The 71523-nt window shown below is 38.2% G+C and overlaps 5 protein-coding genes, 1 long non-coding RNA gene and 1 other non-coding gene across 12 annotated transcripts; 4 read left to right on the plus strand and 3 right to left on the minus strand.

The window, feature by feature from the left end:
* Nucleotides 1-10400: 10400 nt before the first annotated feature.
* LOC131019562 (probable ADP-ribosylation factor GTPase-activating protein AGD15) lies at nt 10401-17227 on the minus strand. Of its 6 annotated transcripts, none has more exons than XR_009100334.1 (9): nt 16932-17227; nt 16087-16145; nt 15905-15995; nt 15783-15837; nt 15619-15709; nt 15367-15541; nt 15102-15276; nt 14826-14928; nt 10401-10563 (listed from the first exon to the last, which is right to left on the minus strand). XR_009100334.1 is itself a non-coding variant. In XM_057948140.1 (8 exons), coding segments are annotated over exons 1-8 (699 nt in total). In that variant the 5' UTR covers nt 16983-17227; the 3' UTR covers nt 14595-14926. The 6 variants fall into 6 exon arrangements, 1 of the variants encoding a protein (XP_057804123.1); XR_009100336.1 differs by lacking the exon at nt 10401-10563 and adding an exon at nt 12509-12645; XR_009100337.1 differs by lacking the exon at nt 10401-10563 and adding an exon at nt 13228-13611.
* Nucleotides 17228-31505: 14278 nt separating this feature from the next.
* LOC131019551 (uncharacterized) lies at nt 31506-38460 on the plus strand. The gene is made up of 10 exons (XM_057948117.1): nt 31506-31692; nt 32042-33630; nt 33730-34093; nt 34705-34789; nt 35007-35063; nt 35140-35199; nt 35277-35495; nt 36328-36569; nt 36654-37836; nt 37940-38460. The coding sequence occupies exons 2-10, from the start codon at nt 32067-32069 to the stop codon at nt 38324-38326; spliced, it is 4161 nt and encodes a 1386-aa protein (XP_057804100.1). The 5' UTR covers nt 31506-31692; nt 32042-32066; the 3' UTR covers nt 38327-38460.
* Nucleotides 38461-38839: 379 nt separating this feature from the next.
* On the plus strand, nt 38840-40794 carry LOC131019557 (F-box protein At5g49610-like). The gene is made up of 2 exons (XM_057948133.1): nt 38840-39007; nt 39409-40794. The coding sequence occupies exons 1-2, from the start codon at nt 38996-38998 to the stop codon at nt 40621-40623; spliced, it is 1227 nt and encodes a 408-aa protein (XP_057804116.1). The 5' UTR covers nt 38840-38995; the 3' UTR covers nt 40624-40794.
* A 587-nt stretch (nt 40795-41381) lies between these two features.
* Nucleotides 41382-42987, minus strand: LOC131023228 (uncharacterized). Its single transcript, XM_057952769.1, has 3 exons — nt 42532-42987; nt 41995-42386; nt 41382-41433 (listed from the first exon to the last, which is right to left on the minus strand). Exons 1-3 carry the CDS (start codon nt 42985-42987, stop codon nt 41382-41384), a joined length of 900 nt encoding a protein of 299 aa, XP_057808752.1.
* A 4439-nt stretch (nt 42988-47426) lies between these two features.
* Nucleotides 47427-49570, plus strand: LOC131019556 (putative pentatricopeptide repeat-containing protein At3g15130). The gene has a single exon (XM_057948132.1). The coding sequence runs from the start codon at nt 47632-47634 to the stop codon at nt 49348-49350; it is 1719 nt and encodes a 572-aa protein (XP_057804115.1). The 5' UTR covers nt 47427-47631; the 3' UTR covers nt 49351-49570.
* A 10771-nt stretch (nt 49571-60341) lies between these two features.
* Nucleotides 60342-61787, plus strand: LOC131019569 (uncharacterized). The gene is made up of 2 exons (XR_009100338.1): nt 60342-60832; nt 61210-61787. It is a non-coding gene; the product is annotated as an uncharacterized LOC131019569 (long non-coding RNA).
* A 371-nt stretch (nt 61788-62158) lies between these two features.
* Nucleotides 62159-62265, minus strand: LOC131024047 (small nucleolar RNA R71). Its single transcript, XR_009101642.1, has one exon. It is a non-coding gene; the product is annotated as a small nucleolar RNA R71 (small nucleolar RNA).
* Nucleotides 62266-71523: the final 9258 nt, after the last annotated feature.

Genomic DNA, 71523 nt, shown 5'->3' on the forward strand with positions numbered 1-71523 from the left:
CAGAGATAAGATCCTGAGATCTCTGTATTTAATGCGGCTGTACTTTGTGAGTACGTGGCTTCCTCTGAACGTTGGAAGATCAGTCCAAGGAGGAATATTCAACCGATACTTGACTTTACTATCAGTCCATTGCGCGCATTAAGTAATCAGTCTTCAATTGATTCTTCAACTGATACTTCAGTTGGTATCTGCAGTCTTCAGTCTTCAGTCCTTCGTTCTTCAGTCTTCAGTCTTCGACACCGCAAGCTAAACTAGAAACGAACTCTAACACTTGAGTTCAAAACAATTCTAGTCTATTACAATTAAGTCCTATGAATTTTGGTATCATCAAAACAAGGGTTAGGATATTCCACAAGGTTCCCAACAATTTCCCCCTTTCTGATGATGCCAAAACCACACAGCAGTTCTAGACAGCAAAAAGACTGAACTCACAGTACAAGTTCTAAAACTGGGGTGAAAACAGTTCCCCCTTAACAATAAAACCTAAAAACTTGTACTTAGAGTTAAGAACGAAACAGTTCTAGAAACAGAACAAGGAGAAGACAGAAAAACATAATCAGAGCCTGGACAAAGAGTCATTGTCTTCAGGTTGAGATCAAAAAGAAGTTCTTTTCATTAATAAAAGACTGATAAGTCATCAGTCTAGGTTACAATTTGAAAACGGAAAAGATCAATGCAAAGGACAGCCAAGAGTCTCACGATTTCTGATTATAGAGCTTGAAGACTGCTTCCCAGATTTCTCTGGCATCACTGGAGTCTGGATGAACATTCCAAATCTTGCATAAGGCTCTAAATTCTTTCTTGATTCTGTCTCTGTCAACTCCATTCTTGATCCTTGGTGGAGTCACAAACTTCTTCTGAGGATCAGGAATGCTTTTTCCATATTTTCTCTGAGCATCTTGCATTTGAAGAACTAAGTCTCGTTCTTCCAACTGCAGCAGAAAATACTTCCAGGCGTCATTCCTGTAATCCCTGTCACCTTGGATGTTTGCAAAAATCATCCATTTGGTGTAGCATTCCTTGGTTTTCTCCCACCAGTCATTCAACTCCGACGGTATCCATCTGTCTAGTCGCTCAAACTTTTCCAAATATGATACCATTAATCCATTCTTGAAGTAGTGTTCGAGCTTCTGACCTTCCTTTAGAGTTGAAACGAAGTCGAATTTTGTCTTCTTCAGTTCTGGCTCATTTGAGGAGCTTTCTCTGCTTCTCTTTCTGTCGTGTTCGACTGAGGCAAAAGTAGGAGCAACCTTTGCTATGATCTCTTCAGCCCTGTTTTCAGCCATATTAAAGACATAGGGGATCATCTCATCTTCCCTTCGGATGCGCTTTATTATATCCTCTTCCCCCTTTTTGGCATCATCGGGAGGAAGTCGGCGTTTCAGCTCTTGAAGATCATTGAACATCTTCTGAAGGAGGGCAGAGTCAGGGGACTCTTGAGGTCGTTGAATTTGCCTTTCCACTTGTGCGAGTCTTTCCAAGATAGGCTTTACCGTCTCTGTAACGAGGAGGTTGACTTCAGTTCTTGGCATGAACGTCTTCAGGAAGTCAATATGCATTTCTCTGATCTTCTCAGACAGCTCGAGAAGTTGCGTCTTTGTTTGAATCTCTGATTCAAGAAAGAGTTTGTGCAATTCCTCGTGATCCTTCTCAATTTTTGGGATACCTTTATTTGGATCAAGCATCTCCGCCTTGTATTTGATCAGAGCAACTTCTTCTGCTCCTATCCTATGTTGGAGCTTATTGATCAATTCAGCATGATAGATCATGTCTTCGGTTGCCTGTTTCTCGACTTCTTTAAGTTTCTTCACAAACTTTTCACCATAAATATTCTGTCGTTCGAGCTCGTGTTGGAGTAAGTCGATTTCAAGTCGTTGATCGGCAAGCTGCTCAAGCAGTACATCCAACGGTTTTTCAACATCGTCAGAAATTCGTAATAGATTCCTGTATGGCCGATTGTGTTTCCAGATCGTGAAAAGCTCGTCAGTTTCTGCATCTGAATCAAATAGAACAGGTCCTTCTATGCGAGGAAGCTCTACGTGTTCTATTGGAATGTCTGAGTCGGCAGGAGAATTCTGCTCTTTCTGACGATCTTCATGGGCTGTGGATGTGGATGTCTCGGCTTGACTCGTTGAAGCAGGTCGTTCTGTTCTTTCATCAGTAGGAGGCTAAGAAGTTGACTGCTCTTGACTGATGTTAGTGCCTTCAAGAGGAGTAGGCTCATCAGTGTTCAAGTGGGGTGTCCATGAAGGCTGAGGAGACTTGGGGATGTCTTTGACTCGTCCTTCAGAAATTGGGCGATCAGCACTGTCAGCTAATCTCGGTTCTGCTTCTGGTAAAGGAGCATCAACTTCAGTGATGCTAGCCTGATCAACTTCAGCAGGGATTGTTGGAGGAGTTGATGGCAAATTCGGCTGACTGATTAAATCAGTCATTGGTTGTTCAGTGGCGGCAGGATCAGCAACAGATTCTGCCGGTTGAGCAGTGTCGCCAACTGGAGAGCTGAGAACATCAGTTACTTGCTCGATGATGAGAGGTTCTTCAAATGCCTTTGATGTTCCAGCATCGTTGTTGAGTGACAAGAGACGTCTGAATTGTTTGGAGGAATACAAATAATTCATGGCAAATCTGTCGAAGTCATGAATTACATCCCAAACCTTTTCAATTTGAAAGAGGCTGATCAAGGATGCCTCTTCCATCTCGAACGCGTCTTCGGCTTCAGAACTGTGAAGACTGTTGATTCGTGAGCAAGGTGCCGTCTTTAGGAAGGTATACGTGAGAAGTCTATGAAGGTTCCGGTAGACTTCTAGTGACGTAGCGTAATCACCAATCAGACGACGGAGGTGATCTGTAGCATTTTGTTGAGCTTCAATCTGTAGTTCAACAACTTCCTGAGTACCTTTAATAAGAACAGTGGGAGTTGATTCTGGGACTGTTTCCAAGACTGTTTTGCCTTTGGACGTTGAAGAGAATTTCCAAGGCATTTCAGTTGGTCTCTTAGAGGGTTTCTGAGGGAGGAGTGAACGGAATCGGCGGGGCACATTTGTGCGAGCAGGAGGATTTGATGGCGGTGAATCAGGGGCATCAGAGTCAGATGATGTTGGAGAAGAGATATCAATTACCTTCGCCTGAGGAGAAGGTTTGGGTTCTCTTCTTGCCAGTTTGAAGAGACGAAGACTGTCTGTGAATTCAATCATCTTCGGCCATCGCACAAATTTGTGCTTCTTTGTTCCTTCGATGATGATCTGGGAGACCCTATTCCCTTGTCGAACCATCGTCGCCGGCCTCGTGTTGTGAGCTTCATTGTAGAGAAGCTTCAGATAAGCTTCTTCCTAGTTGTAAGACTCGTTCTCCAGAAGAGCTGCCATAACATTCTTCTGAGGCTGAGAAGCTTTGTCAGGAGTTCCAGTGGCACCTATCCAGCACTTCTAGATAATCTTGCCCAGCATGGCAAACTCTGGGTGAAGATGGGAAAGAGTAATTTGACTTTCTGTTGATTTGGATTCGTCCTTCAGTGCAGACTTGAGTATTTTGTTGGCCTCCTTATCAGTTAGTTTGGAGAAAGAAGAACCATTGTTCGGTAGATTGAACAGTTTCCTAACAATCTCAGTGACGTTGAGAATCTCTTCACTACGATTTGCCCCGGTGATGATACTGATTTTTGAGATAAGTTCTTCAGAATCGTTGAACTTGAGATTCCTGTAGAATTCTCTGACTGCGTCGTCAAGTAGATACTTTGGTTCACTCGTGATGAATTTGTTCCATCCGTGCCGGTGGAGAATTGTCGAGACCTTTGCAAATTCAGGCTTCTTCTCAAATGATTCCTTGTGCACAGACTGCTCATATCTGACTTCTTTCTCTCTCGGTGCCTCCTTCTTGTTGTCATTTTTCTTCATGTTGGTCTTGGCCATTTCGAATAAGAAATCTGTGAAGAAAATTTTACAGGAAGTGTCTCACAGTAGAGTGCTGTGGATTTTGAAAGTTAGAGAGAATGCAAAAGTGATGGAAGATTGAGGAGTGGCCGTAATGGAGAAAGTGTGATTGTGGGAGATGAACAGTTTCCTAGGGCAATCGAAAAGACGTGGGCGGTTTGAAATCTGCGCGCCAAATCAGTTTTAATGAATTTTGACGTCCGTAATTAATGCCCGTCAGATGAGTCCCTTAAAATAAGAGATATAAAAATAGATATGGAATATGTGGCATGATCTCTTACTGAAGATAGGCGGCGTACAAAGCGTGCAATGATTTGAAAAGATATGCATAAAAAGAGATTTTCAGAATATGAAAGTCCAATGCAGAATGCAATGTCGTCAGTTAATCATTATCACTCATAAGCCCTATTTTCTTTAATAGTCAAATCGAAAAGTGAATACGAACAAGTTCCCAACAATAAGTCAGGAAAGCAGTCAAGTACTGAAAAAGCTAAAACAGAGTTCCCCCTAAATTAGATAATCCATAATCAACTCAAGTAAATTAGGCGAAGAGAACAAAGACTGGATAAACATAAATCAGCTTGAAATCAGTAAAAGACTATGTATCAACAATTTTGCAGAAGAACATAACAAGGAAGAATTAATCAATGACAATCTAAGAATATCATTTACAAAATAAAGAGTTTCTGATAAGATGACATTCCTTGATCTTCCTTAGTCCTCAGTTGATGCGAAGTTGTTTGCTTGGCTTCCTTGTAGGACTTCCTTTTGGTTCTTCAATCATCTTCCCTTTTCCCTTCTTGTCTTCTTCTCGTTTGTCTTTGTCATCAGACTCAGGAGCCTTGTTGTATTTGTTCTGAACTTCCAGTTGCTGTTGAAGAAGAGTGACTGTTGATTCAATAATAGCTATTTTGACTTTAAGCTCATATGTTGCTTCTTCTTGAATGAGCAGCCTCTCGTCCAGCATTTGAAATCTTTCATCTGTGGTAGTTCTTGCAGGTCCTTGCTCTTCAGCTGGTGTTTCTTCACCTCTTGCGTCGGCTGGAGCAGTCTGATGCGCTGGAGATTCATGGTGGACTTCAGTGTCCTCAGCATCATCTTCTTTAAGAAGACCTTTGGAAATCAGGTACAGTCTGAAGTTGGGTGCCCAGTCGTAAATAGCATCCCAAACATTGGTGACTCTGAATTTCTCAAAGATGCTGATCTCCAATGCTTCCATTTCTCCTTTAGTGAGAACTTCATCAATTTCCTTGTATTGAGATTTGGGCATGGTTTTGATGAAGATGAAGAAGAAGTAACTGACAAGATCCTGAAACTCTTCAGGATTCAGAGAAGCACAGTTGTGTCACGAAGTTTTTGAGAAGGGCAGTTTGATTGATAGTGGCTGAGGATGAGGATGCGGCATTGATGTCAGCAGGTTCATCAAACTTTGCCTTCTTGTTGAACCCTTCCAGACAAAAGTGAAAGAAACCTCTGAGAGGAAGTTCTTCAGAATCAGTTTCTCTGTCATTGGTTGCTTGCGTCTCCTCTGGCTGTTGATTTCCTTCATCTTGTGGAGGGACAGTGGGAAACTGTTGCTGAGTAGTTTCAGTGCTTGGAATTAGCACTTCTTTTGAAGCTTTTGGTGCAGCTTCTTCATGAACCTCATTGTGAGATCTCTGAGAACTGTCAAGTGAGATCTTGACTGGAGATGACAAACTGTCGAACTTTCTTTTGATTGAACCTCGAGTCTTGTAGCTTGGCTCTGAGGTAAGAAGAGAGATTTCAGTTGAGATACTGACATTCCCTTTGACTGAACTTCTCTGTCCTTCAAACAGATGGATGATGGAAGATACTTGAGTGGTGTTCTTCCAGAAACATTGTGTCTCCTTTGCACTATTAAGAATGAGTGCTGAAACTCTGGTTCCTTGACGCAGATGCTTGATGGAATGAGATTCATCCTTCTCTTCAGCAAGAATCTGAAGATAGGCCTTCTCCCAGTTGAATGGGCCTTTCTGAAGCAGGGCGATCAGCACCAGTTTGTGTGGTCTTGAGAGATGACCAGGGGATCCCAGAGTGACAAACCAGCATTTCTTGATCATTTTAGCGATGGGTTTGAGATGATGATGTAGTCTTGAAATGCTCAGAACATTGGTGATAATGCGGTCGGCAGATGCATTGCTCATCAGTGCTTTCCTCATGAGATCAGTTGCTTCATCATCGGCAAAGAATGGGGCTGGTCCATCAGTCGGGAGGTTGAACACTTCTCTTGCCGCTTTAGAGATGTTGATGGAAATCTTTGTAAATTCTGAGAAATTTCTGTTGGTGAACACCGTGATTTCAGTTCTGAGTTCGCCGGTTGACTCATCAGCCTTGATGTTGTCATAGAATTCTCCGATGATTGACTCGTCGAGAAGAAACTCAGGTGAGCATAGAATGAACTTCATCCATCCATGTCGTTCTAAGATCTCGTTGATCTTGTTGAAATCAGCAAGATTTTGTAGTGACTCCAGTGTTACAAAAGATTCGTAACACACCACTTGTTGAGATGCTGATTTTCCCATGAGGAGGTTTGAATGAAGAGGATTTCTGCAAAAATCTGTAAATTGGTTATCACAGAGATTGAACTGTGGATTCTTACTGTTAGTCTTGCAGAGAAAGACACGCTCAAAGAATTTTTGCACGAGTGATTTCTCTGAGATTGAGTAAATCTTTAGTCGAAGATGAAACATTTTTGAATAGTGTGAAAGATCGTGCATGAGGCGGTTTCAATAAACGTTTGAAATCCGTGCAAATGGGGACGTGTCACGTGGGTCACTCCGCTTGTTAGTAAAAAGGGCGGGATCGTGTAATCGTGTGTCATCCATTTTAAAAGAAGTTTGCACGTGTCAATTAAAAAGTAATGAGAGTGTAAATAAAATGACACGTCAGACTAAGTACATTTCAGCCTAAATAGAATAAAGAAAAGTAGTCATAGATACAAGTGAAATCGTTGAGAGAAGCTTACACAGTGATTATCACTAGATATATCGTTGTTTGAAGTGCAAGTTCCCCCTGAGTTTTATGACTGATTCTCCTTCGATTTCAAGTCCGTTGGCTGTTGCTTCACGTTCCTTTCACGTTTCATCTTTCTTTTGTATTGAAGTGATTCTTCACGGATCACTCATTCGAGGACTTCTGACGCCTTTTTGAATTCTGTCTCTGTTTCCTTGAGACGTTGTAGAAGTTCTTGCTTCTGAGACTGAAGAAGTTTCAGTCTGTTGATCAATCTGCGCTCCTGAACATCTCTTTGTCTGCTTCGTCTTCATCTGTAATGAAGTGGCGCATGATGATCCTTCGAGCATCTTGCACAAGATCAATCTCTCTGATGATCTGTTTGTGCTCCCTAAGGAGATTTTCAAATATCGTTCTTAGGTGTTGATACTCTAGTCGTGTTTGATCATTTCTGCTTGCTTCTTCTGACTGTGAGTGGGTTGGACTCTGATTTTCTTCTGGAAAGATGAATCTATCTTTTTCATCAGAATCCAGTGTCCCCATCTCAAGTCCGTTGATTCCTCGGAAGTATGTATGAACATAATCGCTGGAGGAGTCTTTCTTGTTCATATACATTGTAGGGAAAACAGGGAGAAACACACAGGAAACAGAAAAAGAACACGGAGCAAGCAATCTCAAGAGGAATCTTGAGAAAAGATTTTGATCAAAAACAACAACTCCCTCAATAGGATCTAGTTCAATTAGAACCTAGTCAGATACAGGTAGTTCTTGCGAACAACCTGCTCTGATACCAATTGTTAGGTCCTGAGGGTCTCGAATAGGTGTATGGGGGGGGGAAATACACCTATGGGCTATTTTTCAACAATCCTCAATCAGAGGGATCTCAGTCAGAGATCAAAACGAAACTTTGCATGCAAACAAAGACGCTTGTTTTACTGAAAATAGTTTTGACCAAACAGGGTTGACGACTGATACTGAAAGCTCTTCAGTAAAGAGTTATCAGTTAAGTTGCTGGAACTTAACTGATGCAAGTAAGGGCTTCAGTCGAGTTTGCTAAAACAGAGATGATAACACTCTTCCTGACTATCAGAAGATAGATCAGTCAGACTGATATCATACGCAGCGGAAATTAAACTTAGTTTCGTAATAGCCTTGGTGGAGCAAGTTGTTGGTTATGTTTTCTCTTTGCAGTTAGTCAGTGTTCAGTTTTATCAATTGAAATAACACAAGTAAGAATGTAAAACTGAAAGTTGTAAACAACACAGAGACTTTTACGTGGTTCGAAAAAACCCTTTCCTACATCCACGGTTGGTTGATCAGACCAACAATCCACTCTGCAAGTGCTTAACAGGTGCACTGCAAACCAAACCGTGTGCTTGCCGGGTGCACACAACCGTACACTGAAGAAAACCCTTCTTCAGTACCCACGCTTCACTCGCGTCGGATTTCTCTTGCTTAACACAACTCGTGCTAAGACTCTCAGAGACAGAAAACCCTTCTGACCTCCGAATCACTCAAAACACTCTTATGAGGGGGAGGTTTGAACGAGTGCCAACTATACTTACAAAGAACAAGTTCTTTGAAGCAAGTTTGACCTTTGGCTTCTGGGTGAACAGAGTTTTGCCTAAGGTCTAAGAGAATGTATGTAATCAGCAGTGACTAATTTTGGCTTTGGAATTCTCTTCTTCGATTCAAGCTTTGGGGAGTTTAAGCTTAAGGCTGAGTAGCAATTTCGGCAGAGCTTCAGCTTATGTCGTTGAATCGGTGAAGGTTGAAGTAATCCTCGAGCGCTATTTGTAGGAGAACTCTTGAATAGATCCGTTGGCATAAATCATCCTCAAGATTTCTTCCGTTGGAGAGCAATTCGAATTTGGGCTGAGGCTTCAATCTTCGAGGTTCCTTGTCTGGGTGGAAACGGCTCTCTTTGATGGACAGGAGATGTGACGTCTCTGAAAAGTAACCACCAGATAGGAATGACATCTGCAGAGATAAGATCCTGAGATCTCTGTATTTAATGCGGTTGTACTTTGTGAGTACGTGGCTTCCTCTGAACGTTGGAAGATCAGTCCAAGCAGGAATATTCAACTGATACTTGACTTTAGTATCAGTCCATTGCGCGCATTAAGTAATCAGTCTTCAACTGATTCTTCAACTGATACTTCAGTTGGTATCTGCAGTCTTCAGTCTTCAGTCCTTCGTTCTTCAGTCTTCAGTCTTCAGTCTTCGACACCGCAAGCTAAACTAGAAACGAACTCTAACACTTGAGTTCAAAACAATTCTAGTCTATTACAATTAAGTCCTATGAATTTTGGTATCATCAAAATAAGGGTTAGGATATTCCACAAGGTTCCCAACACGAGGCGAAGGCGTCGAGCGTCGAGCATTGAACTACTGAGCAAGGCGAAGATGTCGAGCGTGGAGAGCGAAGATGCTCGACATTAAGTGTCGAGCGAAGTTCGCAAATCGAGCACTATAGAACAAACACGCGAATCTTCGAAATATATCAACTCAATTCAAAAATGTTGTTCATAAACTATAAAATAGTTTTGAATAACAATAACTCATGTATAGAAGACCTCAATATACCTTTGAAAGCACCAGATTATGATCGAATCGAAGAAACCCACAATTGAAGAAGCTTTGGGGTTTTGAAGATGAATAATTAAAAATTACTCCCTCCGTCCACGAAATGAGTACCCATATTTCCTTTTTCGTCCGTCCATGAAATGAGTACTCATTTCCTTTTTTGGCAAGTGTACCCCACACAACCCTTTAATTAATACTATCAAAAAGTGGGACCCTTAAACTATTCACATTACACTCCATACATTTCTTAAAACCCGTGTCGTCCACAAATGGGTACTCATTTCGTGGACAGAGGGAGTATTTCGTTTTGTGTTTGATGTTGAATTTGCAGAGATATATTCACTACCAATTATAGGCGTCGGCGGCGTGGAGGCGCCGGAGGCGCGGTGGAGAGAGAGTGCGTCTACGATTTGGGGATTTAGGGGGAAGGGGATTTGTTTGGTATTTCCTTTTTATTTTAAGGGTATCTTAGTCCTTTCAACCTCAAAAAGGGTACATTTTATACATTTCTTTTATAATGGGTATATTTTTGTTTTTGTCTTTCAAATAGGGTAAAGACTACTATTAACCCTATTTATAACCCCTTATTCTCATTTAGATTATACTCTCTATGTGCTACTAACAATGACTCACTTTCCTTTGTTCTCAAAAAAAAAATGACTCACTTTCCTTTTTCATTTATTCCATTAATATGACATGTTTCAAAAAGGAAATCATATTTTCTTACAAAAAGTTATGAGCTCCATTATTTTTATCACTTTTATCTTTTTATCTCTCTCTTTTTTAATAATCGTGCTAAGCATTAATGAGACATTATCAATGGAACGGAGGGAGTAATTAGCAACAAATTAGTAACATAATAACAAGAATTCGATAACTTACATGCAGATGAAATTAAATATAGTTAGATTGTTATGTAGGTAGGACCAAGTGAGTGGAAAGTGGAGGATATGGGCGGTGATGGTGGCGGCGGCGGCGGCAGCGGGGGTCACTTTTGCAATATTTATATACTCCATTAAATAAAAGGTTGTTGGTTGATGCACTTAGCTTTAAGCTTCCAAGTGCTCTAAAACTGCGTCAAAGCTACCATTTTAGCAGACAAACACCTGCATGCTTCCACATAATACATATATTGCTTTGCTTAAAAGATTGTCACAATTATGATTGCAGATCATGATGCATCATGCAATCCATTGTTTTTTTTGACAATTTTAATCGGGGATGGTGGTTTCAGAAATTATATATTTATATTCATTTGCAAGGAGTTAATAATTAATCTATTTATTTTTCATAACTCTTCTCATTTTATTTTGTGTCTTTTAATAAAAAGCATATGGACATTTTGGTTTATAGACGTATGAGCGAACCTTTTATATATACTTTTTGTATATTTCTTTTCTTTTTATTGACCGAAATGTGATTGGGCAATTTTTTCTATATCGTGGTTGATTTTTCTATCTATTGTTACTACTTAATTTGCTATCTCTTGTAACTATATTAGATTCCGAATTGTGCATTCACTAAAAAAACTAAAGATTCAGTCGAGTAAAATTGGTCACGGAATCTTTAAGCGCCAATTTTTTATTGTCCTAAATATCGATGATTTATTTTCCATTATTTTTTATAATTACACGTCAATTTATAGCCTCACTAAATTATGCATGATGTATTCGAATGATGGTACATTTGGTATATAACATCAGATATATATATATATAGGGGGCGCTCCAATGAGACCCCCTAATTTTAGTGAGATTTAGGGCACGATCTGGTGCGTTTATTTTATCAATCCTATGGCTGATATTGTATCTGGAGGGTGATTTTTTTTTGCAGGGTTCGAATCCTGGAGGGAGCATAATATTTTAAATTTTGTTATTCATCAGTATATACTGCATTGTTCATCAGTATATACGGCCCTGTTCATCAGTATATATGTCTTATTCATTACGAATTTTTTAAATTTTATTTTTCATCAGTATATACATCTTGTTCATTAGATATACGTTTTGTTCATTAGTATTATATGCCTTATTCATTGTACTCATGTTACACGAAAAATAGGGGGTCTCAATGGAGCGCGCCCCTATATATATATATATATATATATATATATATATATGAGACATGACAACCCTCTACCATATTTGATGTACTATCTTTCTTCGGAAATAATTTTAAATTAAACGTGAAAAGTGAAAGAAAATCATGGGAAGAACGAAGAAAACCTCATGAAAATGATTAAATGACGCGACTTTAATTCTAAAAAAATCAACCGTTACAGTGAATAGGTTAAAAGTAACCTGCAAAAGGTCAATATATAACATGTGTTCACATTTGTCTTCATATATATTTGCCATAATTTAACAAATTTAGATGTTGTTATCATGCAGTAAGAATATTGTTGTTATGAACTACACATTTACCTGGCCCACATTAAAATTGCTACTAAAATATTCAGGCTATAGAAAAAGGCTAATCATGGCATTAGATGTATGATCAAGAAAGTATGCATTATATCCATTGATCGATCACTGTATGTCTAACATCTATGGGCAAAAAAAAATTAGTCTAACATCTATTTGGATTTAAATCTAGCCAAGCAATTATGACTTATTAGCTACCAAATTGTTATATATCAACCGATTTAATATATCAAGTGGTATTTAACAGTACTCATAAACTTGCACTTATTATCTCGTGTAGAGTCTCTATCGATATTTTTCATACGTTGAGTGTTCAATAATACATGTAAAATTGACATGAATTTCATCTTATAACAATTTTCAACCTAATTAATTAGGTAAACTATTAGTACATTCATCTTTTTTTCGGTAGTACTAGTATATTAATCTTAACTTTGGGCTCCAACTATTCTAAACCTCTTTAAGAGTCAAGGCTTGACTTTTCACTATTGAATTAAATTTGCAACAATGATGCATGCAAAAGAAGAAAAAGGTAGCATTCCTGCTATTAAAAATTATAATGACCATATCTTCTCTTAATAACAATTGAACAAATTGTTCTGATTTAAGCACTTCCAAGTGTCTGCGAGATACGAATCGTGGGAAAAGATAAGGTTAGCGGTATATTAAAAATGATAAAGTGTTCGAAAAAAATAAACAATCGATTAAATTATTAGGAACATTGGATGAACCTGCAACATTTAAAAAAAAAGGCCAAATAAGATAGCTATCAAAGCTTAGGAAATTTGAACAAGAAACCCTCATGCACATGATTGTTTCTTTGAAAATGACTGAAGTTTTAGTTATTTATACAGAGTTTCATTCGCCAATCCTTTAAATCGAAGTGAGATAACTAAAAAACAAATGGAAATAGTTAGCAAGATCTAGCAAGATACACATATTATATTATTATTGATTAATTGCCACAAATAACACAACTAACCGATAAAATGTTGCAATCACAACACCCTCTAACACGCCCTTTTTTTCAATAGTGAAACTATGTCGTTTCATTGCTAGAACAACATCTACCGAAACATTGGGGATATATATTGTAATGATGATAACAAGTTATGTTCATAACATAAGGTATGAGATTAAAAAATAATAGAAATTATAAGATGCACACTGCCAGCTAATATGTCAAGTACTTTTCAAAGATCCAAGAAATGTAAGTGTGCTCCCATTTGCAATGGCAAAAATTAAATCCATCACTTTTAGGAACCAATCAATCCTTATCTAGTTTTGTTTTATAATACATATAATTAGAGCGATTACCAATTCAACTGAAAACGATTATTCAACAAATACTTTCACTACTGACTTTGAACAATGTGATGTATATGTTTAAGTCACCTATTTCTTGAATATGTTTCGCTTAAGTCTTGATCAACAAACACTCTCCTACTTGTTTTTATTTAATTTTTAATCTGAAGTTGGGAAGAAATGTCCAAAATGATAAATCAATGACTTTTGGATGTCTGAGTCAATTGTAAGTCTTTCTTTACATGTATTCTCCGTAAATATCTAATCTAACAGGTCGGAAAATGAAATAAATGGGCATTTAATATACCTAAAAACATCAAACTTATCTTCAAGTAGAGCATAATGGTCCATAAACTTAGATATCACACAACACTATATTTCCAAGTCATGACCTGCAGGCATATATATAAAGTAAGCAAAAATAAGCCTGTTTTTTCAAATTCATATTTTGGTGCTGTGTTGTCGGTTGCACGATATCACTCTATTTCTATTAGATGGAGACGATAAGAAATAAATAATCTCGTGTGTGGAAAGAAGTGCAAGTGCACTAAGCAATAAGCTTTTCCCCCTGAATCCATATACTCCCTCCGTCCTATTACAAATGTCCCACTTTTCTTAATGGAATGTCTCATTCTTTTTTTGACAATATATTCTCTCTCTATACCTAATATTTAAATAATTTCCACCAACCCACTTTATCTACTTCCTACACATTTCTTAATCTTAGTGCCCAAAAATAATGGAACATTTGTAATGGGACGGAGAGAGTATATAATTAGAGGGTGTTTATTTTGCATGATTTGTAAGATGCACGATTGAATATTTCTATCATCGATATTAGGATTTCTCCAATCTCACCCTTTCAATGGGATGCGAAACAAGCAAAACTAGCTTAAATAATAGAAATAATCAATGGCCTTGGGATATCTCAAAGTTTTATCTAAGTAAACAAGGAATTAACCCTACTATTTTTATGTATCAAGACTAATACTCAAAAGTAAACGCCCCATAAAGGAATTATATAAAAGAGATGAGAAAAAGTGTAGTCTAAAGCAACTTCATAGATCACTCCCATATGTTACAGCTTAGAGTAGAAAGAACCCATAATAGTAATAGTGATAATAATAGTAATAAATAAAGAATTAATTAAGAAGACATGTCCAAATATTGAACTCCAGTATTGATTGCTCAACTCCAAGCTAGCAAGAAAAATAAATTGGAGAAAATTAAATTGGCTTGAGCTGAGAGTGGTATATGGATATAGTAACACTTTAAGGAACTAAGCGTTCTCAATTATTAAGGTGCAATATATATCGGGATCAATAGAGTGCATGTATCATAAAGCCAAGAGAAAAAAAGTAAAAAGGAAACAAGAGAATGCAATCTATACAATAATCATATACTAGTTTGGAGAAATTTTCTTTGTATCAGGATGAGATTATAAGAGATACATATATTTTCGTAATGAGATCTTCCAAATTTCATACTGCACTAAACAATTAATGGTGTTTCACTTGGACAGAGATTGGGTGGTCTTGATGTAACAGAGGAGAGACTAACCAGCATTTCTCATATTATGTATGGGACATAAGTTATGTAGAAGTACCTTATATATTTGTGTGTGCTTTGAATATTTTTCCTCATTCACTGCAATGTATATGGCAGTGGTTCATCGGAATCTAACAGAATTCCAATTGATGCATCAGCTCCTAAACCAAGTCAAGAAAAACATTTAGACTTGTAATCATCATGAAAACATTTAGGTGTCAATAAGAAATATGGATATATATATATATATGAACGATAACCAATAATATTGGTGGTGATTTCCCCAAGATTCTCAAATTCATTCAGAAAAGTATGCTTCTCGGAGAGTTCTTACACTCAAAAGAAGCCCATCGCGATGGAGGCACAACTGTACGATCTTGTGTTTCTTCTGACACGTAGAGAAGGCTGAACAGATCCGTACCAGTATCAACATTCTTACTAGATGAACAGCCCTCGAAACTAATAAGAGGCGGAGCTGAATCAATGGCGTCCATAAAACTGAAAGACTCCTGCTTAGATGGAGGTTGTTGGCATCATTTGGCAAATGATCGAGATGCAAAAACAATTAAAATCCCAGATAATTCAGTTGTAAGAGATACCGCACGACAATGTGATTTTGGAGGAGCAATTTTGGGCATTTCCTTGACGAAAAATTCTTCATCCAAAGAGTATCTTCTTGCTTTCTTCGGAATTTCCTTTCTAGTGGAGGTGCTTTCTGCACAGATCTCTGGGATTGGCTGTGGGGTTGTTGGAGCCCATCTTCTATCCACGTACCTGCAACCAACGCTTAGTTTCGACATAAATGATTTTCTCTTATCAAATTGAGTAATATGTTTCAAGACTGAAGTTACTTGGCATAAATGAAGGTTTCAATTGGACTTCTGTAGAACTGTGCTGGTAAGTCTGCTTCCCAATAGCTGTTCGACTTCTGGTTTCCCATCACTGCACAACAGCACGAACGTCACTCGATCAATCAACCAAGAATATCTACACAAACATGTATCTACTGACTTACCCTGCATGAATGCAACCTGCTCGGGAAGCCATGTGTCCAACGTTGTAGACCTTACCTGTTGCAATAAAAGGAAATATAAGTATGAAACAAAACATGACTTCCAATGTCATAGGTAGCCAAACCTTCGAGATGTGTACTCCAAGACTGCGGTGTATTCCAGAACATCGCATGCATATAAATATTCCAAGGTTGATGCTTGCCCATCGTGGAGCCCTGCAGCAACGCTTGCAATTATTTGTCTCATTCAAACCTCAACTCATCATGATGCTTGCTTATCGAACTATCTTCAAATGTGGGAACATACTTGCTCCGGCAATCTGCACATTCCTTGTTTTCGGGCAGCTTAAGGAGACCCAACAGTATCTGCCAATCACCTTAAACAGTATATGAGTTATACGAAAAAGACATTCTCGTACAAACAATCTTGATTTGTGCTACTAACAGTATCTCATGTTCATGTAGACAAATGGTGATATCATGATATCAATTTTAACTAATGCTTTTTCTGAGAGGATCAGTTTTAACTACTGTTAAGATCAGCATAAGCAAGTTTTAACTACAAATTTTGTCGATCTAGCTTACATTTTAGTTTAGTTCAGAAATTAGACAGAAAATTCTGAAATTCACAAATACAGAAAATTCGTGTTCTATGCTTAGCAAGAGCAATAGAGCATGTATGGTGCATTACGCAAATAAAAACTTGTTTGAATGCAACATGGTTGCAGTCAAGCTATATGATAATTGATAAGTATGTTTTGATAAAAGTGAAATTTAGAGCAACTGGACTTAGCCAACTTGTTAACAATGCAGCTAATATTAGCTAATGTTAAAGTAAGATAGACTGAATTTAGAACTAAACATCCCTCTGCACCTGATCGAATTCTTTAGTTCTGCCTTATTCTTGAAAAGGGAAGGAAATTTATTGAGCAAATATAATCTAACTATTTCTGCATAATTCCAAGATTCAAATACTTAGCAGCATAATCAATTGAGGAAAATGAAGACGAGACATTGAAATTCAACAGGGAAATGCATATAATTAGATATAGAATGGGAATTTCAGGAATCCTATACGGCCTTAGGAAAAATCGAACAAAAAAAAATTAGTTTGCCAATGAAAATGATTGAGAAAGCAGATGGGTTTGTCACCTTTGCATGTTTGGCATTGAGCTCTTTGGTAACAAACGCCTTCTCATTCATAGCTCTCAATATATATGTCTGTCACGAATGGATTCACACACAAATACACACACTAAAAATCAAAGGAAAAAAGAAAAAGAAAATGAAAAATACAAATGTAAAAGGAAAAAAAGAAAAGAAGGAAAAAAATGGGAGAAACACGAAGAATCACATTAACAGAGATGGAGAAAGAGAAAGAGAGACGATTGATTTGAGGAGAGTTGTGTCTCTCTTTCTCCCTCTGAATTTTGGAAATGATTTTTCAAATTATATAACAAATGCTGAATGGTTTAACAGATTTCGAGGATGTTAGCATCAATTGTAGTAGCCTCATACTATCCCAACGTTCAATGTAAAAGGTCGATTTTTAACTTTATATCTTATCATGTAAATTAATTTCTTAATGTTTATAAATTTAGATGGATAAATCTCTAAAGTAATATTCACAAATTGGAATAAATAAGTATATTTGTTTAAGGAAAAATGGTAAAGTGTATTGATAGTGGAGAAAAATATACTCCCTCCGTCCACGAAATGAGTACACATTTATGGACGGCACGGGTTTTAAGAAATGTATGGAGTGTAGTGTGAATAGTTTAAAGGTCCCACTTTTTGAGTGTATTAATTAAAAAGATGTGTGGAGTACACTTGCCAAAAAGGAAAATGGGTACTCATTTCGTGGACGGACGAAAAAGGAAATATGCGTACTCATTTCGTGGACGAAGGGAGTATTATAATTAGTATTGAAAGTGGTGAAAAGGTGAAAAAATGTTATAATTAGTATTGGGAGTGGTGAAAAAGTGAAAAATAATAATAAATAAAGTATTATTAGTGGTGGGGTAGATGTCCAAAAATGGAAAGAAAGAAAGAGAAACTTATTTGGGGGACGTCCCAAAAAGGAAAATGAGGAACTTATTTCAAGGCTCCGTCCACGAAATGAGTACTCATTTATGGACGGCACGGGTTTTAAGAAATGTATGGAGTGTAGTGTGAATAGTTTAAAGGTCCCACTTTTTGAGTGTATTAATTAAAAAGATGTGTGGAGTACACTTGCCAAAAAGGAAAATGGGTACTCATTTCGTGGACGGACGAAAAAGGAAATATGCGTACTCATTTCGTGGACGAATGGAGTATTATAATTAGTATTGAAAGTGGTGAAAAGGTGAAAAAGTGTTATAATTAGTATTGGGAGTGGTGAAAAAGTGAAAAATAATAATAAATAAAGTATTATTAGTGGTGGGGTAGATGTCCAAAAATGGAAAGAAAGAAAGAGAAACTTATTTGGGGGACGTCCCAAAAAGGAAAATGAGGAACTTATTTCAAGGACGGAGGGAGTATATTTTTTTAAATATTACATCCTGCAACAATTTTATTGGTCGTCACCAATTGAAGAACATATATAAAAATATTATAAATAATATGAAAATATAATTCAATCATCTTTCTTCCGTGGCATCCCCGTATTTTTTAGTTCTCGTAGTACCGTGTCCTTACGTAGTATGTAGTACTCAATCTTGACCACACATTTTGTACATGTGGTGCACCAAGATTGTAGCACATAGCAAGGAACTTCCAATTGTATGCATTTTTTGTACAATTTAATGCATTTTTGTGTGAAACTTTATGCATTTTTTGTGAAATTATATGCATGTAAAATATGTTTGTTTTTTATAGTGGGGGTGGGGGGAGTGGGGTGGAGAAAATACTAGATTTGTAAAAAATGAAATGCATTTTTTTGTACAATTTACTGCATTTTTTTGTATGAAATTTTATGCATTTTTGTGTGAAATTATATGCATGTAAAACATGTCAGTTTTGAGATAATCTAATTTTTTTTAATATCCGAAAAATATATTTCGATTTTACCCTTGTGCAGATTTTGCCGTGGAAGCTCATTGCCACGTGTCACACTCTTGGTGCACCATATGAACAAAATGTGTGGTCCAAATTTGGTCCTACGTCACTATCTAAAGACACGGTACTGCATGATCTTATTCCCATACAAATCCTCTATAGATAAAAAAAAAAAAAAAAAAAAAAAAAAAAAAAAAAAAAACTAAGAACCAATACAATCTCTTGATTACAATAACATCAAGAATTAATAATTTTTTTTTTTTTAGCGCCAAAGATGATATATATATCATAAATCAACCAGGATTGTTTGAATACAACGGTAAAGCATTACACGTAATGGGAGAACAACTATTTCTAAGAGCATAACCCACTAAGGCATCCGCCGCTGCATTGCCTTCATGTGGCATCCAACTAAATGAGACATGGTGCAGGTTAGCAGCACAACGGTGAATGTCCCTCAAAGCATCACCCGTATAAGAGAGGACAGTAGCCCCTCGAGCGAGCAATAATTTTTTTAATAAACCTAAAAATAATTTATACACTCAAAACACCAAATCATGATCTCTCTCATAATTTCCCAACAAATGAACTGAAATTAAACAAACGGAAAACCAAAACTATGTAAGAAGAAAAAATCTTTAAATTCCACAAATACGACCTAATTAATTACAGAGCATATGTTCTTGATCTGACCAGTTAAGCCGGTCAGTACGTTGATCTGCCCCATTTTAACCATCGACACCACAAAATCCTCAAAGAAACTCCTTGATACGAATGAGGTCGAATGTTGTTTCGCATACGAATTCATCGTGTCATCGTCGAAGAGAGCTACATCCACTACAAGAAACAGCGGATGCAACGATCGAAATTAACGACCGAAATTTTCGGTCTTTAAAAAGGCGGCCTTAACGACCGAAATTTTAATATTAACGACCGTTTTTTTGATATTTTAAATCTTATTTTTTTTTATTTCCTACGACCGAATGAAACGGTCGTTAATTTATAACGACCGTATCTACGACCGTTTTTCGGTCGTTGGTTATTTTTATTGAATTTTGATATAATTTTATTTTAACGACCGTTACAAACGGTCGTTAACTTAAGTTCAGTTCTGATAGTTTAAATTTTTCGGAAAAATTTAACGACCGTTTCTATAACGGTTGTTGTATTTTAATTAATTTAAATTTATTTAATATTAACGACCGTTTTTCGGTCGTTGTATACAAAAATTGTTAATATTATAATTAAAATTGGTAACGACCGAAAAACGGTCGTTATATTTCTAATCGGTCGTTGAAGACGCGGACTTAACTTAGGTTTTCTAATTTTTCCCCCATTTTCTTCTCCACCCTTTCCTCCTCCGATTCTCCGCCTCCTTCCGCCGATTTCGCCGTTCCCGACACCGCCGCCTCCGTCCATCGAACGGCCACCTCCACCGACGCCGCCGCTGCTGCTCCTCTCCGTCCGACGCGACCGCTGCTGCTTCTCTCCGTCCGACGCGACGCCGCTGCTCTCCGTCCGTTGCACGCCGATACTCTACGGTAAGTTTATTAATTATTCATCCTAACCCTAATTATTTTTTATAGATTTCATAAATTATTAACCCTAACTCTAATTCCCAGCCCCTGCCCTCGCCGGACCGCCCCTGCCCTCGCCGGAAAGCTCCTGTCGTTGCCGGAATAAGAGATTGTAGGTTAGTTCGTGTAACTTATATAATGTAGGCTATTAATTTGAATTTAGGTTAATATTGGTATGTTAGTATATGAATTTAGGTTAATTATATGTGAATTAATGAGAAATTTACATAGAACTTAGTATGAATTATATGTGAATTAATGTAGGCTATGTTTCAAGTTTATGTTAATTATATTAGTATGAATTAATGTGAAATTTAGTTGTTGTGTTGTATAGTATATGTGAATTAATGTGAATTTAGTTTGAATGTAATGTGAAATTATATGTTAATTATATATGTTCATTTCTATTTGATTTGTTTAAAGAACAAGAACTTAGTAAGATAATCTATTTTAGATTTATTTAAAGAACTTAGTTAGGTTTATTTGTAAATATTAGATTTATTTAAATAACTTAGTTAGGTTTATATATATTAGATTTAGTTAAAGAACTTAGTTAGGTTAATCTCTATTTAAAGAACTTAGTTAGGTTCATTTCTATTTAAAGAACTTAGTTAGGTTCATTTCTATTTAAAGAACTTAGGAAGGTTAATTTCTATTTAAAGAACTTATAATGTTTAAATTTATTTAATTCGCTTTATCGCCGGTGGGGGAGAGGCGAAATATATGATTTAGCATGATTAATTGCGTTGAGCACGTTTTAATTATAATTAAGCATGATAGTTTCGCCGGTGGGGGAGAGGCGATTAAGTATGATTGTGATTAATTGGAGTTTGGGCCGCCGGTGGGGGAGAGGCGGAGGCGGTAGCAATGACTACCGCCCTGGTTTTGTTGTTGTGTTGAAATTTCAATCTTCAATCATCCTTCTTGAAATCCTAATCGTCATCATTTTCAAGTCATAATATGCATATTCAATTCTTTTAAGTGAAATCTTCAGTCATCCTTCTATAATCCTAATCTCCGTCCTTATTTGAGTTCTTAATGTCTACTCTTATTCATAATCTTAATCTTAATTCGGATTCCTAATTCTAATCTTAATCTTAATCCTACTCTTAATCTTAATTCCTAATCCAAATCTTAATCTCCTTTCATAATCCTAATCTTAATCCAAATTTTAATCTTAATTCCTAATCCAAATCTTAATCTCCTTTCATAATCCTAATCTTAATCTTAATTCCTTATCCTTATCTTAATCTTAATCTTAATCTTAATTTCTAATCTTAATTTCCACTCTTATTCATCATCTTAATTTTATATCTAATGTGTGAACTAATTAAAACATTAATAATATATGAATGCAGGAAATATAAACATGAGTTTAGATAGAGGGTGGATGTATAGGCGATATGCTCAAGGTAGTCTAACAGGAGAGTTCATGGATGGATTGGAAGTATTTATCCATTATGCACTTTCTCGACCGGACTTAATGATTGGAAATAAGATCAAATGCCCATGCACGAAATGTAAGAACAAAAAATTTGATACTCCAATGACTGTTAGGGTTCACTTGGCAAAGAATGGTTTTATCCCTAGATACCATATATGGACGATGCATGGTGAAGCGTTAGTGCAAGTCCCTGATGTTGCTAGGCGTATTGTAACCATTGAGGAAGATAGAGAAGTAAATCGTTATGAGACGATGGTGATGGATGTAGCGACAGCTCAATTTCACAATGTCGATGATTTAATTGAAGAATCTCCAAACCCAACAGCCCAACATTTGTATGATATGTTAAAGGCGGCTGATAGAGAGTTGTGGCCTGGCTGTAAAACCCATACCCAATTATCTCTTGTAGCTCGATTGATGAGTTTAAAATCTGATAATAATATGTCTGAGCGATGTTTTGATCAGATTTTGGAGTTGATTGTTCCCGATAATAATTTGGTGACTGGAGATTTCTACAGTGCAAAGAATTTGCTTCGTGGGATGGGTTTGCCAGTTGAGAAGATTGATTGTTGTCGTAATAATTGTATGCTTTTTTGGGGGGATGATGAAAGCTTGAACGAGTGTAAGTTTTGCGATGCAAAACGTTACAAAGAATCTTCTGGTCCCAGTGGTAGTCGCCAACGACGCCTAGTTGCAGTCAGTCAGATGCATTACTTTCCCATCACCCCAAGATTGCAAAGGTTATATGCATCTAAAGCAACAACAGCTGATATGCGATGGCATGCTACATCAGTTAATGATGGTGTGATGAGACACCCTGCAGACTCACCTGCATGGAAACATTTTGACAACACATTTCCTGATTTTGCGGCCGAGGTCAGAAATGTGATATTGGGGCTTTGTACTGACGGATTCTCGCCATTCAACAATTTTGGAAAGCAATATTCCTCATGGCCAATCCTACTTACTCCATACAATCTTTCTCCTTGGATGTGCATGAGAGAACAACACATATTTCTCACTGCTGTCGTCCCTGGGCCACACAATCCAAAGGATATGATTGATGTTTTTCTTCAACCGTTGATTGCTGAGTTATCTCATCTTTGGGAAGTGGGTGTCCAAACGTATGACATATCATTGAAGAATAATTTCTAAATGCGTGCTGCACTTTTGTGGACAATTAGTGACTTTCCCGCTTATTCCATGCTTTCTGGTTGGAGTACAGCTGGTAGATTGGCATGTCCACGTTGTTGTGATGATACAGATTCTTTTCGATTACCTTTGAGTTGTAAACAATCCTGGTTTGACTGTCATAGGAGGTTCTTACCCACTGATCATCATTTTCGACGCAACAAAATTGCGTTTATAAAAAATGCTCAAGTAAGAAAAGGTCCTCCACAAACAAAAAATGGGTACCAGTTGTTGGCTGAGATTGAGGGATTGGGGATTAAAAAAGTAACAGAATTGACAGTTGAAGAGACTCGATTACGGATATCTAAACGACAAAGAACTTATGAATCAGGTTGGAGGAAAAAAAGTATATTCTGGGATTTGCCATATTGGAGTTCGTTGCTTATACGTCATAATCTTGATGTTATGCATATAGAAAAGAACGTCTTTGATAATTTGTTCAACACCATTATGAACACTAAAGGCAAAACAAAGGATACGGCCAAATCTCGCGAAGAATTGAATAGGTTTTGTCGCAGACCTGAGTTAGAAGCCAATGAACAGACAGGAAAGTACCCTAAAGCATGTTATATGCTTGATAATGATGAGAAAAGAATCTTACTTAAGTGGATTGAAGGGCTTAGATTTCCTTATGGCTATGTATCCTCGTTGGGTAGATGTGTCAACTTGAGTACACTTCAAATGTTTGGTATGAAGAGTCACGATTGTCACGTGATGATGCAACGAGTATTGCCGGTCGCACTAAAAGAACTTCTACCATTCAATGTGTGGAAAACAATTACAGATCTTTGTCTCTTTTTCAAAGATTTGACTTCACCAAACATTCAAGTTGACAATCTTCTTCAGATGCAAAAAAATATTCCTGTCATTCTTTGTAAGTTGGAAAGAATCTTTCCTCCTAGTTTCTTCGACTCTATGGAGCATCTTCCAATACACTTGGCCGATGAGGCTATGATGGCAGGCCCTGTACAGTATAGATGGATGTATCCATTTGAGAGGTACTTGGGAAAGTTGAAGAAAACAGTTAAAAACAAAGCCAAAGTTGAAGGATCAATTACAAATGCTTATCTTGTGGAAGAGGCTACATCATTCTGTTGTTATTACTTTGAAGATCACGTTAAGACAAAGCAACGAAATGTACCTCGAAACTTTGAAGGTAGTGGTGTTGATGTGATCCCTGACATGTTGTCTGTCTTCAAGTATGTTGGGAGACCATTTGGAAAGATGACAACTAGATTTCTAGAACCTAAAGAGCACGACGCCGCCCATTTGTACGTGCTAAACAATTGCACAGAAGTTACAGAAACCTACACAGGGTATGTACAAAGCATATGTTATTAAATTTATTAATCTACACATAGGTTGTTTAATAAATATGATATATATTAATCAATAGGCTGTTTGAGGATGAAATGCGGGCCAAATTTCGTGATATTTCATCCAATGAACTTCAACAGAAACTTGAGAAAGAATTTCCCACATGGTTCAAAGCATATGTAAGTTCTTTCATCCAATGAACTTCAACTCAACGTATTATGTCAAAGTATACTACAATTGGTTTTAACTAATAAGTTTCTTTCATTGAATAGGCTTCAAATCCAACAAATGGGCTAGTCAATTCATTTTTGCATCATTTGTCATTGGGACCTCTGCACAGAGTTACTACATACCAAGGATTCTTTGTCAACGGATTCAAATTTCATACGGTTTCTTATGGCTCGAAGAAATCAACTGATAATAGTGGATTGTGCGTTAAGGGTTCAGTGTTGAACGGTGTCCAGTTAGATTTCTATGGTCGTTTGTTAGAGGTTGTTGTCCTATAGTATCCTGGGCTACCAATAAAAACAACCACATTATTCAAATGTGAGTGGTTTGACCCTTAAACTCCAACTGGAACCGACATTGATCGTGACTTCAATCTGGTTTCGGTGCACAAGAATCGTCGTTATTCCAAATACGAACCATTTATCCTCGCCAATCAAGCTGCACAAGTTTATTATTGCTTGTATCCAAGTAAAAATAACAACAGAAGCAATTGGTTGGCTGCTTGTAAAGTGAAAACAAGGCCAGTTGTTGAAGTTTCCACAACTGAACTTCCAACAACGTCTTTGCCTTTTCAAGAGGAAGTCGTAGGCAGAATATCTCTTACGAATATAGATGACATTTCAACAATGGTTCATCCACATGGAGGCGAGGTGGACATAGATGATGATGATGATGATGATGATGATGATGATGATGAAGACCTTATTTTACAATCCCCCGAGTCTTCTAACACTGAATCAGATTGAGTAATTAATGACTTCAAATAAAACATATTTGAACATTTTATATATTTAATGTGTTAAATAATAAACTAATATACTAATTACTTCAAATTTGGATATAGATGGATGCTTCTACTCAATCCGGGTCTAATCCATCCGGTTCTACTCCATCCGGTTCTGGTCCATCCGGTTCTGGTCCTATTTTCGATAATAGGCCGCCAGAGGATGAAAACCCTAATGTGGAGGAGGAACGTGTTGCTAGTGATGGGCGGATTGGGTTTATTTCACTCATAGGTACGTTTCACAATGTATCAGTTAACTTCAAATTGTTTTGTACATTAATTCTAAATTTAATTTCAACACTTTAAGTGTTCTGAGGCCGACTGGAGCTATTCGGGCTAGGGCGACTGATAGCTTTCAAGGTATGCCACATGAAAGTGGCACCAATTTGAAGAATTTGACTGAGGGGATGAAGGATTTTTATTTTGATGAGTTTGAGGTACGATCATCTCATATACTCCCTCCGTCCACGAAATGAGTACTCATATTTCCTTTTTCGTCCGTCCACGAAATGAGTACTCATTTCCCTTTTTGGCAAGTGTACCCCACACATCTCTTTAATTAATACACTCAAAAAGTGGGACCCTTAAACTATTTACACTACACTCCATACATTTCTTAAAACCCGTGCCGTCCACAAATGAGTACTCATTTCGTGGACGGAGGGAGTATAATTTTTATATTCTAAACTAACAATCACAATACTGATTTTTCTCTTATTTGCAATATCTTTAAATAGAAAGCATTTTGTTGGGATAAAACGCAATATACCAGGCATGTTATTAAGAAAGCGTGGGTTAAGGCAGCTCGAGTGGCGTACAAGGATTACATCAGCAATTGCAAGAAGGTCCTGTTGATACATAAGAAGAAGATTGATTATCTTCAGCCTAACATTGAGGCGGCTTGGAGGGCTTATTGGGATTTGCCTGAGACTCAGGCAAGGTCTGCTCAGGCGTCCAGGAATCGCCGCTCAGAGCCAGGCGGTCCGAGTACAGGGATGGCTATCCATCATGGAGGGTCGCGCAGTGCTTTAGATCATGCTGAGCATCTGGTAACTTTACAACGTTTTATTTAAAATTTTGATGCATTACTAAATTGTTACTTATATTTTTAATGTGTTTTGTAAGGCTCGGGAGAGCAATATTTCTTTTGACGAGGCTACTTGGGCGACTTTTCGATGGATCCATTATAAGAATGGACAGTATACCGCTGGACGACCTGCGCAGCACGGGGTATGACGTTAATTTAGTATCTTTAAATTCCTTTGTTCGAATAATTTATTTTACAACTATTCTAACTATTTTTGTATTGTAGTTGGAGGTCGAGAGGTGATTGGCAGAGCTTCGCCAAACACAGGAAGAGGTCACGCCCGCAGATGTAGATCGCATCTTCCGAGAGGTCATCACTCCTGATTCGAGGGGGCGCATCATGGGATTAGGCATGATGATGTCTAGGGCGATTACTGAGAGCGGCGAGTCGTCGAGCACGCACTCCACTAGCACCTCCCAGTTTTCTTTCCCTGTTGCCTCGAGAGATGAGCTCATTACATTGAGGGAGGAGCTGAGCTCCACACAGAGAGAGCTAGAGGTCAGGAGAGCGAGCGAGGAGGCTCAGAGCAGGGCTATACAGGAGATGCAAGCCCAGATCGCCCTCCTCATGCGAGGATATCATGCACAGTCCCCCTCCGACGCCTCTGATGGGACCCACCCGGATCTCTGATTATATTATTTACTATCATTTGTTAGATACTATACTTTGAATACTGAATTTCTAAACTTGTTGACATATTTTATAATTTGCTACTTTGTTATTTGATGTCTTTCTACTTTGCTCATCTTCATGATTTTGAATAATTTATAGATTGCTATATAATTGAAAACAGGAATACAAAACAAAAAAACAAAAAGAAATTAAACAACGACCGAAATTAAAAAAAACAGTCGTTACGAACTGACTGAAAAAAACAGGAAAAACGACCTCTAACGACCGAAATTTCGGTCTTTAAACAACGACCGAATTAAAAACGGTCGTTAATTCTTTCGGAAGCTCAACGACCATTTTAATAACGGTCGTTGAACAACGACCGAAAATCGGGACCTAACGACCGAATTCCGATCATTGATCAACGACCGTTATTAAACGGTCGTTGATGATCTCAGAAGATCAACGACCGTTTAATAACGGTCGTTGATCAACGACCGGAATTCGGTCGTTAGGTCCACAAAATAGTCATCCCAAGAAGCTTGGCTACGGTTTTAAAGACCGAATAAACGGTCGTTGAAGGCCGCACAACGAACAAAACGGCGACCACAGTTTTCGGTCGTTGTTTCGGTCGTTGGGACTTTAACGACCGTTTTTTCGAGTTTAACGACCGAATTTTCGGTCGTTAGAGCCGCGTTTTCTTGTAGTGATCCGTCCGGATAAGCCTCCTTCCCCACCTAAAGAAAAGTGAACAATCGCCTCAAGAAAATAGGATTTCAGCTGTAATTTTTGGATTAATTAAATTCACCGTGGGATTTGAGGACGTAGTTGGCGACGCGTTTTTAGGGTGAATAGATATTGATTAAATAGCCCTTCTTCAATGTGAACGCAAAAAAAAAATGAAATAAGAAAAGGGGGATGGATTTAATAGATTGAATCTAACGCTTGAATTGGTATTATTTAATGGACTAGATTAGATTTAAGATCTAACACTTAATAGGGGATCCTACTAGAGTGCACCATATATATGCGTGTGTGTGTGTGTGTGTGTGAATGGTTCATGAAAGATCTATCAAGTGCATATGTATGATGTGCATATACATATGAAATGATAAATCTAGAATTTATTGAAGGGTTAATTGTATCAAAATACCTGACATTTTCCCAAAATTTGGTTTTTTAACAAACTTTTTAATTGTAGCAAAAATTTTTGCTACGTTTCAATTTATTGCAATGTCCGTCCCGTGTATATTTTTGGTCAAATCCATGCTGAGGTGGACCTCCATAAAGCTTAGGTGGCATGTCGTGCCGGGTAATGAAACATTGTCGTCTCAAATCCATTGCAATAAATTGAAACGTAGCTAAAATAAATTAGCCGGAAATGAATGGATTTGGCCGGAAATATACGCGGGACGAACATTGCAATAAATTGAAAAGTAGCTAAAATTTTTGCTACAATTAAAAAGTTTGTCAAAAAACCAAAATTTGGAAAAAGATAAGGTATTTTGATGCAATTAACCCTTTATTGAATGAGAATAATGCTTGCATTGGAGAAAGGAAATCACATTACCACTCTCAAACTAGAGAGATAAAAAGAAAAGAAGAAATGAGAATTAGAGATAGAGCAAGACCAACACAAATGAGAAAGCTATCTGAAACCCTCTTTGTATTCATACATTAGTCAAACAAGGCACACACACAAAATACCACATCCTTTGCTCCCTCTAACTTAAGAATCAAAAAAGAAGAAAATGAAAGATGGTAGGGAAGTCACAAGCCTACTAGCTATTTAAGGAAATTGGAAGATAATAGAAAGTGTTTGAAAGATAGAAAGTAGTTTTTCACACAAAAAGGGAAAGGTAATTCTTACACCTTGACATTAACAAATCAAATACAAACACACTCCCTCTTATTTCACCTGCCACCTTTTTGTCCAACACCCCTTTCCAAGTACCACTTTTCTCTTTATAAAATCAACAATGCAATTGTTCGTCCTCACAAATGGATGTGTGAGGAAGAATGAAGTCGAGCGAGAGGGAAGAGGAAGGAGGGCGAAGGAGCAAGCCACTCACCTAAGCTCTAGGACTCTTCAAAGGTTGTTGCTCTATCCTTGTAGTTTTGAGCCTATGGGTTTTTTAAGCTTAGCTTAGAATCAACTAATTTTGAAGCTAATCTTGTAGTCATATGATATTCTTGACATGTCTTCTGTACATTTTATACAACTTGTATGTATCTACGAGATGTATATCTACTTATAGTATGTTTTCCAAATGTTTTGATGGTGATAATCTCGAGTTATGATGTGAAAAACTATTTAAACAAATTGTTAGTTTCGAACAACAAATCCACTGTTATGACCCTACTGCTAAACTTTTTATTTGCCAAGAAAAAGTAGTATATTTTCGAATTTAATATTTTATGGGGATAATAGGATGTTGTATGGAGGTCTTTGCATTAGAATTTTTCAAAGAGGTTTACTATTTTTAAAAATTATTTTAAAATTGTTGCTAAAATAACTTACATCTTTTAAGCCACTTCAAATTTTCAAGAATATCTTTTTCTAAAAAACAGAAGACATCTTAAGGTTTTCGAGAAAGGTGTATTTCAACCTCCAGAGAGTTCTGACTCTTAACCTGTGAGTGTTTAAAGTTGACTTATTTATGGTGAACTTTCTGGCAATTCGCTAAGTAAAATGAATAAATATTTTGGACTTGAACATGAGCTTGAAAAAATTCTTTATTATATTATTTAAATACTAAATCACATGCCTAAATAACTTATATGACTAAATGAAATTGTATGACAATTATTTATTGTCTTTACAAGAATTACACATTGAGTTCAGATATGTAAAATATGTTTCTCAAGAAAAACGAGCAAGGGCTATTTATTTACCCTTCGATAAAATCTTAACTTTTCAAATTATTAAAGTTTTACAAAAACTGGGGGCTTAAGCAAATTTATGACTAAATTAGCTTTACTGATAAGTTAAGATTATAATAAGTTTTAGATCCTATTGAGATATATTATCTTGTAGGCTTCGACGAAGCGGCGGATTAAGTGCTACCTCTCTGACGAACTTAATTAATTCTCCAAGAAATTTCTGCCTGGAAGATGGGTAAATTCTTCCAAATGTATGATTGGAGCTAATAAGCTTAAATGCTTTATTATTAAAATGCAAGTTATCCACAAATATTGTATATGTGCATTACTATGGTAAATGCTCTTATATAGATCGATCGAGGTTCTTGCACGACCTAACACGTCGTGCAAGAATCGTGTTCATAAATGGTTAATAGTGCGATGGGTTGATCGTGCACTAACATAGCATAAAGATTTTCTGGGTAACAATCCTGAAATGCATCAAGTATCAGATGACCCTCCGGGGACTCAGATTTTGAGGTCAATTATTGATCTAACAATGGCTAGATGTCCGTGAGCATGAAACTAATGTACTCAACCAATGAAATAAATGTTTTAATGAACTTAGAAGTGATTTTTATTTTCGAACCCTTTAAGTATCACTTCATGTTATATTGGGTAACTTTGCTTTTTAAAATATATGTTTGAATTTGTTATGCTAAAAAAAGCCGTCATTTACCCATTGAGCACATTAATACTCAACCCAAATACTTTCATAATGTTTAAGGCAGAGCTGATGCGAGGGCGAGGGTTGAGATGCTATGTTTTCGTTATGCCAATATTATCTTTAAATTTACTAATCATGTTCTTAAAGGCATCCAAGAATTGATTATCTTAAGACCTTATGTTTTAAATTTTCTAATTGTTTGACGATTTTATTAGTTGCAAGCATCTCTCGAATTCCACTTGTGACATATTATGGTAAACTAGTTGAACTTTTAAAGTCTGATCAAACTTTATGTGTTCCAATTATGTTGTGAAATAATTTCTCCCTTCTTTTCCCACTTCTTATTCCCCCTTCCTTCACCCCCAATTTGAAAATCTTCATTCAAACAATTGGAATGTGATAAATTATGAAGTTGGTATTGTTTATATATTCATCTCCCCTTTGTTAAGAGGTTTTGTACCAATTAGATTTAAATAGTTGTAACTCGTTACCTTTCCTGAACTCTTTTTTCAAGTTCTTTTCGGGCCCGATCCCCATTTCCAGATGAACCCTTGAACACGTGAATTAGATATGCATTTTTCACTTGAATTTAAATAGTTTTAAGTTTTGCTGTTATGAGATTTTTATTTCGTATTGAAAAGTAGCTTGCCTATCCCTTCTATTTGTAGTGAAGTAGTAATGCTTAATTTTGGGACAATATCGCTTAGAATAATTCTTGTTATGAGTCTTGAATTTTGACCTCCCCTTATTCAATTTTGAATGCCAAAGAAAACAATAAAATAGTTAGTATAAGCCAATTTATTTCGTAACTATCCTAATATATATAGGCCTAGCTGCCAAAGCCCAAAAATATTGGCCCGTCCAAAATCACAGTTTTGTTTTGTTTGTTCTTTCTTTTTTACTTTCCCACTAAAATAAAGAATAGTAGCGTAAAATTAAAATAGGTGAAAAGTGACGGCAAAATGCGAAACGACGACGAAAATCACGGCGATCATGGGCCGACGAAGCAGTAACTGATCGGACGCGGCAGGCGAGTTAGCTATCGCCGGTATGTTCTAATTTTTGCTTTAACCTCCAATTAGGGTTCCTTAAAAGGGCCATTTCCCCGCTGCTCGTTTCTGACTGCTGTGGATATGGCATTGCTACAAAGCCTACTCAATTAGGGTTGTGGAATGTATCACTCGTTGTTTAATAGATTTTGGCATGTCAAAGATTTTGGGACTAAAGGTCTGAGCTGGATATCTGCATTCTGAACTGAATATTTTTTTTTTCTCTGAGATTCTGTTTGATTGTGAACATGAACGATTAACCGAATTCAGTTTATTGATTATTAAACTTGTAGCTTTGGTGAAGCTATTTAGAGAAGGGCCTGTTTTAATTCAGTGCATTGTTTGTAGCCCCTGAGGATATCCTTTGATCAAAATGTCGGGGTGTTCTACTTCCGCATCCACTGAACTTCAAGACCCGAATCACCAGGATGCTGTTGTTGATTGCTCCAACTTATCCAAAACCTCTGACCACTGTGCTTTGCAACATGGGAATGAGGTCACTGAAGGGAACAAATTGGAGGATGGTAACCGAAACGTAGATGTGGCTGAGGAAGAAGATGAGGATGAAGATGCGGATTTCAATCCTTTCCTGAAAGAAACTAATTCAATAGAAGCTTCCTCAAGTTTGAGTTCTGAAGTTGAAGACTTGGACTTGGATGTTGCTGATAGCAGGGGAAAGCAATGTGCACCGGTTGGTAACGAGTCTGATGAAAAACATCGAGATACCGGTGGAAATGTTGAGAACTGTGATGAGATTGTGATGCAAACTGTAGATTCTTCTGGAAAAGAACGTGGAAAAAATTTGGACCTAGTTTATTCTTCCACCACTGAGAAGGAGTCTGCATTGGTAAATCAATCAGATAATGGATCACTATTTGACAAGGAGAATGGACTAGCCAGCATGGCAGATATTGGCAGTGCTACAGATTCCAGGAAATCTATGGTTGATTTAGAAACTGATGGTGCCATCTGCATGCGAACTAGGGCTCGTTATTCTCTTGCAAGTTTCACACTTGATGAGCTTGAAACTTTCCTTCAAGAAACTGACGATGAAGATGATCTCCAAAACGTCGATGATGAAGAGGAATATAGAAAATTCTTGGCAGCTGTTTTAAGAGGCGATTGTTCCCAGAATTTGCAAGAGAATACAAATGCTGATGATGAAGATGAAGAAAATGATGCTGACTTTGAGCTTGAACTTGAAGAGGCACTGGAAAGTGAACCAGAGGAGGTTGAAGAACGAAGAACGACTAGACGGAATAGAAGCCAAAAAGCATCCCTTGTACGCAGCATGAAGCATTCAGGACAGTTGAATAGACCATTGCGACCACTCTTACCATTTGCGTCAATTGGTTCCTTTTCAGCTGCAGATGGGAAGCACTTTACACCTAACATTTCTTCGTCCTATATGCCTCCTGTAAATAGTGGCTACACCTGTGGATTCACCCCACATCAGATAGGGCAGTTGCATTGTCTTATTCACGAGCATGTACAGCTACTTATTCAGGTTTTCTCTCTATGTGTTCTTGAGCCTGGGAAAAGCCATATTGCTTCCGAAGTTAAGGAATTAGCTGTACAGATGCTACAGAAACGTGATCAAGCACTGGCATGGAGAACGGTTCCATATCCGAGCTTTTGCTTCTTTCCCCCATATATCCATCCATCCGTGCAAGATGGGAATCAGAACATGTTGCCATCTACAGATGGCAATAATAATGCGCAGCAGAATTTTCCTTGTGGAAGTAACAGAGAGCTGCACCCTGATATCTTTTCCATGTCCAATGAGAGGCGGACATGTTTACCAGATGAACAGGCAGGCTCTTCTCGGACTCCAGAATACACCTCATGGGCCCCTTATGTTTGTGGTCCAGTGCTGTCTGTCACAGATGTAGCTCCACTTAGACTAGTTGAAAACTATATCGATGATGTTTCTACTGGTATGTCATTGACAATTGATGCTTTTGTCCTGCTTTTTTGAATATTGTCTGTGACTTGTTCTTTAATGCATTTTCATACTTCTATGAAATGTTTGGTAGCTGTCCGTGCATACGAACGCTATCAAATTGAGCGTGGTTTTGAGACTCCCAGTCAAAAGGAGCCCTTGTTTCCTCTTCGCAATTCCCTATGTTCCGCTGAATCTGATGGTCAAGGAGAAACGGATAACACTCTCCCAGATTCTAGTAAGGCGCCTTCCCCCTCTTCCAGGCATCGAATGCCCAAGAAGACAATGGCCACAACTCTGCTTGAAAAGGCCAAAAATCAACCAGTTGCTCCAGTTCCCAAGGAAATTGCTAAACTAGCTCAGAGGTTTTGGCCGTTGTTCAATCCTGCCCTTTATCCTCACAAGCCAGCTCCTGTTTCTCTTACTACTCGGGTGCTTTTTACCGATGCAGAGGATGAGTGAGTTGTATGCTTTTGTTTAGTAGTGCACACCATCGAAGATTTCAACATTCATTGAACTATATTCTTTGGTCTTGTCTCTAATTAAAGATTGTGAAATGATTGCATTTTCAACTATTCATAATCATACAAAAATTACAGTGAAGATCCTCTTGGTACAAACTGTTTTACGTCCTGTAGAAGCACACAAATATTTTCCGTTCTTAGATACTGCGATATTCATGGTCAATACTTGCAATCTTTGGTCTTTTGTGTGTGTGCTCATGTGATTGGTTATGTGACTTATGAGTTATGTGTCGAATCCATTTTCTAATAAGGACTACTCCAGTTTCTCCAGGTACATGTAATTTATTGACTATTATGGTGCTGGTTAATGTTTTTGAAATGAGTATACATCCGAGTCTTCCAATATGCTTTGCTGAAACATAGAAGTGAAAGTAACCAAATATAACGCTCAATGTATCTGTATATATCGTTTGATGTGCTGGTTTTAGTATATATCTTTTGATGTGAAGGTTTTAGTAAACAAAGATTCTCATTTTCATTCATGAACCTGTGCATACTTGTTTCTTCAATTATGCCTTACCATCTTCTGGACATGGAACTGACAGATTACTAGCCTTGGGTTTGATGGAATACAATACTGACTGGAAGGCTATACAGCAGCGGTTTCTTCCTTGCAAATCTAGGCATCAGGTAATGCATTTTATTGTGAACTGTAAATTATAAAGCCTGAAAAGTTGTGTGTTTTCTGGGGATATAGTTGACCAACTTTTAGCAATGTGTTGATGCTCAATTGTGTAGAACTTTTGAAGTCAATGTTTAGCATTTCCATCTGAAGGGTGTATGACATATTATCTATTGTTATTTGTGTATATGTAAACATACTTATGTAGCATGAACTGCAAAACAGATTTTCGTGAGGCAAAAGAATCGTGCATCATCAAAAGCGCCAGAAAATCCAATAAAGGTTTGTGATTATTTCTGATGCTGTTTGCTTCAAATCTTCCATCATGTTCTAGAAAGTAGCTTGTTTTGTTTTGTAGTCTGTGCGAAGGATAAAAAACTCTCCCCTGACTATGGACGAAATTGCTCGTGTTGAACTGGTATGCTCTTAGTGACTAATATTTGCAATGTTTTATGAGATGTTTCTTCTGGTTTATAAATGATTCAAATGATTCAGGGGTTAAAAAAGTTTAAACTTGACTTCATGTCCATATGGAGATGCTTCCTTCCTTATAGAGATCCGTCCTTGCTTCCAAGGCAGTGGCGCATTGCTTCTGGCACCCAGAAATCGTATAAATCTGATGCGAACAAGAAAGCAAAGCGGCGTCTGTATGAATTAAGAAGAAGAAGTAGCAAACCTTCTCCCTCAAGTTGGCGTTCATCATCCGAGAAAGAGGTATACATTTACTTCCGAACTTGATTAATTAGGTCTTTGTTGGCTTTCAAACGGATTTCCTTATTTGTTAACAAGTTAATTTTCAGATTAGCTGCTGCCATAATCCACCAATGATTTATATGTCCCCTTCTTGCGTGTTGAGATATATCAAGCATCCTAGTGCTTCCTGCTATATCGAATTTGTGTCTACATGCATGTGGCTAGTACATTGTTATGATAACTTTGTCATGCAGTCGAAGAACAATCAAAATCTTTCTTTTGTTGTACCCTGAGTTTTTCACGCTAATCAGTCCATGTGCTTGTACTCTCATGGAATTATGGTAGTATAGTATACCGGTGGAACTTGATATAAGCTCAGAGTCTCTAGATAAACCATTTAATTTCCTTCTAACTCAGGCAAATATTATCTTTATACTTGTTGTTTGGTCTTTCTTCAAGCCGTATAATCTTTACATCTTACCTGGTCGGTCAACATGATGCATATGTTCGAAGCCTTTTTCTGAACTTAAATTGTATGAAGTTTGATATGGATACATGCCAAAATACTAATAATAATTAATAAGTAACCTTCTCTAGTACATCATCTTAGTCCACCGATATGGCTATAACTAAGAACTGAAGGAAGCTACAATGATACTTTTTATTAGTTACTCGATGATGGAATTGAATACATTATGGATATAATCTGTAAAAATTTGTATACGATAATCTACTAATATGATAATTCATCTGAATTTAATAATTTCTCAATCCTTGTAGTATGCGCTCCCTGGAAAGTTGACACGCGACTTCTCTAATTCTAACAAATGATCTGTAAATTCTTAATTTACAGGGTGATAGCTCTGATAATGCTGTTGAAGAAACTAACAGTGGAGATAATCACATAGACAAGGAAGATGAAGCATATGTCCATGAGGCATTTTTGGCAGATTGGATGCCAGAGAACAATGCTTCTTCCAGTTTTCCCACTTGCCTGCCATCCCAGGAGGGTGCTCAAGCCAGAGAGCAGAAAGATAAACCTGGTTATCGAGACATCCGACCCGCAATTTGTACCAAGTCCGCACTTGCTGTAAGGTAAGCCCCCTGTTAACTTTTCACAATATTCAGCAGCATGTGTTTGTCATTCAGATAAATTACTATACTTACTGTCATTTCTAGGCCATCCAATTCTGAAGTAGTTATGCGGCCCTACCGAGCTCGGAGACCAAATAATGCACGGCTAGTCAAATTAGCTCCTGATTTGCCTCCTGTCAATCTGCCTCCATCTGTCCGAATTATGTCACAATCAGCTTTCAAAAATTCCCAAGCAATCACTTCTGCAAAAGATTCAGGCAATACTTTGAGAAATGCTGGTTTGATGGCAGAACATCGAACTTTGCATGCTGGGAGCAATATGCACTTGGGAGTTGGCTCTGGAGCAAACAGGATCAACCATGTTAATGTTACTACGAAAAGTCAGCAGCAAAATCATTCTGATGTCGCAACTAACAAACATACAGTAGAGAGAGGCGACTCAGATCTTCAGATGCATCCTCTACTATTCCAGGCACCTCAGGATTGTCATTCGCCTTACTACCCCAGCAGTGCTAGCACGTCTAGTTCTTTCACTTTCTTTCCAGGAAATCAACCACAACTAAGTCTCAGTCTTTTTCATAATCCCCGGCACATAAGAGACGCTGTGAACTTTCTCAGCAAGTCATCCAAGCCTCCTGAAAAGAATGCTGCAACATCCGGTGTTGATTTTCATCCTCTTCTACAGAGAAGTGATGATGTGGATGCAAATTCAGTAGCTACACATCCTGCTGGCAGGCTTCCTCCCATTGCAGCATCAAAGCCTCCCATTCGAAATCATCTTCCCTCAACAAGTAAGGCATCTGTAGATGGTAATTCAAGTGCTTTGGGTACAAAGGCCAGCAGCCTTACTAGAAAGGGTAATGAACTAGACTTGAATATCCACCTTAGTTTCACAGCCAAGAATCCAGAAAACAGAAATACAAATATACATGATGCTAGCAGATCACTAGCTGCTCCCGTATCTGGCATCATAGAATCAGAAAGTGCAAAAGATTCTAGCAAGAAGAGAGATTCTACTCCAGATGGGATTAGTAATGAGCTGCACTCAAATGAGACTCCAGTGGCTACTCCCAGAACCAGAGGAAGCAGGAAAGTGTCTGACGACATGGATGTTGAGTCCCTCCCCGAAATTGTAATGGAACAGGAAGAGCTGAGTGACTCCGAGGAAGAGTTTGGGGAAAACGTCGAGTTTGAGTGTGAGGAGATGGCCGATTCAGAAGCAGAGAGTACATCTGACTCGGAACAAGTTGTCAACATGCCAAATGAGGTACTGTTTCTCTAACTTTAAAATTTCTATGTAGTTACTCCTAAGAAGTGGTTGGATTATGTAAGACTTATAACCTCTTAAAAACTCTGCTAATTTGTTTCAGGAAGTACACCTGGATGAAACAGATGCAGATATTGGCGATGGACGGGTGCCAAATTCCGAGAATGATTTTGAAAGCAACCCTTGCAGCACATCAGAAGGATTGGATAGGGTAGAGAGGGAGCTTAGTGTCTCTCTGAATCTGAATTCCTGCCCTCCAGTTTCTCCATATGAATTTGGACCATTTGGTACGAGAGGAACAATTTGTGATAATCAATTTCTCGTTGATTCAAAAGCCTCCACCAGAACGCAGAAACGCGCTTCTAAGCATCTCAGTGGCGACGCTTCATCAAGAAATCCCAGAAAACGTGCCTGCAGATCCAATTCTAGTTCAAACACCGTTAATATTGTAGAAAACTCAAAGAATGTTACCCAAGATGAATTTGGTTGAGTGATGATCAATTTGTATGTATTAGTGTAGAGCTCTTGCCGTATAGTTTTCACTTGAAAGAAAATTTCAAAATGGATTGGGGTCATTTGCCTTTTAATCCAACTACTAAATGAGCATTGTTGTATTTTTAGAAATATGAGTGGGACGTTTACTTTGAGGTTAGTCCTAATACAGATTAATTTCTTATTTACTAAAATGGTTGGAATATTTCAAAATTTTTAATAATTTATATTATTTAAATTAATTTAATCTTATTAAAGAAATAGGATTGTATAAATTGTTATTGTAAGAATAAAAATGCCCTCTAGATGAAAAAGACAGTAAAAATAATGTGGCGAGGTTTTTGGACAAGCATACAAAACGACACAAGTAGAATGTTAATATGGACACGTGTCGGATGCTTATTGAACACCTGGCACTTGGGCTCCACTCAAGCTGATGGTACCGTGTACTCGCAGCAGGTAAAAGTTTCAGACCTTTTAACATACAACAATGGCTGGTAACAATGTTTTGTCAGTGATTTCGAATTTCATATTTGTGGGAGAGACATGTGTGCACGAAACCATTGTTTTTCTTTTTCACCCATTTCTCTCAATCCCTCAGTAGAATTCGAGGCCCAAAACATTTGATCTTCATCATCCTCTCCTTTTCTCATTAATACAGACAGACATGATTTCTGAGGTTTGTTTACGGGAAACTTTATCTTGAATGCTTCCGGTTACATGACTTTTTTGTTGCTAGCTTGAAACTCAACTTTTGTTTCCCTTTCTAGTTATATTTCCTTCCTTGTTATGATGGTTTATCTTCTTACACTGCTTAAAGATTATTTGGCATCTTTTTTTTTCCGACAATGGTCGGAACTCAAAGAAAGATTATATTTGTTCGGTTTTGTTTCTGGAAAAAATGGATTGATTCTTAAAGTATTTATTTATGAAAACGGTCTAAGTAGGATTGGAAAGTAGTTTAATTTTGAGCAGATCCCGTATACATGTGGTTTGATGGCTGGCTTGTGTCTTAATATAATGAAGAACAAATTGTTGGTTTTGTTTGAAATTTGAAGTGTTAGTGTTTGAAATGTTTAGATGAAGAAAATGAAGGGGCACTGGTTCGCTAATGATGATATCCCTATGAATATACTAAGCCGTTTGTCTACGAAGACATTGCATCTCTTCAAGTCGGTTTCCAAAGATTGGCTGAATCTCATCTCTGACCGCTCATTCATCAGCCTCCAGTTGAAAAGAAGCGAGCCCGTCTCGGGTTTTTACTTCCAGGAGGTATTTCAGTGGACTGATGATGAATATGTAGATCAATGTATTAGCTACATTAATGTTGGAGTGGAGAGAGTGAATGTGTGGTGCAATGTCTTGGATTTCCTGCCTGATAACGTAGTCGTCCTGTCACTCAACAACGGCCTTTTATGTTGTCGAACCTCTTTCCCAAACTCCCACCCCATGATCTATGTCTGCAACCCTTTGAACAAGCAATGGAGAAGTCTAATGTGGCCTAATAATATTGCCAAAGACTGCAGCATAGCCCTTGCTTTTGACCCTTTTCGAGATCCCATTGATGTCTCCACAGATTTCAAGCTGGTTGCGGTGAGCAGGATTGAGGAGGGATACAAACAAATTCTTGTAGAAGAAGATGAAGAAGAGGAGGAAGAAGAAGAATATAGTTTCTTCTTTGACATATACTCGTCTAAAACTCGTTCATGGAGGAGATCAAAGGAGTGTTGCAAGTGCAATCACGAGCTCACTAAAAACAGAGGTGTTCTTGCAGATGGGATTTTGTATTGGCTGGTTGGTCATGGCTATGGAATTCTCATGTTTGATCTTCAAAACGAGCTGTCTTGGTTGATTCCCGGCCCTCTCCCATCTGCAGAGTTCACTTGCACCCCGGAAATGTGCATAGGAGAATCACAAGGCAAACTGTGCTATGTTATAATCTCAGAACATGGGATGCAACTATGGATTCTCGAGGATCAATTTGCACCAAAGTGGGATTTGAAGTTCCATGCATCTTTAGACGAGTTGGAGGGCGAAAACGTAGCTGTGTTGTACAATTTGGAGGAGAAGATACGAAGCCGGTTGTCCAGAGATGTGATTCCTTGGATGGATCCTTTGTCTTTCAAAGATGGAGTCGTGCTTCTACGCGTTTCAGCTGCTGTCTATCTATACGAGTTTGGTATGAGGAGGAGGATGAAGAAGCTCTGTGATGTTTCGACTTTGGGGCCCAAGGCCATGTTCTCTCCCATTGTTGTTCCATACACCATGAGTTTGGTTCCAGTTGAGCAAGCATAGCATAGATAGATGAAGAGATCGTGTTATTTTGTAGTTTTTGAGGCTCTGCACAAGTTTAGTTGCAAATGTTATGCTATACAGCACTGATATAGATATTTTGTAGTGTTGCGGGAAATGTTCTCTACTTTCTATACAGTTTATGAAGATCGATTACTAGGTGATTTTGTCTGTCTATGGCTGCGGAATTTTGTGGAAAGATTTGTATCATTTTTATTAATCTTTGATGGTATATGCGGATTAGATTTTTAGTATTACAACATGTGCATTGCTCATTGCTCTCGTTTCGGTTTCGGTTAATTGTCACACGTGTTTGCCGAAGATCGTTAATCGAATAATCGTCTCTCTTTTTTTTTTTGTTTTTTTTAATATTTATTTATTTTATTATGTATTTTTTCAACTTTTCCCGATATACTCCCTCCCTTCATGAAAGAACTTTCTATCTTTCCTTTTCGGGATGTCCACAAAAAGACTTCGTACCTATTTTTGGACTATACCCCACTACCACTTATAATTACTTACTTTTCACTTTTTCACAAAGGTAAATATCACTTTAAACCCCAAACTATTTTCGCACTATCAATTATATCCTGAACCATCAAAAATACTCCCTCCGTCCCAGCTTTTTGTATCCACTTTTAGTAGTAAATACTATTAAAAGTGGATATAAAAAGCTGGGACGGAGGGAGTAATTTTTTAAACCTTGAACTATTAATTTTGTATCAATTGTATCATTCATTCATTTTTTTAGCTTCAAAAGTTTAACGTGGCTCATCGGATACCACAATGTATTTAGAATCATCATTTTTTGACCTATATTATATAAAACGACGTGATTATATGCATTACCCATTAAAAATTCAAATGATGAAAAATGAAGAAATGGTACAATTGATACAAAATTGATAGTTCAAGGTTTAAAAAATTGTTTTCAATAGTTCAGGATATAATTGATAGTGCGAAAATAGTTTGGGATTTAAAGTGACATTTACCCTTTTCACAACTCTCAATATTAATTATAACACATTTTCACTACTCTCAATACATTTAATAACTTTTTCTCCACTCTCAATACACTCAACAATCTTTTTCTTAAAGCTCGTGTTAGAGCATCTTCAATGCATTGGTGCTTAGGGGGTGTCTTAGAAGGTGGTCCCCACCTAAGACACACCCCTCTCCAATGCATTGTGTCTTAAATGGGTGCTTAGGTCCCCATTTCCACAAAATTTACATTTCTACACTTTTATTTTTAAAATTTAAATTTTATTAAAATTAAAATTCTACATTACAATAATTTAAAGACATAATTTAAATACATTAAAAAAAATAAAAATTACAATAATTTCCTAGGGCTCAATCGGACCAAAACGAGACCAAATGTGCTCCTTCAAGTCCAAAGTGAGGCGAGCATGCATCTTCGCGTCTCGCATGGATGCTTGTCGTGCAAGAAATGCACGAAAATCCGACGGAGCACCGGCACGAGGTTGAGATGCGGCGCTACTCGAAGCTTCGTCGATGTCTTCTTCCCACTGTGTTGCGTGCTCGCCTTCGTCTTCGATGATCATGTTGTGCAAAATGATGCACGTGAACATGATGTCGCTCATCTCCTCCTTGCTCCAAAGACGCGATGGGCCTTTGACGATTGCCCAATGAGCTTGAAGGACGCCGAAGGCTCGTTCAATATCCTTGAGAGCCGCTTTCTGCATCACTTTGAATCTCTTCCCCTTCGGATCCGTCGGATGTGTAGGACTCTTCACGAATACCGGCTAATTGAGATAGATGCCGTCAGTCAAGTAGTACCCACTTGTGTAGTAGGCGTTGTTGACTTGATATGTGATCGGCACCCCATTCCTTGCAGTCGATCGTTGAACAACGTCGAGTTGTTGAGCACGTTGATGTCGTTGTTCGAACCAGGAGTCCCAAAAAAAGCATGCCAGATCCATAGATCTTGCGATGCGACGGCTTCGAGGATGATGGTCGGTTCTCCCTGATCGCCGTTGGACAATTCTTCCACGGCCAATGCATGCAATCGAGGCTCCCTAGCATTCCCGGGAAGCCGTGCTTCGCCTCGTGCATTGCTAGAAGACGTTGGCAGTCGGTGGAAGTTGGCCTCCTCAAGTATTCCGCGCCGAAGAGGTGAATAATGGCTCGACAGAATCTACGCAAGCACTCCAACGAGGTGGACTCTGCAATCTGGAGATACTCGTTGTACTGGTCCGCTGCCCCACCGTTAGCTAGCATACGAACAACAACCGTGCATTTCTGCAACGGTGTGAAGCCGGGTCTCCCAAGCCCATCCGTGCGTTGTTGGAAGTATGGATCGGATGCGACGGCATTAACTATACGCAAAAACAACGCACGACGCATGCGAAATCGGCGGCGGAAGACATTGTCGGGGTAGACCGAATTTTCAGTAAAGTAATCCGCGTGCAAACGTAGCGCGCCGGCTTCACGATCCCGATGAATGTAGGCCTTTTTTGCCACTCTTCGTCGTCGCCGAAGAGGTTGCGCATCCGGATCACCAATATCTTGAACAATTTGATTAAATTCTTACACAAGATTGGAAAATTCTTGAGCACGTCGCTAATCCTCGTGGCTTGATGAAGAGAAAGACATTTCTTATAGAGAATTTTTGTTGTGGAGATGATTTGTAGGTAATAAAATGATTGGAATTAAGTTGGGATATATATAGATAAAGTGAATATATATATATATATATATTAAAATCTAGAAGTCGAATTAAAAAAAAAATCAAACGGCAATATTTAAAAAAAAAAACGAATTTCGATTTTTTTTTAAATGGGGCGCGTCCGGAGGACGCGCCATCCATTTCTTCTCTTCGACCCGGGTCTCCGCCAAGACACGGCCTCGCATCAGGCCGCGTCTCCAGTGCAGCCGCCCTCCCTAAGCGCCGGATCGAGACTCCCTTCGACGCATGCGGTAGAGATGCTCTTATTCCCTCCTAGGAAGTTCTTTCATGGACGGAGAAAATAGTTCGTTTCATTTCAATCCCACTTTTTTTTGTCAAAACCTGTTCCAAATCTATTTTCCTACACAACTACACTAAAATCCGTCTTTGATCTCTAATTTTCAATCAAATTCCTGAACCATGGGTTGGGGGCGGTAGCCACCAAGCCAAATTTTTCGGACAGTCCGTACAATTCATCTTTATGTTCAAGTATAATCTTAATGGACTTAGAATTATAATTTGATCACTAATTATAATCAATATTTGTTTTCTTTTTATCTTTTTATTGATTCAATAACAAATATATTAAAAGCATATTAAAAAACTATCTCTCTATGTTTTTTAAAAAATTCATCTATCTTTTACAAGAATAAATTAATTTTTTATTATTATTTTGAATTTTTTTTCTCTTTCTCTGAAAATGGGACTGGGCTATGAGCCGAGCTACATATATATTAAGTTAAATATATTAATACATATAAAATAAAATTTTGGGGTTGCATTGGGCTCCAGCCCAGTGCAGCCCCAACTAAGATCCGCCCATGCTTAGAGCATCCGCAATGGGCTTACTTGATAGCCTACTTGATAGCTTACTTGATAGTGGGGGACCACATTGAGTAAGTAGTGCTGCATTAGGATTACTTGATAGCCTTCTTGATAACATTAGTTTTCATTTTTATGTTTTTCATTTAAATTTAATTGATCAAATTTAAATAACATATTTTTCTAATAGTTAAATACGCCATTAAACTAAAACATCATTAAAAATTACATAAAAAATTACATAAAATTTAAGAAGTGTGAGGATAAATGGAGGATGGGTTTTTTAAAGAGGAGAAGAAAAAAAAAATGGAACGGTCGGTCAAAGCACGGAAATATGAGCATGATACTATTCGACTCGATACTAAACAAATTAAATTTGAGCATGATATTTGGCATTCAGATATTCGGTCAAAGCACGGAAATTACTTGTTTTGATATTTGGCATTCAGATATGGCATTTTAATATGTACGTTTAAGCTTGTGAGTTTTGTGATCTTCAAAGTATTTGATAAATAAAATTTGAGATTCGACTCGATACTAAACAAATTAAATTTGAGCATGATACTATTCGACTCGACTCGATTCAGTTATATCCCTATGACTTAGTTGTAAATTCTAGATTTAAAGCTTCAATTCACAACCACGATTATTCCTAGTTGTGAATTTTAATTTTATAACTCAAATTCACAACCAAAACTATTAATAGTTGTGAATTATAGTTTTAAAACTCAAATTCACGATGAACTTATATTCGAGCTGTGAATTTTATAGATTTAGAACTTGAATTCACACTAAAACTAATTTACAACTAATCAAATTTCAAGTTGTCAATTTATCGTAAATTTAGAAATAATTGTGAATTTAAGAACAATAACAATACAAACTCGATTAATCACATTTAATTACAAAAATAACACTAAAACAACACTAATATATAAAAATCAGATAACTTGCTATACTAACATTCAAATTCTAGATTTCTTTGCTAAAACATAGTTCTTTTTTTTTAAGAAAGAGGATCTATAATAGTTTCCTATTTATCATTGAAACATAGTTATTAGACATTTTTATTCTTTTATTTGCATCACGGCAGCTCACGCGACTCCGGCCAGACGGCGACTTCGCGCGGACTTCTGAAGCGACAAAGGAGCCGAGGGTGAATGAGGAGAGTAGGAGAGTTCAAAGAAAGTAAAAAAAAAAATTGATTAAAGAATAAACTAAGGTAATGACGTAATCTATATATTATATAAAAGAGCAGTATAACGGCTATTTTTTTCAACCAAAAATTCTCTCTCTTCATTTTCTTTTTTATTTTGATTCTTTTATAAAAAAAATCGTCAACTTTGATTAATAAAAAGATATTCAGCATGGATGTTAAATTAAAGATAACGAAAAGATCTTTAATTTGATATAAAAATTATAAAAAAATAAATTTAAAGCGAATAAGTTATTATCAATTAAAGTTACAAACTTATTTTTTTCTCTCTCTCATCTTTTATCTCTCCTTTCTCTTTTATAATTTCTTTTAGTTATCAATGAAAATCAATTAATTGGTAATTGAAAATTTATATATTTTCGAATTCATTTTTTTTATTGAATTTCAATTTTATATTTACATTTATTTACTCCCTCCGTCCCACGAATCTTGACACGTTTTCCTTTTTGGGCCGTCCCACGAATCTTGACACGTTTCTTTTTTGGGTAATATTTATTACTTTCTCTCTCCTACTTTATCACCTTTATTATATTCTTTCTCCTACTTTATCACTTTTATTACCTTCTCTCTCCTACTTTATCAATTTTATACTTTATTAATTACACACTTAAAACACTAATCTACAACTCCTTAATTCCCGTGCCGAATCCAAACGTGTCAAGACTCGCGGGACGGAGGGAGTATATTTAAATTATAAATATTTAATATACATATTTATTTATTTAAAATATCTTTTAGTTTCCATACTGATCGTGCATCGCACGAGTGGGCGTGTGCTAGTCTTAAATAAAAGTTAGTTTTTTTTTAAAGGTATCTTTTATGTTTGTTACACTAGAATAAATAATTTTATTAATTGACTTTATGTTATAATATCAATCATCAAGTAAGTATTTTACATTTACTAGTACGCACTCCCGTGCGATGCACGGATCGCGATATATTTTATTATTTTTAATTTTTTAAAATATATAAAAATGTCAAAATATCATCATTTATGAGTTAAATTAATTAATGATCAAAAATATTTTTTGTTAACTTAAATATTAGTATTTGATTTGAAATAGTAGGGTATAACAATATTATCAATTCAATGAGTATAATATTAAATTTACTAACAATCGTATAATAATAGTAATTAAATTTACAAATTATAAAGAGAATAATTCAAATAAATCTCATTTTAAGAAAATTACAATGAATAAATAAATTTATATAATATTTTGCATTCAAGTTTTTATATATATATGACTAATTTTTCATCTATCTATATTAAAATTGTTATAAATTTCACTTTTTAAAATTAAAAGTTCTAAAATAAATCAATATAATCTTCTTCTCATTAATTGGATTTATTTTTTTAATATATGTAAATTCAAAATAATTATAATTAAACAATCATGATTTTTTTGAAAAAAATGACATGTACTTATTTTTTCCATCAAAAAATAAAAATAATCGTAAAAAAGTGTATAATCTTCAACATTAAAGGTAGATGACAGGAGAACAAAATAATTTTAACATTATAAACGATCCTAACTTATTCGTTTTGAATTATTTGCTATGTATATTTGTTTCTACTACTATTAAGTATGCAGATTTGTTTGTATTTAGAATTATATCAAATCTACCCTAAAAAAGTTATATCAAATCTATAATCTATAAATTAATTTATCAAACATGCATATTTACAAATACTTTAGTCACATATTTTTAAAAAATATTTATGAATTGTCACTATTTTCTTAAAAATTTGTATATAACAAATATTAATAAATATGTCAATATGTGTTGGCCAGTGGATGAGTGGCAAACACACTGAAGAAACATATGGGGCAACAATAATTGTTGTTGCACTTAATTGACATTTTCCACAATTAAATTTTACGTGAAAAATATAAATTTTGTGTGTGGATAAAAGGATAAGTGGTGAACTAAAAAGGAACTAAAATGAAAGAACGTGGGATTGTAGCATATTTTTTGTAAATTCAAAAGAACGTGCATCTTCATTTTGTAGACGTTTTTTAAGATTTTTGCCGGGAAAGAATCGGTCATAAAACTGTGCTTTTATATATAATATAGATTTGTGCCTCTTCTGTTCTTCCCTAATGAGAAACAGGTCCAGCAAAAGAAACCCCGGACTGCATCTCAAGACTCTTCTCTTCTTCGAAATCCAGATTGGGGCAAAAAAAGCAAAATCTTTTACAAGCTTCATTGCTGTTGACATCGAAGCGATCACCGCCATTTCATCCTTATTTCTCTCTGCAATTCTCCATCACCACTTTGTATGTACAATCTCATGTTACTTCCTCAACTCAAAAAGTTCCACACATCAACAACCACTACCATTCTGCGCCACTGCGTCGAGACTTCCAACTTGCCAAAAGCCAAAGCAATACACGCAAAGCTCATCAAAACATCCCAACACGAATCAGATTCCTTATTCACCCACAACCATCTCATCAACGCCTACGTCAAATGTGGGGACACCGCGAGTGGCCTCCAACTGTTCGACGAAATGCCTGAGAGGAACGTTGTGTCGTGGACGGCCCTCATCGCCGGTTTCGTGCAAAAGGGCTTCCCTGCCGAAACACTCTCTCTGTTCTCAGATATGCACAGGAGCAGCATTCGCCCCAACGAGTTCACCTTCGTCAGCGTGCTCCACGCTTGCTCTTTTGCACAGACCTTCCACTTGATTTGTGCTTTTCAAGTCTTTGCGATGGTCATCAAGTTTGGATTTGAGAATAATGTTTATTTAGTGAATGCGTTGCTGACTACTTTGATAAGAAATGCTGAGTTGGATGAAGCTGCTAAGGTCTTCGAGGAGTGCTTCAACAGAGATATCGTGTCGTGGAATGCTGTATTCGATGGCTTCTTGAAATTCAGCTGCAATTGCATACCCAATTTCTGGCGTAGGATGATCTTCGAAGGTGTAAAACCGGATGCATTCACTTTTGCCACTGTTCTAACTGGTTTAGCCGACCTTTCGAATCTCGAAACCGGGCTGCGAGTCCATGCCTTGCTCATCAAATCCGGGCATAGAAGTGAGAGATGTGTGGGGAATGCTTTGGTCGACATGTACTTGAAAAGTAGAAGATTAGACGAAGGTTTGGCAGCGTTCGAGGAGATCCCATCGAAGGATGTTTACTCTTGGACTCAGATTGCAGCTGGTTGTCTGGACTCCGGGGAGGCAGTGGCGGCGCTCAGGGTGATCGGAGAGATGAGGAGGGCCGGGATCCGGCCTAACAAGTTCACCCTAGCAACGGGGCTCAACGCGTGTGCTAGCTTATCGAGCCTTGATGAAGGGCGGAAAATGCAAGCTCTGGCGGCTAAACTAGGCGATGAAGAAGTTGATGTCTGTGTGGACAATGCTCTGCTCGACATGTATGCCAAGTGCGGGCACATGGACAGCGCACTGAGGGTGTTTTCCTCCATGAGTGAACGCTCGGTGGTGTCGTGGACAACGATGATCATGGGGTACGCGCAGAACGGGGAGGCTGAGGAGGCTCTTAAAGTTTTCGAAGAGATGAGGACGCGGGTAGAGAGGCCTAATCACATCACCCTCATCTGCGTGCTGTATGCGTGCAGCCAAGGGGGGCTTGTCGACAGAGGGCTCAGCTATTTCTCTTCGATGAGCCGAGAATTCGGCATTGTGCCGAGAGAGGATCACTACGTGTGCGTGGTGAATCTGCTCGGCCGCGTGGGGCGCATCAGGGAAGCGGAGGAGCTCGTCCTCCGCATCCCATTTGAGCCGAGCGCTGTCGTTTGGCAGACATTGCTCGGGGCCTGTCGTCTCCACGGGGACGTAGAGACGGCTAGACGGGCTGCAGAACTAGCACTGGCCGTCGATCGGGATGATCCCTCGACGTATGTGTTGATGTCCAATACTTTTGCTGATTTTGAGGATTGGGGGAGTGCGAGGACATTGAGGGAGTGGTTGGAGAATAGGGATATCAAGAAAATGCCGGGTACAAGTTGGCTTGAGATCAGTAGAGGTTCGAGATAGCTCCTGCGGGTTAACATTTGTTAGATTAGTGCGTATGGTTAGTGGAACATTTTATTTTATTTTTACTTTGGAGAGGGGGTAGCGGTGGGGTTTGAATCCTAGACATCACTGTTCACAGACATGAATTCATGCCGCTTGGTGTCCCATCGGGGACGATGGAACAAAATTATTGTAACCGTCAAAATGAATTTTATGAAATATTGGAGAGCTATTTCGAACATATAGTTATAGCACAAGATTCTTAGATAAAAACCGTATGTGCAGCTACAAAGTGATCCAAACAATATTATGCTCTAAGAGATAATAATGTTGCAGTCCAAATTACATAGAGACTGTTTTTGACACAGCAGGTGGGTTATTCATTAAACCCGATTAGTACTTGTCCTTGGAAGAAATTTCTAGTTTTGTTCCGAAAGAACATTAAGTGAGTGGGTGTTTGGATAAGTTTATTTTAAAGAGTTTATTAGTACATTCGACCGTGCGATGCACGGCGAATATAGTTTTGCATCAAAATTAAACGATGTAGCGTGTGTATCGGTTAAGCGATTAGAGGTTAATGTCTAAAACCGAAGGTCTTGGGTTCGAGCCTCTGTGGCGTGGCCTTTAAATTTCTTTATTTAATAATGTTAATTTATCAAAAATAAATAAATTAAATGATGTATCAAATAAATAAAAAATAAATATTAAATATAGTTAGAATATAAGTAAATGTAAATTATTTTTTCTTAAAAAATAAAATAATCTACATCAATTACTCAGTAAAGATCCTTAATTTTATTTTATAATTTTGAAAAGTATCATTTTTATTTTTCCATCTATTTGATGAAAAACTTTATTTTCTTCCTTAAAATTATAGAATAAACACATCATTCAAATTAAAAGAAACGAAGAAACAATAAAAAAAGAGTTTTCACATCACAATATATAGTTTTAAAACATATGATAATCATGCATAAAATTAATTTTTTCTAAGTTAGCTCATTACCTATGTCATCTTATTAGAAAAGCTTCAATTGATAAGTAGGAAAATAAATTATATTATTAGAATTTATTAGAATACTAATAAAAGAGTTGAATAATTATTTGATACCAAATCAAAGATCTTGCATTCATCTTTAATTTAAGATATATATAGAATATTTTTTATAAATAAAATTTGATTTTTTTAAAAAATCATCAAAATATGAAAAAGAGAATATGAGAGAGAGAGAGAGAGAAAATTGAAGAATACGTATGATGAAAGGAGGAGAGAGGAGAGAGAAAATATATGAGATATGAGATTTGTTGAGTTTTATAAATACTCATTGATTGATTCTTTAATTACAATTTTGCCACAAACTGTATTTTTATATAATAAATAGATAAGCTCTTAGAGCTTGTAAGATGTTTCAAGAGCTTATAAGATGTAGTTTGATTCTTAAAAACTTATAAGTTATCAAAGTGTTTGTGTTGACTTTTGTAAATACTCATTGATTGATTCTTTAATTACAATTTTGCCACAAACTGTGTTTTCATATAATAAATAGATAAGCTCTTAGAGCTTGTAAGATGTTTCAAGAGCTTATAAGATGTAGTTTGATTCTTAAAAGCTTATAAGTTATCAAAGTGTTTGTGTTGAGTTTTATAAATACTCATTGATTGATTCTTTAATTACAATTTTGCCACAAACTGTGTTTTCATATAATAAATAGATAGATAAGCTCTTAGAGCTTGTAAGATGTTTCAAGAGCTTATAATATGTAGTTTGATTCTTAAAAGCTTATAAGTTATCAAAGTGTTTGTGTAATTGAACTTATAAGCTAGAGAGAAAATTTTTAGTCAGTGAGACAAAATCGAATAAAAATGAAATTAGAATGATATATGATGAAAATAAAAAATTATAGTTAACTTATTTTTTTGGGAGGGGGGGGGAGGAGGGGGAGGGGGCTTATAAGCTCTTAAAACTTATTTTTACTACTTATAAATTGTTTTAAAGAGTTTATAAGCTTACTCAAACACCCTCAAAGTACTTAATTCTTTCACAAACGATAAAATAATGGAACAATTATAATGTGAATTGTGGTACAATACATCTTAACAAGATTCATGATGTGAATGGTGACATAGTGCACTTTAACGAGAGTTATCATGTGAATTGTAACACAGTGCATCTTAACAAAGGTTACAATGTCAATTGTCTCATGGTGTTTTTCCTTCTTGTCTACTCCTAAAAACAAGGTTTTCCTTTCAGGCTGCGTTCTCAAATTAGGGTTCTTGAGAAAAAAAAACACCCAATTCATGTCTTCGTCTTCATCATCCTGCCGGAACTTCAGCCGACCTTCTCCTTCGTCTTCATCTCTCCTCTCTTTACAGACCTCCTATCTCGTTAACCCCTCTCTCATCTCTTTACTCAAGTGAACCCTTCTTCTCTCCATCAAGCACGCCTACAGATCTGGACCTACGCACACAGACACACAAGCACGAGGCCGCCGCCGCTCTAACTCCGACGATGAGCATCAACTTCGTCCTTCGTCTGTACACCCTCAAACTGAAATACCCTCTGATTCTCCCTCTCTATCCTTCACGTGAGATTTTGAGGTCAAGGGAAAAACGAGAATCGCGCCAAACTTAAGGAATTTTGACGCTATTAGGTTAGACGCAAAACGACGCCGTTTAGCTTCTAATTAATCTACTCGGCATAAGTGTGCCACGTTGGTGACACGTCATCTAATTAATGGTCGGAAAACGTCACCAAGGGAAAAAAGAGAATCAGAGCAACGGTCAAGGATTTTAACAAGAATTTTAAAGGTCAAGGGAAAAATGCGAATTCGGGGAAACTATAGGGATTTTTGTGCTATTTGCCCATAAATTTATCATAGAAAAATGAGGGATAACAAAAATTTATGTATTTAAATGCCTCCTTTTTTCAGAAGGTATTTAAAGGCATAAATTTTTATTATCACTCATAAGAAATCGTTATAAGGAGAGGATGTTTTGTCAAGAAAGTTCTTGTTTTCGAAGAAGTCTAGTGAATATCTTTCACAAAATAGTTTACCAAATGAAAGTTTCGACATACATGTCGAAAGACTTGTGTTAGACTTAGGGATGGCAATCTACCCGCGGGTAGCGGATATCCGCGAAAACCCGAACCCATTAGGGTGGGTTTGGATACCATTTGATATCCACAGATAGTTTCGTGGGTACAATTCACTATCCATTTAGTTCGTGGGTATGGGTTTGGATACTTACTATCCATACCCGCGAAACCCGTTTACCCGCGAAAAATACCCGCCAATTACCCATCAATTATCCGTCAATTACCCGTCAAATATCCACAAAAAATTCTATAAAATATGGGCTTTAAATACATATTTTGAAATTATGGGCTAGTATTTTATATTTTAAAATAGGCCCAAACAATAAGGCCCAAAGTCTAATATTGAGCTAAACCTAAACCCTAGTAATTCCCCTACGCCCCTTCCTTCAGCCGTTTCTTCCCTTCAGCCGTTTCTTCCCCAGCCCTCCTCGCGAAGTCGCGATTCCAGCCACCAGCCGGCAGCCACTCGACGGCCGCCGCTCGCCGTCCGTCCAGCAATTATAGACATTGTTCTTGAAGATGAAGAAGAAGAGTTCAATGAAGAGGGTTCTATTTCTACTGTCGAGCAATTATAGACATTGTTCTTTGTTGGATTTTATATTTTAGTTGATGAATTTGAACATTGTTCTTTGTGAATTTGAATTTAAACATTGTTCTTTGTGGATTTGAACTATGCTATTTGTGTTGATTTTTTTTTTCTATTAAATTTGTTGTAAATTTATATTTAAATTCTATTTCGTAGGTATCCGGCGGATAGCGGGTATCCGTCGGATAGTGGGTGACGGATACCCGTCGGATAACGGGTTTCGCGGATACCCGACGGGTAGCGGGTCTGAATACCATTTGATATCCATGGATAGTTTCGTGGGTAGCAACCACTATCCATTTAGTTCGTGGGTATGGGTATGGATAGTCACTATCCGTACCCGCCGTACCCGATTGCCATCCCTAGAGAGACGAACGTGTTGGAAATTGGTTGTGAGTAACCAATGTTTGATAATTTTTTGAGTACCGAAAACATTTAATTTAGCAGAATTAAATGGGACAGGATCGATCTACGTTCCGAGTAGATGATCGTAGTATATTTATTTACTCAAAACCGATTTCCGGTGAGTGAGAAATAATTGTTTAAAGTTGGGTACTTGAAACATGGAGTTGTGGGAAAAGATAAGCATTAAATAAGATTTAATACTTATCCCACATCGGGATGTGGATAACATTTATTACAGTATAAAAGCTATTACATCACAGGATGTAATAAAACTGTGTGCACACGTGACGGGTTGCAAAGCCCACACGCGCGCGCCGCCGCCGCCCGCCCGGCCCCATCGCCCGACGCCCGGCGGCGGCCCCGTCCCCGTCACCCGACGCGCAGCCGTAGACTTGGATCTTGGCAATTGGTCTTTGGGCTGGCCTTTGGGCCTACCCTAGGCCCACATCGACTCTTATTTTTTTGGACCAACGAAAACTTGGTTCGAAGGGGACGAGGCCCAACTCGGTTGGGCCTATGCGCACGCACACGAAGCCCGCTAGGGCTTGGCCCGGGAGGACCCTTGGTCTCCCAGGAAGCTTCCCCTGTCGGAGGAGTCAAGGCAAATTCAAACAGCCTTGTTGTTACGTCTGTTACTGCCTGTACCTTCCGACACCATTTGAATACCATCAATGGTATTAATCCTGCAGGCTCCCCCTATTGATGTGGACTGTGCCTATAAATAGGACAGCCTCCATGCATCATCTACACATCTGAAACATCACAAGCAACATTACTCTGCTGCATTCTGCATTGTTAAGTTCTGTTCTCGCCTCGTTCCAGTTCGCCGGAGCTCGTTGGTTTGCGGTGCTGCTACCTACGAGACGAAGCCGTTTCATCTTTGGGGACGACACGCCAAACCGAGAGCACTACCGGGGCGTATCTCGTCTTGCGGATAGAGGACCCTCCTCGACTCGGCTTTTTCCTGGTTTCAATTTACTGTAATTTCAATTCAGTTTTTCCCTTGTAATCTAAACTCCTACATTTCTGTTTCATTGTAACTACGCCCGCGAGCTTATATTCCAACAATCGCAAGACGAGATAAGCTTGCAACGTGGGAGTTTTAGAACTTGTAATTGAACTTAAAACTTTCGAAACTTAAACACCTTTGCTGGAGATGTCGACCGGTCCTGCGAACTCCACCGAGGCTGCCAACGCCGTTGCCGCTGCCAACGCCGCTGCCGCCGCCGCCTCCGCCGCGGCCGCATCAACCGTGGCACCCGCCACCTCTGCCGCTGCTGCCTCCACTTTTAGTGGTGGCCCTTTTGGTGGTTCAACACCACTTCCGTTCATGTTTGGTGCTAACCAAACAACTTTTGGAGGAGAAAGTTCCACGCAAGGAACGGTTGGCCAAACTCCGTTTGGGTCAACGTTTGGTTCCACTTCGAGTGGTTCCATGGGGTCCATGTTTGGACAAAACGTTGGGGCCTTCGGGACCAACATGATGGGCTATGGCCACATGGCGGGGTCGGTGCCAACCCAACCCCCAAGGGCGAATGCAACCGCCGACAAGCCACCAAAGTTTTGTGGCTCCGACTACAAGAGTTGGCGTCAAAAGATGTTCTTCTACCTCACGACGTTGGGGTATGCGGGATACTTGACGGACAACGAGCCGCCCACACCGGCGGAGAACGAGACGAGCTTCACTGTTCGTGCAGCCTATGATGCGTGGCATAATGGCGATTTTCTTTGTAAAAATTTCCTTCTAGGTGGTCTAGGGGATAGTTTGTACAAAGTATATGTTGATATAAAGACCTCCAAAGTGTTGTGGGAGGCACTAGACAAAAAGTATAAGCTAAATGATGCTAGCACTAAGAATACTTGTGTAACCAGGTACATGGAGTACAAGATGGTGGACTCGAGGCCCGTCATCGACCAAGTGCAAGAATTCCAACTTATCTTGCACGACGTACTCGCCGAGGGACATGTGGTCTCCGACTCATTCACCGTGGTGGCGGTGATTGACAAATTGCCCCCAAGTTGGAAGGACTTCAAGACCTACCTCAAACACAAACGAAAGGGGATGACGTTTGAGGACTTGATCGTGAGACTTCGCATCGAATGCGAGGAAAGGAGGATCGATGGCAAGGGGAAGGGCCAAGTTGAGGCCAAAGCTAACTTGTTGGAGCGTGGTGGCCCATCCAACTCCAACAAACGTGGGCGTCCTAATCCGAAGGACAAAAGCAAAGGCAAAGCCAAAGCCAAAGCTCCTGCCCGCAAGTTCGAAGGGGATTGCTACAACTGTGGCAAACCGGGCCACTTGGCGAAAGACTGTCGCAAGCCCAAGAAGAAGAAGGCGAAGCAAGATGCCAACGTTGTCGAGAAGGACTTCGACGATTGGAACGAGGATGACTTAGCGGTTATCACCGAGGAGGTCAACCTTGTTGAGAACCAAGGTGCTTGGTTCATTGACACGGGCGCAACCGTGCACGTGTGCTCCAACAAGAGGCGCTTCTCTACCTACAAAGCTGTTGAAGGGAGGAAGCTAAGCATGGAAAACCAAGCGTCGTCGGAAGTTGCCGGAATGGGTGATGTGGTGCTCAAGCTTTCATCCGGCACGGAGATAACCTTGAAGGATGTGCTGCATGTCCCGGACATCCGCAAGAATCTCATCTCGGGGTCTATACTAGTTAATAAGGGCTTTAGACTAGTGTTTGAGTCCGAAAAAGTTGTTGTAACCAAGTTTGGAAAGTACCTTGGTAGGGGTTTTCTCACCAATGGGCTTTTCAAGCTTAATGTTCAGCGTGTCAAGCGTGTAACTGACAAACCTATCAATGAAAATGCTACTACTTCCTCTTACTTGGTTGAGTGTTGTGATTTATGGCATTGTAGATTAGGACATGTTAATCTAAATGCAATAAAAAGATTAGTGAATATGGATTTACTAAAAATAAACGAGTTTAACACTCAAAACAAATGTCAAGTTTGTGTTGAAGCAAAAATGACAAAGTCTCCGTTTCACTCTGTTGAAAGGAGCACTAAACCTTTAGAACTAATCCACACCGACGTGTGTGATCTAAAGTTTGTGCAAACTCGAGGTGGTAAAAAGTACTTTATCACTTTTATTGATGATTGCACAAGGTATTGCTATCTTTATCTTCTAAGAAGTAAAGATGAGGCTATTGAAGCTTTCAAGAACTTCAAAACAGAAGCCGATAATCAACTTGGTAGTCGAATTAAGATGGTTCGAAGTGATAGAGGAGGAGAATATGTTGCTCCGTTTGAGGAATTATGCAACGCTAGTGGTATAATACATCAAACAACTGCTCCATATTCACCTCAATCTAATGGTGTTGCTGAACGCAAGAATCGAACTCTTAAGGAGATGATGAATGCCATGTTGATTAGTTCTGGGTTACCCCAGAACATGTGGGGGGAGGCTGTTCTATCAGCCAACTATATCCTCAATAAAATACCACTCAAGGGAAGGGACGTCACTCCCTATGAGTTGTGGAAAGGCAGAAAGCCCTCATACAAATACCTTAAAGTGTGGGGGTGTTTAGCCAAGGTGCAAGTGCCTCCACCCAAACAAGTCACAATCGGTCCTAAAACAATTGATTGTATCTTTATTGGGTATGCACTAAACAGCAATGCACATCGTTTTTTGGTTCACAAATCAGACATTCCAACAATGACTGTAGGAATGACGATGGAATCAAATAACGCTGTCTACTTTGAGAATATCTTTCCTTGTAAAGACAAGGGAAAAGAAGAAGCTAGTACAAGCGACAATACTAGAGAAGAAGCTACTAGTTCTGAACCTGTTGAGACAGTGCCCGAATCGCGAAAGCGACCAGGCTCTGACCTTGAAGTGTCAGAACCAAGACGTAGTAAACGAGGCAGGATAGCCAAGGACTTTGGTCCAGAATATATCGCCTTCATGCTAGATGAAGAACCTTCATCTATCAAAGTGGCGTTCTCTAGACCAGACGGACTACTCTGGAGGGAAGCTGTCCAGAGTGAAATTGATTCAATCATGCAAAACCACACTTGGGTGTTGGTTGATTTACCTGAAGGTTGTAAACCTTTAGGATGTAAATGGATCCTAAAAAGGAAATATAAAGCTGATGGATCAATAGACAAGTATAAGGCGCGCTTAGTCGTTAAAGGATTTAAGCAGCGTGAGGGGTACGATTTTTTCGATACCTATTCACCAGTGACGAGGATTACATCTATTCGAGTGCTTCTCGCGATTGCTGCTCTGCACAATCTTGAGATTCATCAAATGGATGTCAAAACTGCGTTCTTAAACGGTGATCTCGAAGAAGAAGTCTATATGGAACAACCTGAAGGATTTGTAGTACTTGGACAAGAGAAAAAGGTATGCAAACTAGTAAAGTCTCTTTATGAACTAAAACAAGCGCCACTGCAATGGCACTTGAAATTTGACAATGTCATGTTGTCAAATGGCTTCAAAATCAACAAATGTGACAAATGTGTCTACATCAAGAGCACCAATAACGGGTACGTTATGGTGTGTCTCTATGTAGACGACATGTTGATTATGGGAAGCAACAATCGTATCATTGTAGATACAAAGAACATGTTAAAAAGAAATTTTGACATGAAAGACATGGGGTTAGCTGACGTGATCCTTGGAATGAAAATTCTCAGGACCACTGATGGAATAACTTTGACACAATCTCATTACATTGAGAAGGTGCTCAAAAGGTTTAATGCGTTTGACAAATCGCCTGTAAAAACCCCATTAGAACTCAACGTTCACATGAAGAAGAACATGGGTGAATCTGTTGCACAGGAAGAATATGCAAGAATCATTGGGTGCCTTATGTATATTACAAATTGCACTCGACCTGATCTTGCATGCCCAGTGAACAAATTGAGTCGCTATACAAGCAATCCAAGTACTTGAGAGAGTTTTGAGATACTTAAAGTATACTTGATAACACTCATGTTTCCATGGTTTTAGTGTTCATATGATGTCAATTTTATAGGAAACTGAGTGTTGGATGATTGTTTTATGCTTAATTTGCTTTATCATTTGAAATATGATTCTTACTCGAACTTTGAAGGAAATTTCAGGTTTATTGAGTTCGAATTTGGAAAACTTATCTGAAATAGAAGTTGTAGATCGTCTCGATACGAGTTCGTGAGCGCAAACGGATCATAAATCGAAGTTTGGAAAAGAAAGTTATGACCAAAACAAGAAAGTCGCGCGCAGCAGCGAAACGGCGGCGACCCCGCGGCGACCGGGCGGCGACCGCCGCCCGAAGAAGGATTTTTGGGAAGGAGCCGGCGACCGCCGGGAAGCCCGCCGAGTTTTCGGCGCCACCTCCGTATTTTTGCGTTTTTTAGGCGTTTTTCAAGTCCTTTTCGAGCTCAAACTCTGTATTTTACCCTGGTACTATAAATAGGTCTTCTTTTGACCTATTTTGAGGTTCCTTTTTCAGTTCCCAACTTTAGCTTTTCAGTTTTATAGCTTTAGATTTTTATTGCTTTCCAGTTTTTAGAGCTTGGATTGGATTTCCACAAGATTGAAGATTCAAGATCATTCTTTCAATTTTATTTAATTCAGTTCTTTCAATTGCGTACTTTTTAATTATGTTTATGTTTTATTTCAGTATGTCTGGCTAGTTTCCTTTAGCTGATTCTAGGGTTTGTAAATAGTTGATTGAATTTATGTGATTTATTTGTTAATACCTTTGTGCCTTCCAGTTTATGATTCATAATTCCTGGTGCTTGATTTCTTGTGAATTATCTGATCAATAGTTTGCATGTTTAGCTATTCGGTTTGAGACCTAGCGGAGATAACTGTTTAGCGGATTCAGGAATGTATGATATGATTTTAACCTTGAGACCTAGCGGAGATAGGTGGATCATAGGGAGCTATTCTTAGGAGCTATTGGGAGTTAGTAGATTTTCTTGAGACCTAACGGAGATAGATAATTTACTAATCTACGATCGTTGCTGCTCTAGCGAGAGTGATTGATTAATTAAGTGATCTCTCATCATAACTGGATTAAATTGGTACATAGGATTAATAGATTTATTATGTGGATTTAGTTAATGAATTTACTACCCTAGGATCAGTTGTCTTTTAATATTCGAATTTCCTACGTCTTTTTAATTATTGTTAATTGCGTTTTAGTTTAAAGTTAATTAAACCTTCCTTCTTTCGTTTGCCTGAATATTACTAGAGTGTAATTAGGATTACTTAGAGTGATTCGTCATAATAGTCCCTGTGGATACGATACTCGGTTACTTAATTTGTGCTACAACTGCACCGTGTTAGTTGCGGTAATTTGTTGCTAATAATTTAGTGATCAACTTTTTGGCGCCGTTGCCGGGGACTGTTTAGAATTGACTTTAATATTTCTAATTAGACTTAAGCATTATTTCAGGTGTTATAAGTTTATTTTTTTTTTATTTTTCTAGTTTTTTTAAATTTCTGTTTTTGTTTGTTGTCTCAGGCGTGTATGATCACGAGATCCAAAGGAAAGGAACATCTAGTGCCTTTGAACTTGGAAATCGAAAAGCAGTACAAAAGAGACAACCGCGAAAAGAAGAAGCAAGCAATGGCAGAGCAACAGAATAACATGGACCTTGAAACTCTTGTGCGAGCCGTGACACACCTTCAGAGGCAGCTAGACGAAGAGAGAGAGCGCAACCGGACTCCTCCACCAGAGCCACCACTGAATCACATGTATCAGCCTCGGGTTGATCAATTTCAAGGAGGCAGATGGGGACCAACTGTGCAGGCTACCACGTTCGAGCTGAAGCCGGGATTGATAAACATGGTGCAAGCTGAACAGTTTAGTGGAATGGCTTCCGAAAACCCGCATGCTCACATTACTCAGTTTCTAGATATCTGCGACACTATTAAGCAGAATGGAGTGCCACTAGAGATGGCAATGGATCCGGGACCCGGTCCAGATCCGCGGATCCAGACCCTTTTTTCCGGATCTGGACCTTGCAAAATTTGGACCCGGCGGATCTGGACCGGATCTGGAGCACTCTATAAAAAACCGGATCCGGATCTGGAGTAGAAGATGTAAAACCCAGATCCGGTCCAGATCCGGATCTGGACCCGGTAATATTAAAGATATAATATTTTTATTTTTTTTTAATTTTATCCTAGGCTAGAAAGTAATACTAGACTTCTAACTTTTACAATTCAATTTCAAAACCCTACTTCATCCCACCTCAAGCGCCGCTCGCCTCTCCTCCACCCGCGCCGCTCGCCTATCCTCCGGCCGGCGGCCGTCCACCTCCGAATCAGCCCCTCCGGCCTTCCCCACCCGAGAGCAGCAGCGTGAGCACTGAGCAGCAGCGTGAGCAGAGCAGCGTGAGCAGCAGCGTGAGACGACGCCAATCCATCTACGGCCGCTCCTCTCCGGCCGCTGTGCAGGTTCTCGGTAATTAATTATTCTTTCATTTCAATTTTCATAATCATTTGCACAATTTACTACTTGCTACACTATACCAAATAAATATAATATTCACCATTTCTTAGTGCATCGTCCACCATCCATTCTCCACTTCTACAGCTCATTTTTGGTATTTGCTCCAAATACAAAATTGAGGGTGTCGGTTTTTTTATTACAAAAAATATTATTCTATACCATCGAAATCCCCCTTTTCACTCTTCAGGAAAATTTGTGATTGTCAAGATTATAATTCGTTTTGTTTGTTTCTACATTATAAGTTGGCGTAATTATTGGTTTCAACTTCGTCTTTGTCAATGTTAGTGGCAGAAATGTTTAACATTCAGCTGGATTGAATCTCCGTGCAGGGTATTTCGGTTGGTTTCAGTCAGGCATTGACTAGATGTTCAGTTGCATCACTTTCGAAATGTGGAAATCAAGATTTTGCCAGAGTTCTTTCTGCTTCGCTCAGACATTTGCACGGTAAAATGGTGGTTATTTGGTGATTAATTTCTCATATTTGAAGAACTATTGATGGTTTATCCTTTGGTTATGGATGGTCATTTTCCGCTGAAGATTTATTTTCATTTGGTCTGGTAGCTCTGTCTTCGTATTGTATTACATTACAGTTGGTACAAGTTTGTATCAGTCAAGAGAAGCCAGCAACCTGTGCACTATGCTATAAATATACCCTTTTTTCTTTTATCATATTCATTAACATCTTTGAGGATTACAGAAAGTAGCTGCAATATGGAAGACATCTTTGAGGATTACAGAAATTGATCGTTTCAATATTAGGATTATTATGTTCTCATTTTGGATTGTTTGGTTTTAAATGAATTATGATGTTCTTATTTATTTTGGATTGTTTAGTTTTAAATGGATTATGGTGTATTTTGTATTCTTGAATGATTGTTGAAACTTTAGACAATTGTTATGATTTTTATTTTAATGTTTAATTAGCGTAGAATTTATTTTTTTAGAAAAATGATATGGATCTGGGTCTGGACCCGAGACCCTGTGGATCTTATGGATCTGGGTCTGGATCCCATTTTTTGGATCCAATGGATCTGGACCGGATCTGGATCTAAGTAAAAAAACATGGATCTGGATCTGGACCAAGCAGGATCCGGTCCAGATCCGGCCCATTGCCATCCCTAAGTGCCACCAGATGCCATCAGAATGAAGATGTTTGGATTCTCTCTCAGGGACAGAGCGAAGGAGTGGTTCAAGAGTTTGGACAGATGTGCTATTACTGGATGGGAGGATTTGTGTAGAGCTTTCCTGGCAAAATACTTTCCTGCTTCTAAAGCTCAGAAAATCATTGCGGAGATTTCTCACTTTTCCCAGCTAGGAGATGAGACCATTCATGATGCCTGGGAAAGATTTCGTGAGCTGCTCAGGAACTGTCCACAACATGGTTTCACGGAGGATCAGCAAATCATTCACTTTTATAATGGTTTGACTGGTCTAACAAAAAGTATGGTGGATGCTACTGCAGGTGGATGTCTTCTCCATAGAAATACAAGGGGGGCTTATCGTGTGATAGAAGAGATGGCCTCCAATAGTTATCAATGGCCGAATGACAGAAATTCTACGAGAAGAATTGCAGCTGTGCATGAGGAGAGAGATGATTTTAAGGAGAAATATGAAGCTCTTCAAAAGCAGTATGAGTTGGAGAGAAAAGCATTGCTAGCTAAAATTCCTCAACAGCCGAGTTTATCTGATGTGTCACAGTTTGAAGATGCTAATTATGTCCAGCAGCAGTACCAATTCAATAGACCAAACGATCAGGGACATCAGGGCGGAAATCCACCGTATCATCCTAATAATAGGAATCATCCAAATTTTTCCTATTCAAATCCCAACAGTGTTGTGCAGCCTCCACCTGGGTTTTCTGTGTCTAGTGGAGGAGTAATCAATGAGCCAAAGAAAGATTCAATGGAGGAAATGATGAAGCAAGTATTGGTGAAGGTCACTAGGATGGAGACAAATTCGGCAAACATGGGGACCAAAATCTCCAACATGGAGCAAAACTTTTCAGCGTTATCTAAGCAGGTGCAGATGTTGGAGATTCAAGTTGGTCAGATGGCTAACCAAGCAGCTGCACAGCACAAGCCAGGCCAATTTCCTAGCAACACTCAGTTCAATCCGAAGAGCCAATATCAACAACCTCAGCAAAATCAGCAATGTCATTCCATCCGGGTGGTTGATAATTCAGTTGAGGATGAAGAGCAGCGGAATCATCCAAAGCAGCGGGATCATCCAGAGCTGCAGAATGACAAGGGAAAAGGCAAAGTAGTGGAGGAAGACGATGATGATTTGGAGGAGCTTGCAGCGAAACAGACGCCTCCCCCTAAGAAGGATTCGGGCTCTTCTGCTATTAAAGGGCCTATTCCTACTCCTACGTTTCCCAGGCCAGAGTACAAGCCTGTAGCACCCTTCCCGAATAGCCTGGCAAAGCCGAAGATGGATGAGAAGTTTTTGGAGACATTTAAGAAGTTGGCTGTGAATATTCCTTCCGTGGAGATCTTGAGAAACAAGCCAAATGAGGTGCAAATTGTGAAGGCTGTGATGGAAAAGAAGAGAGCATTCAATGAATTTGAGGAGGTGCTCGCAGTGAAGGAGTATCAGTTGGCTCCAAAGAGAGAAGATCCGGGCAGCTTCAATATTCCTGTGAAGATTGGAAAGTCATTGTTTGAGAAAGTGATGTGTGACACCGGAGCAAGCATAAATGTCATGCCTCTCAAAGTGTATAGGAAGTTGCAACTGGGGGATTTGAAGCCAACTAACAAGACAATTCAGCTTATTGATAAGTCTTGCTCTAAACCTCTAGGATTAGCGGAAGATGTGCTTGTGAAAGTGAGTGATTTTTTCTTCCCAGTCGACTTTGTAGTGTTGGATATTCCGGAAGATCCAAAGATGCCTTTGCTGTTAGGAAGACCTTTCCTTGCCACATGTGGAGCAAAGCTAGATATGCAAAGGGGGACGATGACATTGAGAGCCTATGGGGAAACTGTGATTTTCAAGAAACCTCCACCAAAGGAAGTTCCCCAGAATGAAGTGATAAATTTGGCTGACAGTTTTCTAGCAAATTCGGAGAATGAAGAGGTTGAGAAGAATGAGCTGCCCAAGTATGAAGCCAAGAAAAAAACTCCAAAACCAAAAGAAGTTCTGACTTTTGAGATGTGTTTGTTTTTGGAGCATGATGGGGGGTCTTTGAAAACCCATACCCCCAAGAAGAAGAAAGTGAAATTCCGGATTTTTCGGAACAAGAAGGAGAAGGGGGCAATGCTTGTGGAGGATGTCCGAGCCAAGAGAAGTGTCTTGGTGGAGAGGGCACCAAAGAGTAGAAAAGCTTTCCAATGGTTAGAGTGCTGTTTCCGACCTCCATGAGTTTTTGAGGTATCGTCGAGCTCTAGACGTTAAATTAAGCACTTGTTGGGAGGTAACCCAACCGTTTCTTTGTTTTGTTTTCCTTTCGTTTAGTTTCTTTTTGTTTCTTTGTTTTCTTTGTTTTGGGGTTTTTAGTGCAGCGTTGAGCTTGGAAGAGGCGGGAACTCGCGCTTGGTTCATACCACCACCATGGAGCATGTTTTTTCTGTGAGTAGTGACACACATATCATCATCCCTCCAAACTTATTTTCGAACTTATGTTCTGTAATAAGTTTGGGGGAGGGGGGTGAGAGTAGATATGTGTATCACTTTTATCTTTTTGTTAGCTTTCTTGTTTTATCCTGTTTGGTTGGTGGTGTGTGATTGTTTTTGAGATGATTATTGCTCCATTAGATTTCTGGTGAGATGCCAATGATGATTTCTATGTAAACAAAATTGGAATTTGATTTTCTTTGACAAGTTGAGCATAATTTGAACTAATTTGCATAGTTTAGGGTGATTTTGACCTTGATTTTGAGACGTTTAATAAACCTGTGAGATTTTGAGCCATAACTGTTTATCATACACAGTTTATTCTTTGTTGTGAGTTTTATCATGCATGTGGTGATCTTCTAGAACTTGCCATGGTTTCTGTGTCGAGGTTGATGTTGTGCCCAGGATTAGGAGATGATTTTAGGCCATCTTTTGTTAGCCACAATTTATCCCAAACACTGTCCTTAACGAAAAATTATCCTTTGTTATCCACTTTGAGCCTATTTAGCTTTTATTCTTTAGCTGGATGATAGGGGGTGATGTAGTATATGGGAATCTTTGTGTGGTGAATATCATAGTGGTTCATGAAAAAGAAGGGATGATATTATGATACTATTGACTCTTATAAGCTCTAGAAAAGTTGTGGAAAGAAAAGAAAAAAAAAATAAGAAGAAAAAAAGAAAAGAAAAAGAAAGAAAAAAAAAGTATAAAGTCGAGTGTATATTGAGATATTTGTTTGAAAATCGACTTTGTGTGTTGGAAATAAATGGAGAGCATAAAAGAGTGTTTAGTTCTGTTTTGTGATGATTAAATCCCTTGAGTTGTGTTGATTATGGTGATATAGTTGGGTGGAAGATGGAATTTATTCCATGCTTGATTAGTGAAGCTATAAGGTTGGTGTTCTTGATCTATTTGAGTCACTTAGCCTATATTTCCCTACCTTAACCAATGTCCCTACATTATAACCCGAATAAAAAGACCTTTTTGATCTTAGTCCTGGCACACTTTTAGCGATGGAGATTGTAGACGATTGGCAAGCCTATGGTAAGAGATCTGCATTGCATTGAATTCGATGAGAGCATGCACGTCCTATATATTCCATCAAATTAAGAGTTGAGTGATACACATACCTTGTGAGATTCAATTGTTTGGAATGTCAAGGTTGATTTTGCTATAAGTTGTGTTTATTGGTGATTTTTGTGCTTAATTATTGAGGATTTGAGAATTCTATCATTCTTTATTATTCGGAGGCATTGATGAACTAGATTTCTTACCCACTCGTGTTATTGATTTTATTCTTCCCATTATTCGAGGACGAACAATGGCTTAAGTTTGGGGGAGTTGATAACACTCATGTTTCCATGGTTTTAGTGTTCATATGATGTCAATTTTATAGGAAACTGAGTGTTGGATGATTGTTTTATGCTTAATTTGCTTTATCATTTGAAACATGATTCTTACTCGAACTTTGAAGGAAATTTCAGGTTTATTGAGTTCGAATTTGGAAAACTTATCTGAAATAGAAGTTGTAGATCGTCTCGATACGAGTTCGTGAGCGCAAACGGATCATAAATCGGAGTTCGAACGAGAAAGTTATGACCAAAACAAGAAAGTCGCGCGCAGCAGCGAAACGGCGGCGACCCCGCGGCGACCGGGCGGCGACCGCCGCCCGAAGAAGGATTTTTGGGAAGGAGCCGGCGACCGGCCGGCGACCGCCGGGAAGCCCGCCGAGTTTTCGGCGCCACCTCCGTATTTTTGCGTTTTTTAGGCGTTTTTCAAGTCCTTTTCGAGCTCAAACTCTGTATTTTACCCTGGTACTATAAATAGGTCTTCTTTTGACCTATTTTGAGGTTCCTTTTTCAGTTCCCAACTTTAGCTTTTCAGTTTTATAGCTTTAGATTTTTATTGCTTTCCAGTTTTTAGAGCTTGGATTGGATTTCCACAAGATTGAAGATTCAAGATCATTCTTTCAATTTTATTTAATTCAGTTCTTTCAATTGCGTACTTTTTAATTATGTTTATGTTTTATTTCAGTATGTCTGGCTAGTTTCCTTTAGCTGATTCTAGGGTTTGTAAATAGTTGATTGAATTTATGTGATTTATTTGTTAATACCTTTGTGCCTTCCAGTTTATGATTCATAATTCCTGGTGCTTGATTTCTTGTGAATTATCTGATCAATAGTTTGCATGTTTAGCTATTGGGTTTGAGACCTAGCGGAGATAACTGTTTAGCGGATTCAGGAATGTATGATATGATTTTAACCTTGAGACCTAGCGGAGATAGGTGGATCATAGGGAGCTATTCTTAGGAGCTATTGGGAGTTAGTAGATTTTCTTGAGACCTAACGGAGATAGATAATTTACTAATCTACGATCGTTGCTGCTCTAGCGAGAGTGATTGATTAATTAAGTGATCTCTCATCATAACTGGATTAAATTGGTACATAGGATTAATAGATTTATTATGTGGATTTAGTTAATGAATTTACTACCCTAGGATCAGTTGTCTTTTAATATTCGAATTTCCTACGTCTTTTTAATTATTGTTAATTGCGTTTTAGTTTAAAGTTAATTAAACCTTCCTTCTTTCGTTTGCCTGAATATTACTAGAGTGTAATTAGGATTACTTAGAGTGATTCGTCATAATAGTCCCTGTGGATACGATACTCGGTTACTTAATTTGTGCTACAACTGCACCGTGTTAGTTGCGGTAATTTGTTGCTAATAATTTAGTGATCAATACTCTAAACTTTGGAATACACTACACGAGATACCCCCGGTACTTGAAGGGTACTGTGATGCTTACTAGATATCCGACGCGAAAGACTCGTTATCAACGAGTGGTTACGTGTTCACTATAGGGGGAGGAGCAATCTCGTGGAGGTCTACAGAACAGACATGTATTGCTAGATCCACCATGGAATCAGAATTCATCGCTTTAGACAAAGCAGGTGAAGAAGCCGAATGGCTACGAAACTTTTTGGAAGACATTCCATGTTGGTCAAAACCCGTGCCGCCTGTCATGATAAACTGCGACAACCAAACAGCTATTGGGAGGGCGAAAAGTGGGTTGTACAACGGTAAGTCTCGACACATTCGTCGACGACATAATACCGTAAGATATTTGATCGAAAGTGGAGTTATTTCAATTGACTATATAAAGTCAATAGATAATCTGGCCGATCCGCTCACTAAAGCTTTGAATCGAGATCAAATATATAAATTGCTAGAGGGAATGGGTGTAAAATCTACAAAATAAGGATGATTATAGTGGTAACCTAACCATGATGACTGGAGATCCCAAGAACGTGGTTCAATGGGAAAACTAAGCTATAAGATTCCAAGTAAAACACTCAAACTACTTGCATTCCCTAGAGAGCAACTGAATGTTGAAACCTGCTTAGTGGTAAGGTTAAGTCTTTGACTTTTAATGATTCCTAAACACCTCGGGGAGGTTGAGTATAGCAGGATACTTAGGAAAGAATCACCTATATAAGTGAGATGTGAGGGCCGCATCGACCTAACACTTATGAATCCAAAGAGCTGTCCAAGGCCCGCAAAGGACAAAAATGTGAGAACGAAATGAGGTTGAGGCGTTAGTGTGTTAATACTGTTGTCTCGGTATACACGAAGGAGAAATGGTTCAAAGACATCAAGTTCTACCAATTCACCAGTATATCCGATATTATTAACTAAGGATGGTTCAAGGCCGCAAACCACCTATTCTAATGCACTAAGGTCTCTTGAGAACAGAGCTTGTGTCTGCATTTGCATTTGGCTATTTCCACTCATGTGGGGGATTGTTGGAAATTGGTTGTGAGTAACCAATGTTTGATAATTTTTCGAGTACCGAAAACATTTAATTTAACAGAATTAAATGAGACAGGATCGATCTACGTTCCGAGTAGATGATCGTAGTATATTTATTTACTCAAAACCGATTTCCGGTGAGTGAGAAATAATTGTTTAAAGTTGGGTACTTGAAACATGGAGTTGTGGGAAAAGATAAGCATTAAATAAGATTTAATACTTATCCCACATCGGGATGTGGATCACATTTATTACAGTATAAAAGCTATTACATCACAGGATGTAATAAAACTGTGTGCACACGTGAAGGGTTGCAAAGCCCACACGCGCGCGTCGCCGCCGCCGCCGCCCGCCCAACCCCGGCCCCGTCGCCCGACGCCCGGAGGCCCACATCGACTCTTATCTTTTTGGACCAACGAAAACTTGGTTCGAAGGGGACGAGGCCCAACTCGGTTGGGCCTATGCGCACGCACACGAAGCCCGCTAGGGCTTGGCCCGGGAGGACCCTTGGTCTCCCAGGAAGCTTCCCCTGTCGGAGGAGTCAAGGCAAATTCAAACAGCCTTGCTGTTACGTCTGTTACTGCCTGTAACTCCCGACACCATTTGAATACCATCAATGGTATTAATCCCGCAGGCTCCCCCTATTGATGTGGACTGTGCCTATAAATAGGACATCCTCCATGCATCATCTACACATCTGAAACATCACAAGCAACATTACTCTGCTGCATTCTGCATTGTAAAGTTCTGTTCTCGCCTCGTTCCAGTTCGCCGAAGCTCGTTGGTTTGCGGTGCTGCTACCTACGAGATGAAGCCATTTCATCTTTGGGGACGACACGCCAAACCGAGAGCACTACCGGGGCGTATCTCGTCTTGCGAACAGAGGACCCTCCTCGACTCGGCTTTTTCCTGGTTTCAATTTACTGTAATTTCAATTCAGTTTTTCCCTTGTAATCTAAACTCCTACATTTCTGTTTCATTGTAACTACGCCCACGAGCTTATATTCCAACAGAACGCACACTCAACATTATTGGGGGCACGTGCCCCCACATTTTTTTTTATCAATTATATGTATATGTCTCATCCCCATATTTCCAAGTTCCAACCCCAAAGCCCAACCCAAAACTTGCCCCCCTCAATTTTTTCTTTTTTATTAGTATTCCCAAATCCCCAAAACCCCAAACCCCTAACACAAACCCAACGCATTTAGATAGATAATAGATAAGTGATTACTCAAAGTCAAGTAAAGAATTGAAGGAATCAATCATGCAAATGTTCCGGTCAATGAAAATTCGTAAATTTCAATTGTAATAGACTTGGATTGGATTATCATGTAGTAATTTTTTTGAACGTATTTTTAATATATAACTATTTTGTACCCCATATCAAAAAAAATCTTTATCTGTCACTGTTTGTGTAAATCCTCCCACTGTATTAAAAGAAATTTTAATATAAGTAGGAGAAATGTTTGAATGAATGTAACAATGGGACAACATGATCAGTAACATTGTATGATTAAAGTCTACTTTAAGCATAAATGAAAATTGAAAGATTGTATATTGAATCAAACCTTTTTTTACTTATATACAAAGTTATATTTTATTTTCACTAATTTCTCTTGTATGAAGTAATTACATAATTATATATGCTTTGTTCACTTATCTCAAGCGTTATAGAGGTTGATCTTGAAGCGAGTTGTTCATCCAACCCACAAGACCGAGCAATGGGATCACAGTTCATAATATTCAAATTAGAATCAACCAGCAAAATTATGAATTAGATCAAATGTATAACTCTAAACACCTATGTGTTTCTTTCCTTGCAATAGAAACATGATTAAGTATATATTTATTTTTATCATTAAAAAACCAAACAATTCAACAATAAAATTGAACACACTCATCCCGCGTTTTCTTCACATCTGTTAGAGCATTCACACCGAAGTTCGTTGGGTCATCTTGAGTCACGCTCCAGCGAGCTCCGCATTGCTACCGCACCATGAGGCTCCAGAGGGGGCGCGCGATTCCGTGTCAGGCTTGGGAGTGTTATATATGGCGCGTTTATTGCATGCAACTATTTTAAAAAATCTAAAATTAAAAAACTAAGCTGTTTTTTGTGATTTTTTCATCTTTTTTTCTTTATAGAAAACTAGCCGTTTTAAATGACTATTTTAATAATAATAATAATAATAATAATAATAATAATAATAATAATAATAATAATAATAATAATAATAATAATTTTATAAATGTCCACCCATTTCCTTCATTTTCTCCACACCAAATTCATCTCCTACTCCATATTTCTTACAAAAAATATCTTCTTTTTCCAATTCTTCTTCCAATTTTTCTGCCGACGAGGTTCCGGCCATTCATCCTGGCATTAAAATATTCCAACGTGTGAGTACGTTTTTGGAGGGGCCGAGTCATGTAGTGTCGGATACCCTCCACAAAAAAGAGGAAAGAAGAAAGCATACATTCATTACGATCGTGAGGCCACTGTTCCACGACTTTATCAAGACTTCACCCCTGATCCAGTATTTTGCGAAGCATTTTCTTCGCTTCGTTTTTGTATGCAGAAATCCTTATTCTTGCGCATAGTCAACGCGTTGGAGTCTGATCCTTATTTTTAAAGTAATTATTGTTGTGATGAAAAGTAATAATCGTCATGTAAAAATGTTATATATGTTTGGAATCAAACCAGCAACATTAAATATGGTAGGCGAAGAAGTGTACCACTAGGCTAGCGAGTCTTATTTGGAGAAGACCTGGTAATTTTTATTTATACACTGCTACTGGAAATCGAAAATCAAATGAAAAAAATAAGACCAGATAATTTTTATTTATACACTGTTGTTGGGAATCCAAAATCCAGTGAAAAAAAAATGTTGCTCCTGGGAATCAAACCTATGCATTAACGATGGTAGAGAAATGAGCGTACCACTGAACTAGAGCGTGTTGTTTGTAGAATAGCGGATAATTTTTATTCATACGTTCTTTGTGAGAATTGGTCTCATCCGGTCTCACGGGAGACCGACTCATTCATCTTAGTCGATAGTTCAATAGTATGATTGTGTTAGATTATATAATTATTTATTCATATGTACTTGATTAATCATTATTTTTATTTATTTATTTTGGGGATGAAGAGATTTAGATTCATAAGCTGACCACCTATTTTTTACAAATGAAAGAATATCACTTAGTTGCAATACTCAAATTAA

The sequence above is a fragment of the Salvia miltiorrhiza genome, chromosome 4 (genome assembly GCF_028751815.1).
Source record: "Salvia miltiorrhiza cultivar Shanhuang (shh) chromosome 4, IMPLAD_Smil_shh, whole genome shotgun sequence".
Taxonomy (NCBI): Eukaryota; Viridiplantae; Streptophyta; class Magnoliopsida; order Lamiales; family Lamiaceae; genus Salvia; species Salvia miltiorrhiza.

Coding starts and splice junctions, on each gene's coding strand:
- LOC131019556 (XM_057948132.1), top strand. CDS start 47,632: ATGTACAATCTCATGTTACTTCCTCAACTCAAAAAGTTCCACACATCA.
- LOC131023228 (XM_057952769.1), bottom strand. CDS start 42,987: ATGCGTCGTGCGTTGTTTTTGCGTATAGTTAATGCCGTCGCATCCGAT. Junction 42,387..42,531: donor TGCTTTTTTTGGGACTCCTG/GTTCGAACAACG, acceptor TATCTCAATTAG/CCGGTATTCGTGAAGAGTCC. Junction 41,434..41,994: donor GACTTGAAGGAGCACATTTG/GTCTCGTTTTGG, acceptor TATATAATATAG/GTCAAAAAATGATGATTCTA.
- LOC131019551 (XM_057948117.1), top strand. CDS start 32,067: ATGTCGGGGTGTTCTACTTCCGCATCCACTGAACTTCAAGACCCGAAT. Junction 35,496..36,327: donor GTTCATCATCCGAGAAAGAG/GTATACATTTAC, acceptor CTTAATTTACAG/GGTGATAGCTCTGATAATGC. Junction 37,837..37,939: donor TTGTCAACATGCCAAATGAG/GTACTGTTTCTC, acceptor AATTTGTTTCAG/GAAGTACACCTGGATGAAAC.
- LOC131019562 (XM_057948140.1), bottom strand. CDS start 16,982: ATGAATGAGAAGGCGTTTGTTACCAAAGAGCTCAATGCCAAACATGCA. Junction 16,146..16,931: donor TCAATGCCAAACATGCAAAG/GTGACAAACCCA, acceptor GGTGATTGGCAG/ATACTGTTGGGTCTCCTTAA. Junction 15,838..15,904: donor TTGGAGTACACATCTCGAAG/GTTTGGCTACCT, acceptor TTATTGCAACAG/GTAAGGTCTACAACGTTGGA.